The 70,473-nt window shown below is 50.4% G+C and overlaps 3 protein-coding genes across 4 annotated transcripts; 2 read left to right on the top strand and 1 right to left on the bottom strand.

Moving 5' to 3' along the window:
• Positions 1–29,811: 29,811 nt before the first annotated feature.
• JPH4 (junctophilin 4) lies at positions 29,812–37,589 on the top strand (the record flags this gene model as incomplete). The annotated part of the gene is made up of 6 exons (XM_080706744.1): positions 29,812–29,851; positions 30,351–30,900; positions 31,515–32,286; positions 35,651–35,769; positions 36,093–36,625; positions 37,506–37,589. Exons 2-6 carry the CDS (start codon positions 30,522–30,524, stop codon positions 37,587–37,589), a joined length of 1,887 nt encoding a protein of 628 aa, XP_080562870.1. The 5' UTR covers positions 29,812–29,851; positions 30,351–30,521.
• Positions 37,590–39,771: 2,182 nt separating this feature from the next.
• AP1G2 (adaptor related protein complex 1 subunit gamma 2) lies at positions 39,772–47,389 on the top strand (the record flags this gene model as incomplete). The annotated part of the gene is made up of 21 exons (XM_080708167.1): positions 39,772–39,975; positions 40,386–40,510; positions 40,645–40,786; positions 40,909–41,005; positions 41,175–41,251; positions 41,369–41,464; positions 41,857–41,937; positions 42,222–42,320; positions 42,688–42,743; positions 42,912–43,025; positions 43,180–43,320; positions 43,402–43,456; positions 43,538–43,660; positions 44,383–44,472; positions 44,548–44,675; positions 44,917–45,021; positions 45,334–45,460; positions 45,534–45,669; positions 46,753–46,916; positions 47,111–47,209; positions 47,288–47,389. The coding sequence occupies 21 exons, from the start codon at positions 39,772–39,774 to the stop codon at positions 47,387–47,389; spliced, it is 2,361 nt and encodes a 786-aa protein (XP_080564293.1).
• An 894-nt stretch (positions 47,390–48,283) lies between these two features.
• On the bottom strand, positions 48,284–50,772 carry THTPA (thiamine triphosphatase; the record flags this gene model as incomplete). 2 transcript variants are annotated; one of them, XM_080708074.1, is made up of 2 exons in its annotated part: positions 48,284–48,411; positions 50,208–50,772. In XM_080708074.1, the coding sequence occupies 2 exons, from the start codon at positions 50,770–50,772 to the stop codon at positions 48,284–48,286; spliced, it is 693 nt and encodes a 230-aa protein (XP_080564200.1). The 2 variants fall into 2 exon arrangements, with proteins under 2 accessions (XP_080564200.1, XP_080564201.1); XM_080708075.1 differs by having other exon boundaries at positions 50,478–50,754.
• Positions 50,773–70,473: the final 19,701 nt, after the last annotated feature.

The raw sequence follows: 70,473 nt of genomic DNA, 5'->3' as shown, positions 1-70,473 counted from the left end.
TCTATCTCAAAATAAAATTAATAAAGGGCTGAGACACAGCCCAGCAGTGCAGCACTTCTGGGTTCAGTCCCTAATACTACAAACAAACAAACAAACAAACAAACCAAAAATGCCATATATTTTGGGGTGTGTGTGTGTGTGTGTGTGTGTGTGTGTGTGTGTGTGTGTGGTACTGGGGTTCCTGGAAGCCCTTCTACCTCTGGGCTACACTCCCAGACCTATTTTTACATTTTTTTTAAATTTTTTATTGGTGCACTGTATTCATACATCATAGTGGGATACAAACTTTTGTAGACATACATGCACACATCGCCCAGTCAGCCCCCACCCGATCCCCACCCCGTTCCCTCCCCATCCCTCCTTCCCATGCTTGGCTTAGTGGTTGACATCTAGTATTATAGCAATTTATCCAAAATTAACAATGAAAATCTCACAGAACAGTTTCATTTGCCTGATACCAAGCTTTTGATAACTTAAAGATAACATTTCAATATTCCTTTTTGCTTTCTTTCTTACCAGAGAATATTTTTTTCTTTTTTTTTTAGGTGAAACTATTATATATTTATTTATTTATTTATTTTTCAGAAAAAAATCTATCCTAATATGGAATATGGACTCTAGATACCCAAAACAATCTTGAAAAAGAACAAAGCTAGAAGATATATATTTTCTGATTTCAAACCATATAAAGCTACAATAATTGAAACAGTGTAGTACTGTTATAAAGGCAGATATATAAACCATTAGAGTTAAATAAAAGCCTAGAGCTAAATTCTTCCCTATATTGTCAAGTTATTTTTGACAAGGTTTCCACGAACATTTGGTGGTGGAAAAAATAATCTTTTAACTAAATATTGTTGAAAAATAATACTTACATGGAAAAGAATAAAATTGGACCCTTACCTAATCCCATATACAAATATTAACTCAAAATAGATAAAAGACCTAAATATAAATCTTAAGACTATAAACTTTTAGAAGAAAATCTGGGTTATAAAACCTCACAACATTGAAATTGGCAGTGATTTCTTGGATATGATTTCAATGGCACAGGCAACAGAAGAGTATACAAACTCCCTAAAAAATAAAAAAATATATTGTATATCCAAAGACAATATAAACAGAGTTAAAAGTTACTGATTGAATGGGATAAAATATTTCTAAATGCTATATCTGAAGGTATATTAATATTCCAACTAGAAATCCTAAAAATTAACAACAATAAAAGCAAACAATACAATTTAGAGATAGGTAAAAGACTAACATAAGTAATGAATCTCCACAGATAAGTAATCTTAGTTGTCTGTTGGATGGAAAATCTTGTTTCTCTGGTTCTGGTGTGTGTTACCTATTTCTTCTTTGTAGTTAATCTCTTTGAGTATTTTCTCTAGCGCTGGTTTTGAAGACATAAATTCCTTGTTTCTGTTTGTCATGGAAGCTTCTTATTTCTCCATCTAATTTGATAGAAAGTTTTGCTGGGTAGGAAATTTTTGGCTGGAAGTTATTTTCTTTCAGAGTTTGGAATATGTTACTCCAAACCCTTCTGGCTCTCATGACTTGGTTTGGGAAGTCTGGAGTGATTCTAATTGGTTTGCCTCTGAATGTCACTTGGCCCTTTGTTTTTGTTGCCTTTAAGATTCTCTGCTTGGCTTCCACATTGGTCATTTTGACAATTATGTGGCGTGGGGGATCCTCTTCTCCGATCCTGTCTAAAGGGAGTCCTATAAGTTTCCTGGACCTGTGTATCGACCTCTTGCTCTATGTTTGGAAAATTTTCTGCTATTACTTCCTTGAAGAGATTGTTGATCCCTTTGGTTTCACTTTCTTTTCCCTCCTCTATTCCAATTATTCTTAGGTTAGCTCTCTTAAAATGGACCCATATTTCTTCAATGTCAGATTCCTACTGTCGGATATTTTTTTTCTAGATTAGAAACTATGCGTTCATTTTTTGAATGATCATCTTCTCGGAGCGAGATTCTATTCTCCATGTAGTCTAATTGGTTGTTTGTACTTTGAATTGAGGCCTTTACTTCATTAATTGCATCCTTTATCTCTTTTTGGCTCTCTCTGAATTCTTTTCGAAACACCTCTATTATTTCTACAGTTATTTTCCTGATTTGATCTTCTAGAAATCTCTGAATTTCTGTTTTATCGGGTTCTGATGTTGTGGGGTTGTGGGCATTCATTGCTCCATTGTTATTCCTCTTTCCCATGATTTCAGAAGTTTGTGCCTTCTCTGGGTTCTTCCCTTGGGTCACTATGACTTCACTTAAGGTGCTCTGGATCTCGAGTCTGTGGTATCTCAGACCCCACTACTCCTTTACTGGGTTGTATCACAGAGTTTCAGACCCAGGGAGTCTATTAGAGGCTGCTTTAGATTATGGGGGTTGCCAGGTTGGGCGTTCTCCTATGATGTGATATCTCTGCCACCGCCACTCCCCCACTGGGTCAAGTCCCAGGGATTACAGTACTGGGATTTCTCCTCTGGGGCCCGCAATTTGACTCACTGTTGTTGAGTACGCAGATGGAGCTGTTGTGGACTCGGTGAATTCGTTGCTGCTGCCGCCGGTGGCAATATGGCGCCGCTGCTACGCCCTCAGGCTGGCGTATTTTTTCTTCTCTGGTTTTGAGCTCTGCTCTGAGTCCCTGCAGCGTGTGCTGAGCTCAGCCACTGGGAGCTTTAGATGTTCCCTGCGCCGAAAGATCCTGCCTGGCTGTTCCGCAGCGGCTCACCTCGGTTTGCTGTAGCCATCTGGTGAATTCGCCGCTGCCGCCGGCAGTAAGACACTGCTGCCACGTCCTTGGGCGTGAGGCTGGTGTATGTCCTCTGTGGCTCTGAGCTTCGTTCTGAGTCCCCTTCCTCTCTGGAGCCTGGTGATTTTTTTGTTTCTCTGGTGATGGTGTTTTCTGGCTATGAAAGGCACTGATTTTGTGGTAATGGAGATTGGTTGTTAGCGGGGCTCTTAAGCCCGCTTTACTCGGTCGCCATCTTCCCAGAAGTCCTATTTTTACATTTTTATTTGGAAACGGGGTCTCCTAAGCCATCGCACGGCTGGCATTGAACCTTCGCGATCCTCCTGTCTCAGCCTCCCAAGTGCAGAGATTACAAGCGTGCACCACCACACCGGGCCTTATTATTTATTTATTTATTTATTTATTTATTTATTTAGTGGTGTGTGTGTGTGTGTGTGTGTGTGTGTGTGTGTGTGGTGGTGGTGGTGGTGGGGATTGAACCCAGGGGCATTCTACCTCTGAACTACACTCCCAGCTCTATTTTTTTTTTTTTTTTTGGCTTGGAAATGGAGTCTCACTAAGTTGATGTGAGCCTCACTGAGTGGCTGAGGCTATCCTCAAACCTGTGATCCTCCTGTCTCAGGCTCCAAAGTACTGGGATTACAGGTATGTCCCACCATGCCAACTTTACTTATTTATTTACTGCAGTACTGGGGACTGAGCTGAGGGATTCACCACTGAGCTACATCCCCAGTCCTTTTTATTATATTTTGAGACAGGGTCTTGCTAAATTACCCACTTTGCCCAGCTGAAGAAACATTTATTAATATCAATACTGATCTCATTGGAAAAGTCTTTTAGTCTCTAGAAGTTTTCAAACTCAGGATACCAGATACAATTTTTTTACAATTCTAATTTTTGCTGGGAAGTTTAAAATTTTGTCACTGGCAGCTAATCTCGCAATTATTTTTCTTACAGTGACGTTCTTTTTGTTTCTGAGAGAATGTCTGCCAAATATCCAAATCTGCGTAATTATAGTTTGTCAGTCATTCTTTCCAGTAAAACTAGTATTATATGAACAAACCGGATGGTTCAGCTCACATCTCCAACAATTGCATGAGAGCTTTCTCTTGAGATAACCATCAGTCTTCAGCAGACAGCAGAAATGTTTTAGGTATACTTCCTGTTTTTTCACAAAGAACATTAAAAAAAAATGTGGTAGTGAAATTTCCAAGAACTGGAATTACAGGCATGTGCCACCACATCTGGCACAGAAGTATCTTTCTATTTATTTATTCAGTTTGTGTGTGTGTGTGTGTGTGTGTGTGTGTGTACGCGCACACACACGCGGGGCACATGCACATATATGTTGTGACTAGGAGTTGAACCCAGGGGTATTCTTTTGTGATGTGTGTGTGGAGCTTGGGATTGAATCCAGGGGCATTCTACCTCCGAGCTACACCCCCAGCCTGATTTTTTATTCTTTATTTTGAAACAGGGTGTCACTAAGTTGTGAAGGGCCTCACTAAGTAGCTGAGGCTGGCCGCAAACCTGGATCCTCTTGTCTCACCCTCCCAAGTATTGGGATTACAGGTGTACGCGATCATGCCCGGCTCAGAACTATGTTTTTAAGCACAATTCTCCTCTGCCCTCCAATGGCTTGCTGTTGTACTTAGAATTCGGTCTAAATTACTTCCTCGAATGACAAAGCCCTACAGGATGTTGCCCCTAGCTTCTCAGAACATCTCCTCTACTCCCCCTCGATGTGTGCGCCAGTCCACCAGCTTCTTCCTGCGTCCAGCCGCCTTCACAGCCTGTGTGCTGTTTCCTGGAAGTTTTTCCCACAAGGCATCATAGCTGCTAAATGTCGCCTCCTCGTGGAGACCTTCCTCAAACAGCTGGTGCAAGGCAGACCCTTAGCAGGGCCCTCTCACACCTTTCTTTGATTTTCTTCACAAAATCTCGCTGATTGTTATTTGTCTTATTTATTCTATTATTCCCTCCCCGAGTAGGACGTAAGCTCTATAAGCTAATAACAAGCAATGCTTGTTTAGCTCGTATTTTGTGCCAGGCTCTGGTAAGTACTTCACACACGTAGAGTCTTGTTTTCCTCCTCTTTCAAAACTGGGATTGAACCCAGGCTTTGGGCGTGCTAGGTAAGTACCCTGCCACTGAGCTCTAACCCCAAGCCGGGGTGTGTGCTTGCAACCCCCATGCGTGGAAGGGCCCTTTGTAATGTTCTCTACTGTGTTTCTGGCATCTGTGAATGTACCTGGCAGACAGGAAACACTAGTGAGTATTTGTAGAAAACAAATGTTGCCTGTTTTCAAGATAATGCCTGCCTTTGAGCCAGACAGATCAGACTCTGAGCCCAGGCCTTCCAGAGCGTGGAGTTGGGGGGGGTTTCCAGTTCTGAACCAGAAACTCCTTGAAACTTACCCTCTACTCTAGGTTACCTACAGTCCTGGAGGAATGCATATGTAAATAACTAAAAGAAAGGCAGAAAAACCAGTGCCACCCTGGAGAGGCACCAGAGATGCCTCGGGAGTTCAGCTCACAGTTTGAGAACTTTTAACTAGGAGATCTAGGAAGCATTCAGGAAGGAAGTGGCCTTTGCACCATGTTTTGGAAAAAAAAAAAATTTAGACAGGCAGAGATAAGGAGCTGTAACTCAAAGTACCTGCTCTTTCCTAACGCCTGTTTCCTGTTCTTCCTCAGTAATCATATCCCCCCATTTTAGCTGTGCAATTGACCACCTGCCTTTGCAGCTAAATATGGCCACATAACCAAGTTCTGGATAAAAAGGATCTGAAGAAGTAGAATATGCAACTTCCAGGAAGTATTCTTAAATGGAAGAAACACACCCTTTTATTTTTATTTATTTATTTTATTTTGGTGATACTGGGGTTCCTGGAAGCCCTTCCACCTCCAGGCTACACTCCCAGACCTATTTTTATATTTTTATTTGGAAACAGGGTCTCTTAAGCCAGTGAGGCTGGCTTCGAACCTGCGCGATCCTCCTGCCTCCGCCTCCCAAGCGCAGGGATTACCAGTGTGCGCCACCAGGTCCGGCTAAACACACCCCTTTATTCCTTTATCTCTTTGCTGGCTGGAATGTGCCCCTCATGAGTGGTACAACAGCAGCTATTTTTGACCTCAAAAGGAAGCAACTCCCTGAGGTGGGTGGACTACCGCCCCTGATGATCACAGAAATACCACAAGAAGCCCACCGCAATCATATAAGTCATTGCACATAAGTGTCTTAGGTTAGGTTATCACAAGCAGACTTTGAGACAAAGCTTTATGTGCGAACAATCAAACGCTCCTAGGAGACACTAGTAAGGGAACAAGAGGAGCAGAACTTGTGACAGTTGTAATGGCGCTGTGGGCTCTTTTCCTTTATTCAACTAAAGTTTGTTGGATAGGAAAATTAAAACTAGCTGGGTGTGGTGGCACTGCTTGCAATCCCAGCCTTTGGGAGGCTGAGACAGGAGGATTGCAGCTCTTGGATAGCCTCAGCTACTTAGTAAGGCCCTTTGCTGTACCAGTATTGGGAAATGGCTTCAAAATGTATTAATGTGCCAGTATTGGAAAAGGGCTTTAAAATGTATGAATGTACCTGTATTGGGAAATGGTTTCAAAATGTATCAATAACGTCCGTCCAGATAAGAAAGCCAGAAGCTTCATGCAGGGAAAGGGCTGCAGAATTCCAGGCACCAAAGGGGTTAGCAAGAGACAGAGGAAGCCCCAGGGTCTTTTACATTATAAAGATAAACGAACTTCCCAAGGATGTGGAAGGATGCCATAAGCCTCCAAGAGATCCCAGACTCATATCAACTAACACATTTGGGGGTGTAACAAAAGACTTGGGGTTTGTACCAGAGACAGGGCAGGTCTACAGGAAGGAATCCCCACATCAAAAGACCTGCCCCAGAGAAAGGGTGGATCTAGTCTGGTCAGAAGACTGGCTATAAAATGTCCTGGGTGCAGAAAAACCTTGGGTGACTTATTTTCAATTCACCTCCCTATACTACCTCTGGTATATGTACCAGTATTGGGAATGGCCTAGGAAGATTTGAGAAAGCTATGATTATTAATATATTTCAAAAATTGGGTGAAGGGCAAATCTGTGCAAGGACTCGGTTTCTGCCTAAAAGCAGGCAACTATCCCAATATAAATTAACCTAGCTAAAAGTAATTAACAAGTCAATAGGAGAGGAGAACTAGGCCTTTCTCTATCTAAAGACAGATCTACATGATTAGATAAGCTAGCTAATATGGTAGGAGGGGTCGACCTTCATGAAAGGAGACACCTTGCCACACCTTGCTTGGGGAGGTACCTTACAGGGTAAGGGGCGGAACCTTATAGGGACGTTCACTAGTCAGAAATATGTGAACAAGATGGAGGTCATGAGTATAAAAAGGTCGAGTCCACGTGTGATCCCTTGGGTGTATTCATTCGAGTCACCCCTCCATGCCAGTCTGGTATGGAGCTGTACCTATCCTCTGTATTTCTATCTTTTAATAAACTTCTTTAAGTTTTCAGCAACTGTCCAAGCTATGCATATTTATTCTTAGCTTAGGACAAGAACCCGTGGTTTTTTTCTGTTTTTGGTCGTTTGGGGTTTTGTTGTGGTTTGAGGGAAAGTGTGTCCGGGACCCTAACAGGGGTCCCCAGGAACAGTTTCCCCACAACCATACTCTCCCCAATCCATAACAGTATAGGGTTTTATTAAATTCTGACCTATCTTTCCATCTTTGTAATAATAAACTCATTTAAGCTTCCAGCACGAGTGCGGGCTAGTGTTTTCTATACATAGCTCAGAACAAGAACCCCTGAATACATCTTGCTGTAACAGTTTTGGGAGCCCAACAAGGCCCCCGGAACACATCCACCACCAAAACAGTTTCCCCACTATTACATTTGCAACTCAGTGAGGCCCTATTTCAAAACAAGAATGAAAAATGGGGCTGGCACTGGGCGTGGTGTCACACACTTGTAATCTCAGCATTCGGGGAGGCTGAGACCAGAGGACTGCATTTCGCAGCCAGCCTCAGCTACTTAGTGAGGCCCTTTGTAATTCAGTGAGACCCTGTTTCAAAATAAAGAATAAAAATTGGGCTGGAGTGTAGCTCAGAGGTATAATGCCCCTGGGTTCCATCCCCTGACCACCCAAAAGGGGTGGAGATCGGAGTTAGAATACCCCAAGTTTCCATCCCCAGTACCTTAAAAAAATAAAAAGCAACTAATAGGCATCTTGGTGCAGCTTTAACAAATCTTTATTACAAAATTAGGAGAAAATAGAAAGAGAAGAGAAGGGAAAAGCAACATGCGAGCACACTTGGTCAGAGCACCAAAATGGAACTCTGAACCTCTCTCAGGAACCAGCCTTTAAATAGATTTTGTATTGGTATCTTCTTATCAGCGTTACCAAAGCAATGGACTAGTAGCTTATTTCTTAATCAGGTGGTACCTTTTTGTCTCTGGACTTACTAAGTATAGGGAGTCAATAATCTACCTGGGTTCACCCTATCTTTATGGCTCTGAAATGCCCCAGGAAGAATCACTGTGGCCTTAGGGTTTTAAATTGTCTCTACATATTTTGAGGGCTAAAGGCTTTACTATGGGTAAAAATTAGGACAAAGGGCAGAGAGAGAGAGAGAGAGAGAGAGAGAGAGAGAGAGAGAGAGGAACTCTGCATTATAACAGCTGCTGCCCCTCCCTGCCTGCACGCCTGAGCAGCACCCGAGCTCTGACTGCTTCCTTTTACATTTTGGAAATTAATACCAGAGCAATTTTCCAATACCAACACATAACTGAACACAAAGGTAGGTGAAAATGTTGGAAAGAATGAGTACAGGAAGGAAAGAAATGGGAAACAGAGCTGGGAGACCAAGTTGTAGTCATTGGAACTATATAGAAAGCTTTAAGTGCCCAGCTAATCCGTAGACATGGGGGAGCCAGGAGGACTTGTGAACATAAAGATTCAGAAGGTTGATCTGGCAACTACATGTGGGATGATTGGAGTAAAGTACATGTGGGTTGATGGAGACTGAGCCTGTATTGATTGTTAATAAGAGCTGTATTAATTGCTAATAAGAAGAAGCTTTTATACTCAGGCAAAACAATAAAATCCTTTTCTCTGTCTCTAAGCTGTCAGCCAAGAGCTGCAGCCAATATTGACCTCAGTCAGCTGAAAGTTAGCTGTTAGCCCAGCTAAACATGGAATGTTAAAACAAACACTAAATTCTCACAGTGGTTTAAAGTTAAGAGAACTCTATATTAATTACCAAGTACACAAAAGAGTTATAGCTCAAAGCCTCCATAACTTTAAGGACAAGTTTTCAGCATAATAAATAACTTCTAGCAGATAGAAAAAGATAGAAACTTCTAGTAGATAAAAAAAAAAGGCTAAAAACTCCGCAAGGACACAAGTAGATGGTACAGACCTTCTCCAAAGCGGGCACATACCATGTAACCCCTGACCTTGTTAACCAAGTCATCTTGGCCATAACTCTAACAAGAAAGGCTTCCACCACGGAGATAATTGGTGGGCCTGCACCTGCATTGGGTCGGGGTGGTTAAAAAAAAAAAAAAAAAAAGACTATTGGCTAAGCCGGATGGGAGAAAGAAGATAATAAATCCTTATAAAAAAACTGTTCTATGTTTAAAAACTTCAGTGTCTTACTTTCAAGGCACTCCACTGTGTCCCTCTGATGCAGTGTTTTGATGGCTCTGTCCCTTCTTTCTACCTTTGTAATAATAAAATTTGCTTAAGCTTGCAGCAGTATAGTTCTGGCTATTTTTTTTTTCTAAACTAGCTAAGAACAAGAACCCATGCCAACATCTCAAACCACTACATGGGTGATACGCAGGACGAGGAGGCAGCTACGGTTGGCAAGAGGTCTTGGTGGTGTGATCCCAGGTGCTGGTGCTGGGAGGGGAAAGAAATGCTGTAAGGCCTTGCCGAGAGAGACCTGCTCTTTCTAATTGCTTTCATGTGGGAGGTGAGAGACACAGAGGATCCAAGAATGAAACCAAGGCTGGTTTCTAGTCTGTGTGCTTGGGAGAATGGTGGTATCACCAGCAGAAATGGGCAGCGATGCTGGGCGTGGTGGCGCACGCTTGTAATCCCACCATTTGGGAGGCTGAGACAGGAGGATCACGGTTTGCAGACAGCCTCAGCTACTAAGTGAGGCCCTCTACAACTCAGTGAGACCGTGTTTCAAAATAAAGAATAAAATATCGGGCAGGGGGTGTAGCTCCGAGGTCAAATGCCTCCGTGTTCTATCCCCAGACCCGCAAAAAATAAAAGAAATGGGCAGCGAAAGATGTTTTGGAAAACCCAGTGTATGATAACCAGCTGCCCAAGCCGGAAGGTGCTATGAGAGTTAAAAAAAAAAAAAAAGGCAGATAGATCCAGAATTGCATGCATGAAGTACAATTTATTAAATTTATTAAAGACAGAAGCATGTCATGATTGGCAATGAAAGAGGTAGATTCCCACACCCCAAGGCAGGGTGTGGTGATACTTTTATTGATATACTGTGATTACACATCAGCCAGGTGTGGTGGCACACACCTGCAATCCCAGTACTTGGGAAGCTAAGACGGGAGGATTGCAGGTTCGAGGATAGTAGCAGCAAGTAGTAAGATTCTCATCAACCTAACAAGACCCTGTTTCAAAATAAAATAGGGCTAAGGGTATAGGTCTGAGATAGAATGCCTCTGGGCTCAATCCCCAGTGTCTGTCTGTCTGTCTGTCTGTCTGTCTGTCTGTCTCTCTCTCTCTCTCTCTCTCACACACACACACACACTCTCTCTCTCTCTCTCTCTCTCACACACACACACACACACACACACACACACATTCACATACACATAAATATTAACAGTTGGATATGGTGGTGCATGCCAATAATCCCAGTACTTGGGAGACGTAGACAGGAAAATCAGAGATTCAAGGCCAGCCTCAGCAAATTAACAAGGTTCTCAGCAACCTAAGGATACCCAATTTCAAAACAACAAAATAAAAAAGGGCTAGGGGTATAGCTCAGAGGTAGAATGCCCCTGGGTTCAATCCCCAGGATCATAAAGAGAAGAAAAAAACAACTATTAACATGTCTCACACCAGTTAAGGAACAATCTGGCATCAGTGGCTGCCACCACAGTCCTTTGCCTGTAGGCTTTGGGATATGTGCCAGGGTCACCTGGCAGGCAAAATGGCAATTACAATCAAAGTGGCTGTAGTTGTGACAAACTGTATTCTTACAGAGGAGAAGGAACATGCTCGAAAGGAAATGTGAAATCTGCTTACTGGACACAGTGACTCTGAGATGATAGGAAGGCTTCTTAGCAGAGCTGCCCGGCAGACAGGCAGATGGCAGGGCCAAGAGGTGAGGCCGGAGTGCTAGCTGTCGAGATGTGATCACGGATGCAGTGGATGTGAGCAAGACCGCTGAGGGAGGGAGTGCACAGACAGAAGCAGAAAAGGCAAGAAGGATGCTTGGAAATCGAGCTGTTATTTACCGGTTGTCTTGGCACCGCGGCCACCCTGCTCAGCAGCGCTGGGGCTGAAGGTCTGGAAGCATCCTTCCTCGGAACCTCTCTGGCCAGCTGGCTTCCTACTAGATTCTGCTAATAAGAGGCCCTGGGATATGCTGGAAGGATGTAGGTTGAGATAAGGGACTTCCTTCCTGAGTCCAGCTTCTATGAACGTCCTTCCCAGGAACCAGAGAGTGGTGGATATTAAATACTTTAGTGCCAGGCGTGTAATCCCAGTACTTAGGAGGCCGAGACAGGAGCACAGGTTCATGTCCAGCCTTAGCTACTTAGTGAGGCCCTCCACAACCTAGTGAGACCCTTTTTCAAAATAAAGAATAAAACATAGGGCTGGGGGTATAACTCTCAGGTAGAATGCCCCTGTGTTTAATCCCCAGTACTGCAAATAAATAAATAAATAAATGCTTTAGCTTTGCGGGACATATGGTCTCTGTTGCAATGACTCAGTGCTGCTATTGTAGTACAAAATGAGCCACAGGCAAGACAAAAATGAACAAGCACAATTGTGTTGCAATAAAACCTTATTTATGGGCAGTGGAGTTTGAATTTCTTAAAATTTTCATGTGTGAGAAGATATTTCTTCTTTTTTTATTTTTTCAACCATTTTAAAAAAAAATGTGAGCCAGGCGTGTGGCTCATACTTGCAATCCCAGCATTTGGGAGGCTGAGACAGGAGGATTGCAGCTTGCAAACAGCTTCAACTACTGAGTGAGGCCCTTTGCAACTCAATGAGATTCTGTTTTCAAAATAAAGAATAAGAGCCGGGCGTGGTGGCGCACGGTTGTAATCCCCGCGCTTGGGAGGCTGAGACAGGAGGATCGCACAGGTTCGAAGCCAGCCTCAGCTGCTTAGTGAGGCTCTCAGCAACTTAGTGAGACCCTGTTTCCAAAGAAAATATAAAATAGGTCTGGGAGTATAGTCTGGAGGTAGAAAGCCTCTGGGTTCCACCCCCCAGTACCACCAAAAACAAAAAACAAAAATAAAGAATAAGAAATAGGACTGGGGTGTAGCTCAGAGGTAGAATGCCCCTAGGTTCCATTCCCAGCACCACAATAAACAAATAAAAAATAAGTGAAAAATATGCCATGGCTGGGTGGGGGAGCCTCTTAGGCACACCAGGCTGCAGTTGAAGCACACCTCCTGGAGACACCGGTGCCCCCCGCCCCACCCCCAGGCCAGGCCCGGCACACAGTGCATCCCCTGGAGGTCAGAGCACCAGCTGTGGGCAGGCTGCTCCTCAGCGCCTGGAGCCATCGCCTCTTCTGTTCCTCCAGTCCTGTAGGGGGCAGCAGTTGCTTACTAGAATTACCCTCTCTCCTTATCCCAGTGTCTACTGACTCTCCCAAACCTCCAACACTGCAGTAACCAATTCCCTACGTGCGTCCCTTCTGTTTGAAATGCCTGGCATGATATTTGTCTTCTCTTCCTTCCCAGACCCAGACTGACACAGAAATCTTTTCATTTTTAAGGTGGGAAAAGTTAAGGGAAGGCAAAAAGGAAGAGGAGTCAGAGAGGTGGAAGACAGGCCAGGAGCGTCCTGACACTGAAAGGCAGATCTAGGGTGAAGGACCTGGTGAGCAGCAGCCAGGACTGCTGAAAAACAGGATGCCTGCGAGGAAGGTGAGATCTCAGGAAGCCACGCGAAGTGTGTGTGTGTGTGTGTGTGTGTGTGTGTGTGTGTGTGTGTGTGTGAGTGACTGAGTACAGGATCTAATATAGTGCCTGGGCCCCTGGTCTGTGCAGGAGAGAAGAGTGGGCCCCGACCTAGGCACGAATCACCACTGCCATGTCTTGCGGGAAGCCCAAAAGCCGGGCCATCTGGAGTGCGCTGCTGCACATGTCTGACACCAGAGACTGACGCTGGCTCTGCTCTGCTGGCCAGGCCTTCTGCTCGCCATGCTTCTTGCCCCGCTGTGGCCCCGGCTGCACACCCCCGCCGCCCTCCACCGGAGCTTGCTGCCAGTGTTTCCCTCTCCCTTCTGGCTGTGCCTGTTATGTTGTCACTCATTCAGCAGCTACCATGTATAAAACCTAATGAAGAGTGCCACGGAGGGTCTCCAGTAAGTACTTGAAATCAAATCCTTTGCTAACTGTGCGTAGAGAGCGGTCTGCTGTTGGCACAAGTCCCTCTTGTTCGCCCCTTCTGCTTTACTCTCTAACTGTGGACTTTATCCACCTCTCACGATTGCACCCTTGGTAGATTTGCCTATTTATGAAGCCCTGTGGGATGATTACCCAGCCACACAAGACTTCTCCATGGTCAAGAATCCCTGAATCGTGCTGAATGTAGTGGCACAAGCCTAAAGTATCTCAGTATTTGGTAGGCTGAGACAGGAGGATCGCAGGTTCAAGGCTAGCTTCAGCAACTTAACAAGGCCTGTTTCAAAATTTATTTATTTATTTATTTATTTATTTATTTATTTATTTATTTGTGGTACTGGGGTTCCTGGAAGCCCTTGTACCTCAGGCTACACTCCCAGACCTATTTTATACTTTCTTATTTTTGGAAACAGGGTCTCTTAAGCCAGCGCGGCTGGCTTCGAACCTGCACGATCCCCCTGTCTCCGCCTCCCAAGCGAGGGGATTACAAGCGTGCGCCACCACGCCCGGCCCTGTTTCAAAATTTAAAAAGGGCCAGGGCCATAGCTCAAAGGTAAAATGCCCCTGAGTTGAATTCCTGTTATCAAAAAAGTCAAAAGAATCACTGGACTCTGTTTTGGGTCAGGACCAAGAGAAGACCTAGCCTGTATCTGTACCCAAATGGAGACAGTCAGGGCTGGGCTTGACACAAAAACATGCTGGAAGTCTGTGGGTCATCTTTAGCTCCCTCACCCTCACCTCTAAACAGGGCCCTTCTTTTCTGACAAGCGAGGATCTACGGGATTCAGTGCAAGGCCAGAGCTGAAGTACTCACAGCCAATCCTGGCCCCCTTCCTGGTAAGCAACAGGGAATGGAGTCCCTGTAGGGCCTTGTATCCAGAAAGAAAGAACCCTCAGCCAGGCATGGTGGCGCACGCTCGTAATCCCCGCGCTTGGGAGGCCGAGACAGGAGGATAGCACAGGTTCGAGGCCAGCCTCAGCTACTTAGTGAGGCTCTCAGCAACTTAGTGAGACCCTGTTTCCAAATAAAATATAAATAGATCTGGAAGTATAGCTCGGAGGTAGAAAGCCTCTGTGTTCCACCCCCAGTACCATGAAAGAAAGAAAGAAAGAAAGAAAGAAAGAAAGAAAGAAAGAAAGAGTCCTTGAAGCTGAATGTGTGAGGTGGCTGAGTCTGGGTGGAGGACTTGAGCCAGGTCCTGCCCTAAAGAGAAGGGGAGCAGGTGCCCTCTCCCTCTTCCCCAGCTTGCATCCAGGCTCCAGGTCTGAGACCCCAGCCTGGGGTCTGGCAGTAACTTCCAAAGGTTCTGAAAGGTGGCAGTGGCTGAGAACTGAGACTCTGGCCCAGAAACTTGGCAGAGAGCTGTGAGCCCCACAGATTCTAACTACATGGAGCTAGAAAAAGTGGAGGCCAGGCCCAGGGTCTACTTACTGGACCACTCCTGGTGACACACATCCTCAGGTATGTTATAGGATTTACTTCTCTTAACAACCTGTGAAGTATGAAATACTTTTTTTTTTCAGTGCTGGGGAATGGAACCCAGGGGCATTCTACCTCCAAGCTACACCCCCAGCCCTATTTTATTATTATTTTTTATTTTGAAACAGGGTCTCACTGAATTGCAAAGGGCCTCACTAAGTAGCTGAGGCTGTCTGCGAACCATGATCCTCTGGTCTCCGTCTCCTGAGTGCTGGGATTACAAGTGTGTGCCACCACACCCAACTCCGAGATGCTCATTTTGTAGGAAAACTGAGTCTCAGCAAGGTCACATAGCTTCCCAAAGACACACTAGCTACAGCCTGGAATGGCCTGCCTGGCTCGAACCTGCTAGCTGTGCTGGGAAGAGCCCCTGCAACTCATTAAGGGCCCCATGGCCTGTGAGGGACCTGTGAATAAATTGGGCCCAACACCCCAGTTATGCCTACAAGACAGGCAGCTGCCATCTGAAAAAAAATGAGTTGCTGGGGTAGCAAACCCCAGAGTTCCTCCTTGCATCCCTCTCCTTTGGGTACACCAGGCCTCCCAGTCTTCCTACCATAAGGCCTATCTCATCTGACACTGAATTCCCATGTTTAAATAGACCTCCAGGGGCCTGTTCCCTCTAACTTCTGGAGGCTTGTCCAAGCCATGGGTGCATCTGGGTCTTTTTATCCCTGATTATCAACAGTATTTCCCTTCCTAGCTTAAAGAATGATGGCACATACCTGTAACCCCCAATACTTAGTAGGCTGAGACAGGAGGATCACAGGTTCACAGCCAGCCTCAGCTACTTAGTGAGGCCCTCCACTAGTGAGAGTCTAGTTTTTCTTTTGTGCTGTTATCATTTAACGTTGACATGAACACTATTTTGAATCCTTATGTTCAGGTGTTTGTAACTTGGCCTTATAAGGCTGGACCATGGCTTCTAGCTCTCCTGTAATTTGTGTGTATTGTTCACAGCCTAGCTTCTATTTTACTTTGAAAATACAGATTATTACCAACTTTGAAAGAAAACTAAGCCGGGTGTGGTGGTGCACACTTGTAAGCCCAGCATTTGGGAGGCTGAGATAGGAGGATCGCGGTTTGAAGACAGCCTCAGCTTCTTAGTGAGGCCCTCTGCAACTCAGTGAGACCCTGTTTCAAAGTAAAAGAATAAAAAATAGGGGTGGGGGTGTAGCTCAAAGGTAGAAAGCCCCTGGATTCTATCCCCAATACCACAAAAAATAAATAAAACAAATATAAAATAATAAAAAAGAATTTTAAAAATCAGACTAGGGATGTCACTTGGAGGTAGAATGCCCCTGGGTTCCAACCCAAGTACCACAAAAAAATAAAAATAGAGCTGGGGATATGGCTTGGAGATAGAATGTCCCAGGGTTCAATCCCCAATACCACACACACACACACACACACACACACACACACACACACACACACACAACGGTTCCTCAGCTCTCAGCACAGTTCTTCAGAGCCCTCCTTGCCTTCCTCTTCATCTCCCAGTGTAGTACTTTAGCTGAGTTCTTTTGAGCTTTGAATTTCAGAACCATTCCAGAAAACCAGAGCTCCAGCACCTGGACTCTGGCATCCTAGGGAGGCTTGACAGGGTCACATGACCGCCTGCAGCTTTTCCTTCAGCTGCAGCAGCCTTGGCCAAGCACTGGGGTTTGGGGCTCTGTGCTCCAAGGCCTGTGGATCATACAAGGTACCAGACTCCTGAGCTGCAGCAGCATCCAGTCTTACAGGATGGCAGAGGGGAGAACCACAGTTCTGCTTGGAGAGTGAGACAGAAACTGATTAGAATGTGCTGGAAAAGGGGCGTGGCTTGAGGGTAAACTCAGAAGTCAAAGTGAGCTAAGGTCAAGGACCAGAGGGCCTGATGTGTCACCAGTCAAGAAGTTCTAAATCAGGCATGGTGATGCACCTGTAATCCCAGCATTGGAGAGGCTGAGACAGGAGGATCGCAGGTTCAAGGCTAGCCTTGGCAATGTAGCAAAACTGTGTTTCCAAATAAAAAATAAAAGCCAGGCATGGTGGTACATGCTTGTAATCCCAGTATTTAGGAGGCTGAGACTGGAGGATTGCAGGTTTAAGGCCAGCCTTAGCTACTTAGTAGGGCCTTCTGCAACTTAGTGAGACCCTGTTTCAAAATAAAAAATAGGGCTGGGGGTATATTTCAGAGATAGAATGTCCCTGGGTCCCTGGGTTTAATCCCCAGTACAATAATAATAACAACAACAACAACAACAATAATAATAATAACAACAATAATAATAGTAATAATAGTAATAGTAGTATAAAATAACACAGGGAGTATGGCTCGGGAGTAGAATGCCTCTGGATTCAATCCCCAACATCACACAAAAAAAGTCCTTCCAGAGTTGTCCAGGGGTCTGCTGAGGAGGTTTTGGGCCCATCCCAGTGCCGCAGCTCTTAAACGATCCTTCCTGTCCACAGTCTGAGGTCACCGTTGCCACTGATGTCTGAAGGCCAGAAATAGAAATGAGTCACTTGGTCTTCTAATGTGCTTAATCTAATGCTTAATTTATTAAAAATGAAAGTGGCCTTTTGTGGTGGGAGCCATACTAGACACTGGGGGGCTGGATGTCATGCAGAGGTCCCAACGCTCACACATGCCTGTGTGGTGCTTTGTGCTAGAAAACAGGGTCACCCTGCCGTGATCCTACGGCTCCTTCGCACCACTGGATCTGCCCCCTCAGTCAAGACCTGACACTGCTCTAGCAGGGAAGGGGCGCTGGCATCACTGCAAGCATGAATGCATCTACGTTACCTTACTCTCTTTCCTGTAGCTGATTAGAGGGGAGACTCAGTGGTGGTTGGCGGTGAAGGGAAGCCCATCTCCAAAGGTGGTAGGATGATATCAGACGTGGGCCCAGTGGGTGCGTGCCCATGTCACTCTGATCCTATCCAGGATAGCTCCTGCCCCAGCATAAGCGGGGTGTTGACCAAGCAGGAGAAGCTCTGTCAAAGGCCAGGGAGCAGGAGGTCAGTACAAGAAAGGTCTGGCCATCTATGTCAGGGACCGGGGGCAAGATCGTCAGTCACTATGTGGTGTGAAGCCACGAAGCCACAGGGTCGGATCTAGAAGCGTGAAGGATCTCGGCAAGGACGGCAGCCACGTGGCCTGGAAGGCAGGCTACCACATCACGGCTGCGGACGCCTCCCATTCGCCTGTAGGACCAGGATGGCTCCCAGAATTGAGGGTGGAGGAGAGAGTGGAGTGGTGCCATTCGGGGGCCGTTCCTGAAAGGATAAATGTGTGTCTTGTCTGTTCAGGTTGCTATAACACAGTACTGCAGATTGGGTGGCTTATGAACAACAGAAATTTATTTCTCACAGTCTGGAGGCTAGAGGTCCAAAATGGTGCTTTGTCGCTGTGTTCTGACATGGGGGAAGGGTGGGGAGGCTCTCAGGCCTCTTCTATGGGGGTAAATCCTATTCACGAAGGCTTCACCCTTTTGACCTAATCAGCACCCACCAGCCCTCCTATTAAGTCCAGCACATGGGAGATTAGATTTCAGTGTACGAATCTGGGGGGACACAAAGGTTCAAACCATAGCACAGAGCCACAGAGAAAAATGCTAGGGAGCTGAGACTAGTCTTTCCAGGTGGGGAGGCAGCTCTGAGTGTGGTTAGGCTGGACTCTCCAGGGGAAAGTTCATAATAAGGCAATGTGAATTTTTTTTTTTTTTTTTTTTTTTTACAGATCTGGGGATGGAACCCAGGGGCATTCTACCTCCAAACTACACCCCTGCCCTATTTTTCATTCGTTATTTTGAAACGGTCTCACTGAGTTGCGAAGAACCTCACTAAGTAGCTGACGCTGTCCGCAAACAGTGATCCTCCTGTCTCAGCTTCCCGAATGCTGGGATTACAAGCCACACCCGGCTTGTGAAGTGGATTTTATTTATTTATTTATTTATTTATTTATTTATTTATTTTTGCGCGTTGGGGATGGAACCTGGGGCATTCGACCTCTGAGCTACACCCCCTGCCCTATTTTTTATTCTTTATTTTGAAACAGGGTCTCACTAAATTGCGGAGGGCCTCGCTAAGTAGCTGAGGCTATCCACGAACCGCGATCCTCCAGTCTCAGCCTCCCGAATGCTGGTATTACAAGTTTGCACCACTACACCCAGCTTTTATTTTATTTATTTACTTGTTTGTTTGTTTTTGTGGTACTGGGGGTGAACCCAGGGGCTTTCCACCTCCAAGCTATACTCTCAGATGTATTTTATACTTTATTTGGAAACAGGGTCTCACTAAGTTGCTGAGATCCTCACTCTGTAGCTGAGGCTGGCTTTGAACCTGTGTGATCCTCCTGTATCAGCCTCTCAAAGCACTGAGATTACAAGCATGTGCCACCACGCCTAGCATGAAGTGGTTTTTAAAAGCACAGACTTTAAGCCGGGCGTGGTGGCGCACGCTTGTAATCCCCGCGCTTGGGAGGCAGAGACAGGAGGATCGCGCAGGTTCGAAGCCAGCCGCGCGCTCTGGCTTAGGAGACCCTGTTTCCAAATAAAAATGTAAAAATAGGTCTAGGAGTGTAGCCCGGAGGTAGAAGGGCTTCCCGGAACCCCAGTACCACATACACATAAAAAAAAAAAAAAAAAAAAAAAAATAGGGCAGGGGGTGTAGCTCGGAGTTTCTTAAGAGTTTCTCAAGTATTGTTCTTGGTCCAGCAGCCTTACCTGGGAACCTGATATAAATGCAGATTATTGGGCACCACCCAGTCCACAGAATCACACTGGGGATGAGGGCCCTCCCACACACCCTATTTTAACAGGCTCTGCAGGTTGTGTGCTAAAGTTTGGGAACCATGAAACTGAAATGTATTTACCAACCTCTCCAATCCAGTGTTCTTATTTGTAAAATGGGGCCTAATAAATGTGCCACCTCTTAGAGTTGAATAAGATACTAACGAGTTCTGAACTTAGCACAGAGTTTGGTACACAGGAAACCTTCAGCTAATGTCAGTTATTTTCACTATTACCTCCTACCCAATCTGTAAAATCAAAAGAATCCATCACAGTGCCCTCGTCCTAGGACACCTGGTCATTGTCACCTGTTAAATGCCCACAGAGCTAGCCGGGCGTGGTGGCACACGCGTGTAATCCCAGCATTCCAGAGGCTGAGACTGGAGGATCGCAGTTCGCAGACAGCCTCAGCTACTTAGTGAGGCCCTCCGCAATTTAGTGAGACCCTGTTTCCAAATAACGAATAAAAAATAGGGCTGGGTGTGTAGCTTGGCTGTTGAATGCCCCTGGGTTCCATCCCCAGACCCACAAAAAAACAAATAGACAAGCAAACAAACAAACAAATACCCACAGAGCTGACAGGAAGACACCAGATGCGTGCGCGCGCACGCACGCACGCACGCGCACACACACACACACACACACACACACACACACACACACACCGCCACAGCAGACATGGAGAAAGGGAGAGCTGGGCTTCTGGGAGGTGCCCTGGGGGGTGGGAGACTGCGGAGCTGCCAGCTACGTGAAGCAACAACTGTCATGTGGGAACCTCTTTCTATCTCCCACGCACCTCGCAGAACAGCGGGCATTCGAGTTTCCCAGTCCTCGCTGAAGAGTGAAATTGACCTCAACTTCTCCATGTCCCACATAACAGTCAGCCTGCACGACCACACATACCAGGGTTGTTAGAAAGCTATGTGATCAGCTGGGTGTAGTGGCGCATGCCTGTAATCCCAGTACTCAGGATGCGGAGACAGGAGGAACACAGGTTCAAAGCCAGCTTCAGTAACTTAGGGGGATGCTGTTTCCAAATAAAGGATAAAAAAGCCTGGGGTGTAGCTTAGAAGTAGAATGCCCCTGGGTTCAATCTCCAAGGCCACACGCATACAAAAAACTATATATATATATATATATATATATATATATATATATATATATAATCATGCCGGCATGGTGGTGCATGCTTGTAATCCCTGCACTTGGGAGGCTGAGACAGGAGGGTCACACAGGTTGGAAGTCAGCCTCAGTTACTTCTTGAGGCTCTCAGGAACTTAGTGAGACCCTATTTCCAAATAAAGTATAAAAATAGGTTTGGGAGTATAGCCTGGAAGTAAAAAGCCCCTAGGTTCCACCCCTAGTACCACACACACACACAAAACAAAAATATCGGAAGGAAGAGTCCATGCACTTATGTAGAAACCTTACAGAAGTGTGAGGATGGGACCTAACCTCACAGTGCAAGTGCCCTTACATTTATGCAAGGGCAAATTCTAGTTAAGCACTGCCTTGCCTGAAGGACCTAGAGAATAAACAGTAGCCGCTGGGTCCGTGGCTGCCATGTCTGGACAAAGGCATCGTGCAAAGGGAAAGGGAGGAGAGGAGTGGACACCCGCTGGCCCCCCTGGGCGGAGGAGAAGCTTCTTTACCTGGAAGTGTATTTCAATAATACAGAAATCTCCTGTGTTTATTTTTGGCACATAATTTCAAACGGTTGCTCCCATTTTTCTTCGAAGATGTCACTTTTTAAATATTTTTTAAGCTTTCTATTTTCACCACAGAGAGTCAACGAGGTGTTAATCAGTCTTAACACCTGCTTATTTCCCATTTAATAAGGAAGTTCTGTGAGAAGCAGCAGTTACAGCTGCAGGAGGTGAAATTGCACCCTGGGAAATAAGATGAGTGAACTGCGAGTCCAGAAGAAGTACCAGAAAGTCAGAGCCTGGCGCCTCCTGTATTCACACGTGTGTGATTATAGCTTAACCAGCGGGCCTCTTCTGGCTTCATACAGCTGACAAACAGGGAGTCGGGTAATGATCACAATTTGCTATGTCTTCAATTTATCTTTATGTACAAATACAAACCATTATTAGAGTCAAAATGAAGCACTAGTGTGGGATTCAGGGGTTTTTCTTCATATCTGTGTGCCAGACTCTGGCCTTGACCCTCAGTTTCTCCAGGTCCCCAGATCCTCTTCCTGCTGCAAAGCAAGCCTGCATTGCTCTAAGAATCTCACGGGTCCTACTCCCACCTCCCACTCATGCTTATACAAGGTTTAAGACTTACTGCAAGTTGTAGAGAAATAAGACTCAACACAGTGCCCTGGTGATAAAGACGCTGGCTGCTTGCTACCTCTTGGGTATCTTGTCCATGGCCCAGGGATCAGGGCTACCAGCTCCAAGACCACTGACCTAAGATCAGCTTCTTTCCCTGACCCTCTGCTCCTTCACCAGTCACTGAAAGTGCACAGAGATAGCCAGGCACCATGGTGCACACCTGTTATCCCAGTCCTTGGAAGGTTGAGACAGGAGGATCACAGGTTCAAGACCAGCCTTGGCAACTTAAGGAGACCCTGTTTCAAAATAAAAAAATCCAAAAGGCTGGGGATAGCTCAGAGGTAGAAAGCCTCTGGGTTCAATCCCTAGTACAATAAATAAGTAAATAAATCATAAAGTACGCAAAGATTGCACATCGGTGTGAGGCAGGGTACCTCAGTGTGTACCCAAATCCAGCGTAGCCCCATAGAACGTCCTGATGTGACTAGTATGTTACCCACCTACCCTTTCCCTCTCCGTCCCACCCAAGGAAAATCCAGGCTCTGCTCTCAGCTCCATCACATGATCAGGAAGGTCCAATCCCTTAGCTTGACCCCGAAGAATACCCCTGTTTCTAGTACCTGTTCTCTTCACAACCATCAAAGGAAGCAAATGGGCTTAGGCAGGAGGATGGAGCACCAGAGATGGTAGATTTTTTATGGGGCATGAATATCACAAAAATGACTGTTCTCTCCCCCAGAGTGGAAAAAGGATATGAACGCGCCATTTGCCCAACTCTCTGCCCAATTACAGAGCGTTCATAGTCCCCGAGGCAGGTCCTTGGGTCCCTCCTTGGATCTCAGGTTAAAAATTTCTGATTCAAACCGGGCGTGGTGGCACATGCCTCTAATCCCAGTACTTGGGAAACTAAGACAGAAGGATTGCAGGTTCTTGGCCAGCCTCCGTGATTTAGCGAGATCCTTAGCAACCTAGAGAGACCCTGTTAAAAAATAAATCAAAAGGGTTGGGGGTGTAGCTCAGAGGTAACCCCCCCACACTTGGTACAGTTCCCAGCACACACACACACATAAAAAAAAAATATGCTCCATTGTGATCTCAAGCCCTCAGAGATATGTAAAGAAAAGAAGAAAAGCCAATTCTCAAACATCCACTGTGGTTTCTGCCAGTCCATTAGCCCATTTCCCTTTTCAGCAATCAGTGAGGGGCAGGACCAGTCAGGCAGTAAAGGCCAGCTTGTAGAACATTCTGGAATCCTGACCCCTGGTGGCTGCCCATTAGATAAAGGGGTGGAGGTTCCCAGTGCCTCCCTGCTGTAGGGATAAGGGTTAGTTAAGCTGGACCAGCACAGTGGGAAAGACAGACCCCGCATTCCACCTCAGGCCACAGCAGGGGTCCTCAGGAAGTGACAGTGTGTTTCCTGGGGCCCCTTCACGGGGATTCACCCCACTATAGTCACCAGATGCCTTCTCAGTACAAGCCTGGAAAATGACCCAACAAATGCATGCGTGCATGTATGTATGTATTGAATTTATTTATTTTGTGATACAGGGATTAAACCCAGAGACATTCTATTTCTGAGCTATACCCCTGGCCCTGTTTTATTTTTTATTTTGAAACAAGGTCTCACTAAGTTGCAGAGGGCCTCACAAGGTTGTTGAGGCTGGCTGTGAACCTATGATCTTCCTGTTTCAGCCTCCCAAGGATTGGGGTCACAGGCACGCACCACCGGACCTGGCTACAAAATGTGTGTGTGTGTGTGTGTGTGTGTGTGTGTGTGTGTGTGTGTGTGTTACAAGTGAAGGTCAATGCAGGTCTGGGTGCAAGAAGAACTACACTTATGCATAATTGTTGAGACTGTAAATTTATGCAAACTTTCTAGAAGTGATACTGACAAAAATAAAGTCAAAATCTTAAAAAGTGCTTCTATCCTGGGATCCAGTAAGTCTACAATTAAGAATGCAACTTCAAGAAATTAATAGTCTAATAAACTGAGTATGGTGGTATATAATTTCAGTACTTGGGAGACAGGAGGATTACAGGCTTGAGGCCAACCGCAGCAACCTAGTGACACCCTGTTCCGAAACAGAAGTAAAACGGGTTGGGGTGTAGCTGGGAGGTAGAATGACCCTGGGTTCAATCCTCAGTATGAAAGGAAGGAATGGAGAGAAGGAGGAGAAATTAGATTAATAGGTTAATATAACATAGTACCTGGGATCTGAAGTAAATGGAGGAAGCTGGGCATGGTGGTGTAATTCCAGTGTTTGGGAGGCTGAGACAAGAGGATTGCAGGCTCAAGACCAGATGCAGTTCAGCAAGACACCTAGCAACCTAGCGAAACTCTTTTCAAAATAAAATTGTTTTAAAAGACTGGGGGTGTAGCTCAGAGGTAGAACACCCCTGGGTGTTCTACAATCCCTAGTACCACACACAAATGAAAGAGACAGACAGACAGACATGAAGGGAAGTGGGAGGAGAGAAAAGAGAGAAGAAAAATAAATGGGAGAGTAGAAAACAAGATTAGTCAAGGGTGACAGTTGCTGAGACTGAGTAACAGGCACAGGGAGATTATTCTATTTTGTGCACTTCGGTATATGTTTGAAATTTTCCACGATAAAACACTTTTAAAGAAAATATCAGAGGTGCAAAGATTTATATACAGACATGTTAATTTTTAATGATAAAAACGTGCAAATAGCCTAAAAATGCTATGCTAGAATAGTTCAGCAAATTATGGTGCATCCAAACCACTGAATATTATGCAGCCATTAAAGATTCAAGGATGTTTTAATGACATGGAAAAATGCTTACAATGTAAAGCTAAGTGAATAAGTAGGATACAAAATTGTACATGTAACACTTAACTAATTATGTTAAATAAAAAGGCAGAGAGGAGACTATATGAAAGTACACTGAAGTGTTTGTTATACGGTGAGATTATGAGTAATTTTTATTTTTCTTCTTGATATCGTGCTGTATTTTCCTAATTCTACAATGAGTATACTTTACTTTTATAAGTGTCCCCCATGCATTTGTTAGAGCACACTAACTTCAGAGTCCGAAATATATTGAGCTCTAAGGGCTGCTGTATATTAGCAGTGCAGCACTGAGCAAATTAATTAACTTCTGGGTCTGAGATCCAGCACCTATGAAACTGGACTAATGCCAAGCTGTTTTTCCAGCCACCATTCACTGGACATCTACTGTGCAGTGGGCAGCGCGCCAAGTGGTTCTCCCCCATATGTTATCATACAGACTATTCATATACACAAACCACACATGATCATTTCAATCTTGATAGTAGGCTATGCAGTGGGTTATGATATTCCCATTTTAGAGGTATACCAACTGCGGCTCAGAAAAATTAGGTCATGTGCTCAGGTCTGTCCATCTTTGGAAGCCAGCTCCTGGCCTCCAGCCTGGACTGTTCAGTTAGTTTTGGTATGAAATTGAATGAGGCAATACAGATGGAGTGCCAAGTACAGCCAAGTACAGTACCTGACTCCAAGCACAGAGCCGCTCTGTTTAACGCTAGCTCTGTGTGTGTGTGTGTGTGTGTGTGTGTGTGTGTGTGTGTAATTGGAGATTGAACCGAGGAGTGCTCTACCACCGAGCTATACCCTGGGCCACACCATGCCCCTTCTGTGTACTGGGAATTGAACCCAGGAACATTCTACCTCCAAGGTATACCTCCAGCCCTTTTTATGTATTTATTTATTCATTGGGTTTTTTGTTTGTTTTTACAATGAGGATTGAACTCAGGGGCATTTTACCTCTGAACTATACCCCAGCCTTTTTAATTTTTTTTTTTTTTTGAAACAGAGTCTTGCTGAGTTGATGAAGGTCCTGTTAAGTTGCTGAGGCTGGTCTTGAACCTGTCTCAGCTTCTCAAACACTGGTCCACAGGCATGTGCCACCATACCTGGCTGCTAGCTCTCTTAACTATGTCATCTAAGCACTGGTAAATTGTGATGAAACAAAACAAGGCACCCTGAAAAAACGTGTCCCTGCTCAGAAAGAGGAGTCTTTGGGACCTGTTAGGGGCAGACCCACAAGGTCCACGGCACTCCCGCCAGGATTCCCTCAGGCCTTCCTCAGCCCCTGCACTTTAATTTTCAGCTCAAAGATTGGAACAGAGACACCTCACCAATAAGCCACTGTACCCCAACTTCCAGTTATCCCAACCATCCTTCCTACCCCAAGAGCAGGGCTCAAGTGTCCCAGGCCCATAGAAAGGTTTTTCTTTTCTTGTTTTTCCCCTTCCTTGCAGAAATGGGGACTCTTAGGGACAATGTTAGGTACTGTGTGAGAAGGACGGGCTAAATACCTAGGAGTGAGCCATGTAGTTGGGCCTGTTCCAGAATCCCCTTGTGGATTTATCTTAAATGCCCCCCTCCCGCTGGGCAAGGTGGCACACACCTGTGACCTCAGTACTTGGGAGGCTGAGACAGGAGGATTGAAGGTTTAAGGCTAGCCTCAGCAACTCAGCAAGACCCTGTTTTAAAATTAAAACTAAAAAGGGTGTGTAGCTTGGAGGTAATATGTCCCTGGGTTCAATCCTCAGTAATACCCACCCCCCAAAAAAGCCTCTTTCCCTAAGGAGCCAGCCTGGGTTCCATCCCTATTCCCTATTCCCACCCTGTGAACTTGTCATGGCATTAACCATCTCAGAATTATTTGATAGTGTCTGTCTCCACTACTAGACAGGAAACTCCGTGCAGGCAAGGCACCTCAGTGTCCACCACTGGATCTTGCCTGGGACACAGAAGACTCTGTGGATATTTTTTTTTTATTTTATTTTTTGGTGGTACTGGGAGTGGAACCCAGAGGCTTTCTACCTCCAGGCTATACTCCCAGACCTATTTTATATTTTATTTGGAAACAGGGTCTCACTAAGTTGCTGAGAGCCTCACTAAGTAGCTGAGGCTGGCTTCGAACCTGTGCGATCCTCCGGTCTCAGCCTCCCAAGCGCGGGGATGACAAGTGTGCGCCACCACGCCTGGCTGACTCTGTGGATATTTGATGAATGGGGGAAATGAATACAGGAATGAACTCTCCAGGAATAGTCATGCCCCAAGTCATGGAGGCTTAAAATTTTCACCTGGGCTTGGTGGCACACACCTGTAATCCCAGTCCTTGGGAGCCAGAGACGAGGATCGCAGGTTCAAGGATAGCCTCAGAAAGTAGTGAGACTCTCATCAACTTAGCAAGATCTTGTTTCAAAATACAAATAAAATAGGGCTGGGAGTATTGCTCAAAGGTAGAATGCCTCTGGGCTCAATTCCCAGTAAAACACACACACACACACACACACACACACACACACACACACACACACAACTTTACAACTTTCTCTTCATACAAACTTTTAGGAAAACATGATACAAGGGAAAACTCTGTTTATACCAAATCTCACGCTCTTTGCTTTACCAAAATAATCAAAGCAGAACCCTGAAGTCTAAGGGAGGTTCCCAAACACATAAGAATCCTGAAGGGAATTACAAGGATCAATAGGTCCAAAGTCAGCTGGGGGTATAGCTTGGTGGTAGAATATATGTTTGTTTTTGGTTTTGTTTGGGAAGGGTATGGGGGATTGAACCCAGGGGTGTTCTACCTCCAAACTACACTCCCAGACCTACTTTTTTTTAAAAAAAAAAAAAAACTTGAAAACAGATTCTTGCTAAGTTACTGAGGGTCTCACTAAATTGCTGAGGCTGGCCTTGAACCCAAGTCCTCCTGTCTCAGCCTCCCAAGTATTGAGATTATAGGCACATGTACCATACCCAGCTAGAATGTATGTTTAGCACACCCAAGGCCCTGCTTTTTTTTTTTTTTTTTTTTTTTTTTTTGGTGGTACTGGGGTTCCTGGAAGCCCTTCTACCTCCGGGCTACACTCCCAGACCTATTTTTGCATTTTTATTTGGAAACAGGGTCTCCTAAGCCAGCGCGTGGGGCTAGCTTCGAACCTGCGCGATCCTCCTGTCTCTGCCTCCCAAGCGCGGGGATTACAAGCGTGCGCCACCACGCCCGGCAAGGCCCTGCTTTTTTAAAAAAATTATTTTTAAAGGTCTTAAGTCAGGGCTGGGGGTGTGGCTCAGTGGTAGAATGCTTTCCTTGTATGTGAGTCCCTGGGTTCAATCTCTAGCACCGCCAAAAAAAATTAAAAAGCCGGAAGTCTAGTCTTCAGTCCCACTGCCGCCTCTGCCGTGTGGCCTCTGGTGAGTGACTTCTCCTTCGGGCCTTAGTTCTGTATAAAATCGGGACAGAGGCTGGGAGTACACAGAGTAGACCAAGCCTTGTATAAAGATGAACACCATGGAGTGCATCTGATATTTCCCATGTTGTGGGTAAGTGGACACGGTGTCCTCCTTCCCACAGGCTCAGGGGCGAGGAGGAAGCTGGATGTATAATCTGAGCAACCTGGGGAGGGAGGGAAGAAATAGGGTGTGCCTGCTTGCATCTATAACGAGCAAGGTCCAGATGTGCCTCCCCTTTGGTGACTGGACATGGACAGAGAGAAGGTGGGCTGGAGGGGGTCCTGCCATTCAGTAAGCCCCCCCCCCAACAAATATATATGTCTTTGGTTCTAGGTCTTTAAGACTCCAAAGTACCAGGTTCTACAGGGCCTCTCCAAGCCTGATACCATCCTCCCTTCCAAAACAGTGCACCCTCTCCCTTCAGAGGGACAACCCCCAGGCGTTGCAGGGGGTGGAGGAGGGTCCTGGAAAAGCATTAGAGAAGCCAGGAGGCTTTCCAGGTGGAGCCCCATTTCCAGCTTCCTCAGAAAGGGAGAGGGCGAGCCCCCTGGTCCCCCTCCCGAGCTTTCCTCGGGAGGCCGGTGGCTCAGCGTGCCCAACTGCTTCTTGGCTACAGTCCAAGCAGCTGACAGGTTCACCCCTCTCCCCGGGACCCCCACAAACACCACTTCCGGCCCTCCGCCTCAATTTGGGCTCTTCCTCCCCGGCTTCCTCTGCCCAAGCCTGCCCTTCCCTCTGCAGCGCTTTCTCCCTCCCTGCACCCCTACTCCGCTCTGTCTCCATCTTTCTCCTTCTTTTCTCCTCCCCTCCTGACCGTCCCTCGCCGGCGTGGAATGGGCGTCCCTCCCCTCCTCCCTCACCGGCTGTGTCTCCCCCGCCTTAGCTCTCACCCCTGCACCTCTTTCTTTGTATCCCTCTCGCCCTCTCCCCCGCCTGGCTCGGCCTCCCCCTGCCTCCCGTCTTCAGCTCAGTCTCCTCCCCTAGCTCCCCTCCCCGCGCCTCACCCCACTCCCGCCTGCACCAGGGTTTTTTCCCACCCTGGGGGTCTCAGCCGCTCAGTTCTCTCCACCTGCCTCCTCCCTCGCCGCAGGGTTAGCGGGGACCCACCCTTTTCTGCTAGGGTTTCCCCCACAGCCCCCGTCGTGGCCACTGGCTCTTCCTCATCTGTCCCCTCCTCTCCCCACCCTCTCCTCTCTCTTCTCTCTGCCCCTTTAAATCTGCCTGGCCCAGCCTCCCCCGTGATGCTGGGATGGGGCAAACATTGATTTGTGCTGGGATGGAATCGGAATTTTGATTTTTTTCCTCTCCCAACCATAAGAAGAAAAAAATAATAAAAACACCCCCTTTTGATAGCCCCCTCCCCCTTCTGCTCCAGCTCCCAGCTCCTCGCTCCTATCTCCATCCAAGGCAGATTTTTTTTTCCCCCCTACACTCTTCTCATCTCCCCCCACCCAGCCTTGCCACTACCTCACCCCCACCCCACTAGCCTGCTCCTCCAGCTGGGGAGAGAGGGGACTCTCCCACAGCTCCCCCGCCGTCCGTCTCTGGGTTGGAGCAGTCTCTCCGGAAGAGGAGGGGGCTTGGCTTGTCCGGGTGAGGTGGGAGTGGAGGTATCCTGCCATGGATGCTGCGCCCGGGAGGCAGCCCGAGCCCCAGCCCACATGGTGAGTACTCTGCCCCCTCCCTTCCGCCCGTCTGCCCATCCCCACCCTCGCCTTTCCCCCATCCCGGTCCTTTCCCTACAAACCGTCTGCCCACCTGGGTCCCGTCTCCCTGTTACGTGTTTACCCTCCTCCCTCGGGTTTGCTGGGGATGTCAAAGAACCCGGGTAGGGGTGTCCTAATAGCAGCTCGGAAGGCGAGTGGCCTACGACTCTGCCCAGCCACCTCTCAGGACCCCCCAAAAAACCCTGCCATCCACTTGACAGGAGGGAGAGGTGGGACTCCCGCTTAGGGTTGGGCCCCAAGTCCTGGGAGGCTCCCTCTACAAGTCGGGAGGGGTGGCGGAGCCCCCGAGCCCCCACACCCTGGGACCTGCTGGAAGACGCTGCTGACGGGGGGAAGGGAGGCTGGGGGCGGTGCTGCGGCCCCAGAGCCACCGGGTCAGGTACCCAGGGCAAAGAGGAGGGGCCTCGCTCTCCATTTGCCCCCTTTTTCTCCGCAGCCACTCAGGATGAGGGTCCGGCCCTGCCTGCCCGCGCTGGGGCCCCTCCGCCCAGCCCCGGTCTAACTGCCCCCGCCCCCAGGCCTCGCCCGGCCCCCCAGCCCCCAGCCGGCTTCCCAGCCCCAGGATGCGCTGAGCCGCCGGGGGGCTGAGGCCGCGCCAACTACATGCATGTCCCCCGGGGGCAAGTTCGACTTTGACGACGGGGGCTGCTACGTGGGGGGCTGGGAGGCGGGGCGGGCACATGGCTACGGCGTGTGCACGGGGCCCGGCGCCCAGGGCGAGTACAGCGGCTGCTGGGCGCACGGCTTCGAGTCGCTGGGCGTCTTCACGGGGCCCGGCGGACACAGCTACCAGGGCCACTGGCAGCAGGGCAAGCGCGAAGGGCTGGGCGTGGAGCGCAAGAGCCGCTGGACGTACCGCGGCGAGTGGCTGGGCGGGCTGAAGGGGCGCAGCGGCGTGTGGGAGAGCGCGTCGGGCCTGCGCTACGCCGGGCTCTGGAAGGACGGCTTCCAGGACGGCTACGGCACGGAGACCTACTCCGACGGAGGTGCGCGGCCCGGCCCACTGTCTGTCTGCCCATCCGCGCGCGCCCCCCGCCGGCCTGCCCCGCGGGTGCCCTCGCAGCCATATGCCCTCCGCGCCCTGGACTCCCTCGCGCCTCCCCGGCCATATGCGCCCCCTGCGCCTCTCCTTCTGTTCCCGGAGCTCCCGTCTGTCGCTCATACCATCCCCGGTCCTGTGACCCTAACCCGGTCTTTACTGCCTCTGCGCCACCAGCCACAACCACGGTCATGCTTCCCCATTTGAGCCTCCGGCCCGCTGGCCACCCCAGTGTGCCCAGCCACTCCCGCAGCTGGTCACGGGCCCAGTTCATGCCCCTCCCAGCTTGTCCCGCACACGCGAGGGGTCGGGGTCGCCGGTTCCTCACCACCCCCCCCAGCTTGCCTGTCCCTCCCCTTGCCCCCTGTCTACCCACCAATCCACGCATCTCCTGCCACCTGCCTGGCTTCACTGCCCTTCCACACTCCTAGTGCCCTTCCCGGGCCTCCCTGGTCCCCCTCCGCCTCTCCCACCCGACCCTCGGGCCGCCTGGGGCCTTGGGGCCCGGGCTGCAGGGGTGGGGCGCGGGCTCTGACTGCTCTCACCCCTGCTCCCCTGCAGGCACCTACCAGGGCCAGTGGCAGGCCGGCAAGCGCCACGGCTACGGGGTGCGGCAGAGTGTGCCCTACCACCAGGCGGCGCTGCTGCGCTCGCCCCGCCGCACCTCCCTGGACTCCGGCCACAGCGACCCCCCGACGCCGCCGCCGCCCCTGCCCCTGCCCGGCGAGGAGGGCGGCAGCCCCGCCTCGGGCTCCAGGGGCGGCTTCGTGTTGGCCGGGCCCGGGGACGCCGACGGCGCGTCCGCGCGGAAGCGCACCCCGGCGGCAGGTGGATTCTTCCGCCGCTCTCTGCTGCTCAGCGGGCTCCGGGCTGGTGGGCGCCGCAGCTCCCTGGGCAGCAAGCGGGGGTCCCTGCGCAGCGAGGTGAGCAGCGAGGTGGGCAGCACAGGGCCCCCGGGCTCCGAGGCCAGCGGGCCCCCAGTTCCAGCACCGCCCGCCCTCATCGAGGGCTCTGCCACCGAGGTGTACGCCGGCGAGTGGCGCGCCGACCGGCGGAGCGGCTTCGGCGTGAGCCAGCGCTCCAACGGGCTCCGCTACGAGGGCGAGTGGCTGGGCAACCGGCGGCACGGCTACGGGCGCACCACCCGCCCCGACGGCTCCCGCGAGGAGGGCAAGTACAAGCGCAACCGGCTGGTGCACGGGGGGCGCGTTCGCAGCCTCCTGCCCCTGGCCCTGCGGCGGGGCAAAGTCAAGGAGAAGGTGGACAGGGCCGTCGAGGGCGCCCGTCGAGCCGTGAGTGCTGCCCGCCAACGCCAGGAGATCGCAGCCGCCAGGTGGGTGTGTGGTGCAGAGACACAGCCGGCCTAAGACGAGAGAGGGGCCCTCTGGGCACAGCAGGGAGCGGGGAGGGGGCCCAAGGGAGCACCCAGACCCCAGGCAGACCTGGTGGGAAGAGCAGGCCTAATAAGGCGAGGCAGCCGCGGCCCTGGCATTTGGAGTGTTTATATCTGAGGCTACAGGTGGGTGCGGGTGTAACCGTGGGTGGCTGGGTGTTTGAGGGAGGTGGTGTAAGACTGTAAGAGTCTCCGTGTCTTTTGTGTGGAGATGCGTGTCTACGGAATCCATTGTTGTGTGTGGGAGTAGCAACCGGCACTGCTCTGTGCAGGCCCAGAAGCCTCTTGGGACTCAGACATGCCCCTAGTCTTCTTCTTGCAGCCTTCTGGCCTCACGCAGAACCTCCGCTCAGAGCAGAACAGGGAGTGGTCCTTCCTCCCCCTCCCAGCCTGACACTGTTCAGCTCTGGGCTTTGGGGCGGGCTAGGCGTATAGATAATTTCCCCACCTGAAAAGCTAGTTTCTCCCAGCTTTGCCTTTTCTTACGCAACTCGTAGAGGTGTGAAGGGAGGAGGCTTGTTTATAAATGAAATTTTCTTTTCATAAATCAAATTACATTTCTATGTATCAAGAAACTTGTTATGTAGAACAGCACTGTCCAATAAGAACACAATTCAAACCAAATGTGTCACTTAAAATCTCTTCATAGACACATTAAAAAAGAAAAAGATAAAAATAATTTTGTAATATAGTTGCATTTAAGTCAATATATCCAAAATATCATTTCAACTCACAATCAGTATAAAGTTAGAGATGATTTACATTCTTTTTTAACTAAGTATTTGAAATCTAATGTGTATTTCACATTTATGGCACATTTTTATTCAGACTAGCCATATTTCAAGTGCTTAATAGCCATCACTTGTGACTACTAACAGCACAGATCTAAAGAAAGCCAAAAATCCATTCTTAATGAGATTCACAGGCTCCTGATTTATAGAACGCACACATTTGAATTTTTATTTTATTTTATTTTTTGCAGCACTGGGGATGGAACCCAGGGACATTCTACCTCTGAGCTACACCCCAGCCCTATTTTTTATTCTTTATTTTGAAACAGGGTCTCGCTGAGTTGCAAAGGGCCTCACTAAGTAGTAACTGAGGCTGTCCTGGAACTGTGATCCTTCCGTCTTAGCCTCCCAAATGCTGGGATTACAAGTGTGTGCCACCATGCCCAACTACATTTGAGTTTTTACATACTGGCTTTTCTTTAAAAGGGCTGGGGATATAACTGAGGGATTTTGTTTACATTTGAAACTGTTTCAGAGGATCAGAAATCAGGATATGTACAAATATGCTTCAATGAATATGTATAATGGGTGATGTGCGTGTGTGTGTGTGTGTGTGTGTGTGTGTGTGTGTGCGTGTATGTGTACATGTCAGATCCAAAGCAGATGCCTGAGCCAGAGAATGTGCATCTGCAGATGTATCTGCGTGTCTGGATGTTAGAATCCAGGGCCTTAAGCCAGGGAAGGGGGAGGGCAGAGCACCAGGGAACATTTTGGGCTAGATAGGGTGGAGGCATGTGCAGGAAAAAAACTGATCTCAGTAACTAGAGGATCAGGCAGTGGGAGGAGGCTGGTTGGTCTCCCCAGCAACAGGCCTAGCAACCCTGATTGGTTGCTGGCTGCTATGGAAACAGCAGAGCCTCAGCAGCAGGTGCCTCTGCCAGGTAGCCTGATGCCTGAACACAGACTAACTTGATCATCAACAACTGCCTAGACTTGATCATCCCTACCCTTCCCACATACAAAAACACAGGCCCTCCTCAGTATCACAGCTATCAGCAGAACTCAGCGCAACCCAAGAATCCTCATTCCCTGCCCCAAACCCTGAGGTGAGCTCGGTTTCAGGACATGTTTAATCATATACATTCTGAAAGCTGTAACACAAAAGAACAAGGCTAGCTGAAGTCCCCAAGGAGGCTGGAAAGCTCCTTGGTCCACCAAGTTTGAAGTAAGGAGGCTGACCAAATATCGGAAAGCATATAAATTAAGAGGTGGACCTAAGACGATAGTGGACATTACCATCCCCGATATCTAGATGCCTGTTTTAGCCAGATGAAACAGGCACGTAGCCGGGCGTGGTGGCACACACCTGCAGTTCCAGTACTTGGGAGGCCGAGACAGGAGGATCACAGGTTGGAAGCCAGCCTCAGCAATTTAGTGAGACCCTCGGCAACTTAGCAAGAATGTTTTGAAATAAAAACTAAAACGGGATGAGGGTGTAGCTCGGAGGAAGAATGCCCCTAGGCTCACTCCCCAGTACAAAGAAAAATAAGTCAAACAGGCCTGTGGCTAGAAGGAGTCATGAGTTTTAATTCACTCAAGCCATGGCAAGTCCATCTGATGGCCTCTCTCTGCCCCTTTGTGCCTCACCTTCGGTCAGGATTACAAAGTTAATTTAATGATTACAAGACATGATTACTAGCAGAGAGTGAAAGGGAAGGGAAAATTAAGGACGCATGCATCTGATGTCAGAGGGAGAACTGAGAAGCAGCAGTGGGACAAGGATCAATAATGCTACAAGGTAACCAGTATCTAAGGAGCAGGACAGGATGGGATGAAGCGTGGAAGGGACACTAACCACACCCAGAAGGCGTAGCTGCAGCAGAAGGGAGCCTGTGTGCAGGCAAGGAGAGGAGATGTGGTTAGAGCAGAAAGGGGAGACCCGCCCTTACCCTGATCCAGAGCTCAGGGGCAGCGACAGAGGGAGGGGACAGTGTGATACCAGGAGAGGCCAAAGACAAAGATGAGGAATTCTTATGCCAGGAAATCTGCATTGGAAGAGGTAGATTCCATAGTCAGGAGGTCTGGCTGTGGAAAGGGGAAGAGAGGCAAAGGAGGGTGTGGCTGGTACGAGATGCCACAAACTAGGCGCTATGGAAGGAGGTGATAACAACAGAAGGTACCTAGGCACAGCTTGGCGGCAGCCAGTGGGACTGCAGAGGATGCTCTTAGCGAAGGGAGCCTCCATTCTCACTGAGGCAGGGACCGCAGTGGATTACAGTTTGCGGAGGGCCTGGCCCCTGCAGCTGGAAGGAGGGAGTGTTACTATGGGATGCAAGGGTAGAAGGGTGTGAGAGGAGCAGAGTGTGATGACAGCAAACACCCAGGTCCATCCGGAGGTGGGGGGGGAAGAAAGAAACCAAAGGGGAGAGCTGTCCAGGAAGGGGAGGACCCCAGAGGTGAGCTCAGACGGGAGGATGACGTGGTGGGGACATGGAGGTGGCTGGAGCAGCCAAGCAGCGGCTGATTTGAAGAGGAGGAAGGTCAGCTAAGTCGCCATTCCTGGGACCCAATAGGGCAGCAGACGCCCTCCTAAAGGCAGTGGCAGCCAGCAGCGTCGCCGAGAAGGCTGTGGAGTCAGCTCGGATGGCCAAACTGATAGCCCAGGACCTGCAACCCATGCTAGAAGCCCCAGGTGAGGTGTGGACTTCCTGGGGGATGGCATGAGCCCTTTGGGGAGCTAGAGAGGCCTGGGGCTAGGGAAAGGGGATGGGAAGCCCCACGGGGACCTGGGATGTTCTCATCCCAAAGTACCAGAGTTCGAGGGGATGGAGGAGAGGATCCAGGCCCAGTTGTCTGGAGAGTGGGACTGAGAGTTTATGAGGTAGGGTAATAGGAGACTTGAGATCTGGTGGTGAAGAAGTTATGAGCTTGGGGATACTAAAATCTTGTGTCAGTCAGGGGCTGCACCCTCTCCAGCCAATTTGGCCTCACTGATTCTTAGCAATTTGTGCTCAGGCCGCAGACCCAGGCAGGACTCGGAAGGTTCTGACACAGAGCCCTTGGATGAGGACAGCCCTGGGGTGTATGAGAATGGACTGACTCCCTCAGAAGGCTCCCCCGAACTGCCCAGCAGCCCCGTCTCCTCCCGCCAACCCTGGCGACCCCCTGCCTGCCGGAGCCCACTGCCTCCTGGAAGGGACTGGGGTCCCTTCTCCAGCCCCAAAGCTTGGCCCGAGGAGTGGGGGGGCCCAGGTGAGCAGGCAGAGGAACTGGCTGGCTATGAGGCTGAGGATGAGGCTGGGATGCAGGGCCCAGGGCCCAGAGATGGTTCCCCACTCCTCGGAGGCTGCAGCGACAGTTCAGGAAGTCTTCGAGAGGAAGAGGGGGAAGATGAAGAGCCCTTACCCCAGCTGAGGGCCCCAGGAGGCTCGGATCTGGAACCTGTCACCACACCGGTCCTGAGGGGCCCTTCCTCAAGGGGTCCTGATGCTGGGTGCCTGACAGAAGACTTTGAGGATCCTGCTGCAACCGAGAGGCCTGCCCAGCCGGTGAGACATCCTCTATCCCTGCTTCATACCCACTTCTTTTCAAAGCCTTGCCCCCCCACCCTTCTCAGACCTCTGACCCCTAAGGACATCTGATTTCTACCCAGCTTCTTCTCTGCCTGGTCAGTTTTGGACCATGTCCCATCTTAAAAAAAAAAAAAAAAAAAAGACAACTTTCAAAGTTAGAGACCAACTCCTTCATCTGACAGATGGGGAAACTGAGCCCTGGAGCACTAAAGTAACTTGCCCAGGGTTACAAGCTAATCATTAATGGAAGAATCAGAACATTTTTTCCTGTTCTCCTTCCATATCATTTCCAGCTCCTAGTTTCCTACTCCACCCTCAGCCCCACCTCCGCACTTTCTCTCTTTGGTGCCCAGAAATAAAAAAGGAAAAAATTGTTCCCTCCCTACCCTGGCACTCCCTCCCTCTCCTGGGGAAGAAGAGAAATAGGAAAAAAGGCAGAAACCCGGGAGAGGCGGAGTTTCCCCCAGAACCATCTGCTCTGATTGGATTTCGGGCCTTCTCCTGTTTCCTAGCAACCACATCCTCACCCCTTCATCCCTCTGCCTTACTGCAGTACAGGCTGCTGCTGCCAATGTCTGCTACTAAGGCCGGGCACCTTCTGCCTGGGCCACATGATATACTTGTGGGAGGAAGTAGAAGGAGGCGGGAGGAAGGGCTGTCCCTGTACAGAGAGAGCCAGAGCAAAGGCGGAGCCTTGCCTGGGAGAGGAGGGGTGTTTTGCAATACAATACAAAGGTTGGAGGGCCCCCTGCTCCGGCCTTTGCTGGGAGGTGTCTGGGACCCTACGGCTTCGCCAGGGGATCAGCACTGGACTTGCTTTGTGGGGACTGAGCCTGCTTCCCCTCTGTCTCCCTAGGGTGCTGCCAACCCCCTGGTAGTGGGAGCCGTGGCCCTCCTGGACCTCAGCCTGGCGTTCCTGTTCTCCCAGCTCCTCACCTGAGGCTCCCTCCCGGCCTAGTCCTGGCTTGGGTTGCCTGCCTCTTCTCCCATTGGACCTGCCCTTTTTCTTTCTCTCCTCCTAGTTGTTTTTTCTCCTATCTTCTCCCTTTCTTTCTCTTTTGTCCCCCTTTATTTTTGTCTCTTGCCTTTTTCTTCCCTCTTTTTCCTTCCAGCTTATCTCATTTACTCTGGATCTGTCTCTTGTCTTCCTCACTCCCTTCCCTTCCTGGCCTCAACCCCTTCTTTATCTCTAGATTGTTTACATATGAAGGGCTTTTCTCTCTCAGAGTGTCTTCTCTGAGACACACAAATCCAAGTCAGACCATTGCCCCACACCGCCACCTTTTCTTTAGACCTAAACTTCACCAAGGGTGGGGGTTCGGTGTCCTGAGGAGTCTCCTAGAAGCTGAGTGGAGAGGAGGAAGACCTGGAGAAAGGGTGACTGAATGCTGGACAAGACGCTGGCTGAGCCGCTGGGCCTCGGGGCCCAAGGTGGAAAGGCTGGAGGAGGTGACTCCACCTCCTGCCATGGAGGATAACATCTCACCTCCCAGATCCTGGTTGAGTTCTCACCTAACTTGATCCTTCCCAGAAGGAGGAGAACAGAACCACTCCCCAGAATCTCCCTTTTTCTTTCCTTAACAGCCAGCCTCTCTTCCAACCCCTACGATGGCATGCCACACCAAGAGCCATGTGTAAAGGAACAGAAACTAGACAGCACAGCCAAGCCCACCCCTCTCAGACTGTGCCACTGTTCCCTCTGCCCTCCTGTGTCCCCCTACAAGTTTTTTTTTTTTTTTTTTTTTGGTTGGTCTGGACTCACTTGTGGCCTTCGATTAAATTCCTAAGGGGCCTGAAGAAGACACTTGTACTGCAGAGTGCTGGAGGCGTTTGAGTGAGGACACCACTGCCCACCTCTGGCAGTGGGGGGGGGGCACTTCTGGGGGATGGAACCAAGGACCGAGCTCACAGGGCAGCAGAAGTTGTGACGAGTCTAGCAGTTTCCGAATGGGTTACGTCCCTCCCCCCACCACATCAGAATCTCCTGAAATGGGAAAACGACAGGAAGCCCACCTCCCCGCTCTTCCCAGGCCGGGCAGAGGTGGGCGGAGAGCCCTGTTGGAGGTTGTGGCTGATCCCTGGTACTAGCCTCCCCCTGGGGACAGGAAGCCCTAGGAAGAGGGAACTGTAGGCCCTCCTACAGTTCCCTCCTACAGAAGGATCTTTCCTCCTTCCCTTGCATGAGGCAGAAACTGAGCTGCCTGCCAACCCCCTCCCTCAAGGAATGGCCTTGCCCGGGAATGCCCACCACACACACCCTCTTCTTTTTTTTCTAGTCAAATTCTGTTTACTCCTCGGCCTGCCTCTCTCCTTCCTCCCCTCTCAACCTTTACTTCTGATTTCTATTTCATGGAATTTGGGATTGAAGTTATACAACAGTGCCGCCAACACCAAGTCTTGCAGGAAAAAAAATACAAAGAAATTTAACAAAAAAATATATTAATAAAAAAGTTCAAAAAAGGGGGGGCGACTGTCATCTCCTTTGGGGAGCGATGGCCTCAAACCCAGGCTCTCCGTCCCCGGCTCCGCGGGTGGTGAGGACGCAAAAGGAAGCCTTTGGGCTCCAGGCTAACACCGTCTAGCCGCCGAGCGGCCCAGGAGGGGCGGGGTGCCGCGGCGGGGGCGGGGAGAGGGAAGGACCGACCGGGCACCGACGCCGCCCGCGCGGCCCTGCACCAGGAAGCGCTGGGGGGCAGAGGAGCGGAGTGGAGAGCGGAGGCAGGTGAGGCTGACACCCTGGGGCGGGCAAGCTGAGGACGCCGGAGGAGGGACTGGGGCGGGAATCTCGGAAAGAAGTAGCGCGGGGCTCTGGAAGGAAAGAAACAGCTGGTCTGGGGATGGGATACCAGACTTGGGGGGAGAAAAGGGTGTAGACGGGCGGGCTCCGGCGCATGCTCTGTAGGAGCGGGCGCGGGGTGGTGCGGGGACGCATGCGTGCTTGGCTCTCTCCTTGGGCGTGAGCTGGGGGTGGAACTTAGGAGCTCAGGTGGAGAAAGGTAAATGTGGACACAACTTTAGGGTAGCTGCGCGACCCCGGCCCTTGGGGTTTGGGCACAGGGCAAGCCCGGCCATGCGGCTGGAGCGTGTTAAAGCCCTCCCCGCCCCGGGCTCTGCCTCCCAGGATGGTGGTGCCCTCGCGGAAGCTTCACGACCTAATCGAGGAGATTCGCGGGGCCAAGACTCAGGCCCAGGAGCGGGAGGTGATCCAGAAGGAGTGTGCCCACATCCGCGCCTCCTTCCGCGATGGGGACCCGCTGCAGAGGCACCGCCAGCTGGCCAAACTGCTCTACGTCCACATGCTGGGCTACCCTGCCCACTTTGGACAGGTACTGGCCGGGGACTCCTCCCTCCGGAGTTTGAGGAGGAAGGCTAGTAGGGTCCTGGATTCCCTTCACGTATTTGTGCCCGGACTGATTTTATTCTTCAGTTTCTGGGTCCTCAAACCGTGCACTGAAAACCTCTTTTCCTCATAAAACCACCACAGGTCGTCAGCTAGGGCAAACCCTTCATATTCTGGCCAGCCCCATACAGGACACCTCCTCCTCAATCCTTCCATCCTCCACATCGAGGTTCTTGAAACTGTCCACTAATGCCCGACTCTCCTAAGCCTCTCCTTTGGTTGAAGGGAGGTTGATGGGATAGACCCCCCACAAGTCAACCTGATACTGAGAAGGAGGATGGAACCGACCTGCCTGGGTCTCTTTTTTCACCCCTGCCCTTCCCGGCCGCCCTATAGATGGAGTGCCTGAAGCTGATCGCTTCCCCCAGGTTCACAGACAAGAGGGTGGGCTACCTGGGGGCCATGCTTCTACTGGATGAGAGGCACGATGCCCACCTGCTCATGACCAACAGCATCAAGAAGTGAGAGGGTTCTGGGGCACTGGAAATCAGGGAGATGGGAGAGTGGGGAATTGGGAAATCCCAGGGGGCTGCTGTCCTAAGTACTGGGCAGGATTTTCTCCCAGGCTGGACTGACCGGTCTCCCGGCCCTGCAGTGACCTGAGCCAGGGGATTGAGCCAGTACAAGGTTTAGCCCTGTGCACTCTGAGTACCATGGGCTCTGCTGAGATGTGCCAGGACCTGGCCCCAGAGGTGGAGAAGCTGCTCCTGCAGCCCAGTCCCTATGTGCGCAAGAAGGTGAGATGCTGAGTTCTGCCCATTTACCTCTCCCGAAACTGACCCTTTGTCTGCCATGTGGTAGAGGTGGGGGTTCCGTCTTGGTGGCTGCCTGCTGTGCCTGAGGCCCCTGACCTCCGCAGGCTATTCTGACTGCAGTGCACATGATCCGGAAGGTCCCCGACCTCACCAACACCTTTCTCCCACCTTGTGTCAAGCTGCTTCACGAGCGCCACCATGGTAAGGCCACGGGGCTCCCCAGCCTCGGCTTCAGACCTGGCTAGGAACAGAAGTAAAAACACAGGGCAGAAACATCAGTCATAGAACAAGGGTAGCACACGCGCGAACATGCACGCAGTAGACTCTCCCGAGCCCTGGCCCGCCACTCACCTCCCCACCCTGACCCCAGGCATCCTGCTGGGCACCGTCACCCTCATCATGGAACTCTGCGAACGAAGCCCTGCAGCCCTCAGGCACTTTCGAAAGGTGGGCTGGCGAAGGGGCAGGCCCTGGGCCTGGCAGAGAGGGACAGGGTGAGGAGGAATGGGGCCTAAGGTCGAGAGTAAGAGAAGGAATGCCTGACAAGCTGAGCCCTCCCTCTAGGTGGTACCCCAGCTGGTGCAGATCCTCCGCACTCTGGTGATGACAGGGTGCTCCACAGAGCACAGCGTAGCTGGAGTCAGCGACCCCTTCCTACAGGTGGGCTGGCCTTTCCCTGCACTATCCCTGGGACAGAGAAGACTTAGAGTAAGGCCAAAGTCAGGGCCACCTCCTAGAGAACACTGGCTCAGTCAGTGTCTTGGGCAGGAGGGTGGCAGGCTCAGCATTGCCCTGGTTATCCCAGGGCTGGTGGGGGAGAGGGGGACCTGAAGGTTAGAAAATCCAGTTTGGTAACAATAAGAAAGCCTGACTGAAGTCCCCTGGCTCACACACCTCTGACCCCCTCCCAGGGCTCGGGGAGGTGAGAGGAGGGGCAGGAGACTCTTAGGGGCTAGCCAGAACCCCACGATGCTGGGCTGGGTTTTCTCCTCAACGCCACACTCCTTACTTGTGAACCCCTCCACCCTTTAACCTTTAACCTTTAACCCCAGGTCCATATCCTTCGTCTGCTTCGGATCCTGGGCCGGAACCACGAGGACAGCAGCGAGACCATGAATGACCTGCTGGCCCAGGTGGGGCTTGGGGACATGGCATAGGTGTGCTGCTGCAGGGGCCCCACCCTGGGGTCCCCCCACGTGACCACTCATATGCAGCAACAGTGTGGGCACCCCACCCCCCCCAGCCAGTGGACACCACAAAGAGAGACACAGTTGGCTACGTGCTGTTGCCCCGACACGTAGTGGGGCTGGAGAAACCGTTGGATGGTTAAAGGATGGACGGGGGCATGGCGGGGACCTTCCAGAGACCGAGTGAAGACAGAGCTCTGTGCAGATGCATCTCCTTTCCATCTGCTCAGGTAGCCACCAACACAGACACCAGTCGAAACGCAGGCAACGCGGTCCTGTTTGAGACTGTGCTCACTATCATGGACATCCGCTCCGCAGCAGGCCTCCGGGTATCATCTCCTGTGCTGTCCTACCCCACCCTTGCCAGGCAGACAGGCCCTGTCCTCTGGCTTCTCCCTACACCTGCCATCCTGTGCCATGTGATCCCTGCTTTTTTTATGGAACCCAGGGGCATTCTACCTTGGTTACACCCCCAGCCCTGTTTTTTACTCTTTATTTTGAAACAGGGTCTCACTGAGTTGTAAAGAGCCTCACTAAGTAGCTGAGGCTGTCCGCGAACCATGATCCTCCTTTCTTAGCCTCCCAAGGACTGGGATTACAAGCGTTCCCCACCACACCCAGCTTTGGTATTTGGTCCCTGCTTCTGGATAGCTGGTTGTTACTTCTCTGAGTGTTCCCACCTTCTGCCTCCCATAGGTTCTAGCTGTCAACATTCTTGGCCGTTTCCTACTCAACACTGACAAGAACATTAGGTAATAGATCCTGGTGTCTGGCTGTGCTGTGCCTAGGAGCCCCTGGCTCTCTGCACTCCTCCCTTGAGAACCTCCTGACCCACCTGCCTTTTACCCCCACTCTCAGGGCAGGATGGGGTGTCAGGGCTCATGGTCATGGTACGATAGGGCCGCTCTCACCCTGAGCAGGTATGTGGCCCTGACATCGCTACTGCGGCTGGTGCAGTCTGATCACAGTGCTGTGCAGCGGCATCGGCCCACTGTGGTGGAATGTCTGCAGGAAACGGACGCCTCCCTCAGCCGGTGAGCAGAGATAGAGGGGACGAGAGGACAGGGCAGAGGACGCGGGGCCTAGTGGCCAAGACCCAAACCAGCTCAGAGCAGCTGGAGTACGAAGGCTGAGTGGTGGCATGGGGTGGGTGTCTGGGCTACCTGCATGGACACCCTTCTCCTGCAGGCGGGCCCTGGAACTGAGCTTGGCTCTGGTGAATAGCTCCAACGTGCGGGCCATGATGCAGGAGCTGCAGGCCTTTCTGGAGTCCTGCCCCCATGATCTGCGGGCAGATTGTGCCTCGGGCATCCTGCTAGCTGCAGAAAGGTGAGGTGATAGATGTCCAGGAGGCACAGAGGGTGCAGTCAGGAAGGGATGGTGTCAGGACTGATGAGCCATGTCCCCTAGGTTTGCTCCAACTAAGCGGTGGCACATAGACACCATCCTTCACGTGCTGACAGCGGTGAGCCGGGGGCAGTCAGAGAGCTGGGCAGGCATGGGCAGAGTTCACCACCCTAACTTGGCCATGCCCACCCCTCTCCAGGCAGGTGCCCACGTGCGGGATGACGCAGTGGCCAACCTGACCCAGCTGATTGGGGGAGCCCAGGAGCTCCACGCCTACTCTGTGCGCCGCCTCTACAGTGCCCTGGCAGAGGATATTTCCCAGGTACCACCACCCTCTGCAGGCCCAGGGCTGTACCCGCTCCCCAGCCCTCCCAGGCCTCCTTCCTACACTGGACTGTTTTCCCCTCAGGCTCATAGCTTTCTACTTAAGGCAGGAGACCTTCAAGGACGAACCTGCCGTTTGGTTAGAACACCTGGGCTTCTATCCTGACTCTGGCTGTGTAACCCCAGATGACAAATGTAACTCCCTTTAGGCACCACATACTCAGCTTCCTCCTACACTGTGGTCTTGAGAATCAGATGAGCTAGATCAAAGCTTTGTGTGTTAGACTTAATACTTTGAGTGCTGAATTATTAGGTGTCAGCCAGTATCTATAATCCCCCTTTTTAAATCTTGAGTGGGACAGAACCCTCAACACACACACACACACACACACACACACACACACACACACACACACACACACACAAACACACATCCCTCTTCCTGGGTGGGACACACAGACACATATACACACTCCCCCCCCCCCCTTCCAGGGTGGGACCCTCCTTGCAGTTCCACATGTGGTTAGGCCATGTCATTCTGACATTTGACCACCAGATGGCAGTAGGAGCCCAGGACAGAACCTGCTAACCAATTTTCCTTTGCCCCTTCTACCCACCCCCCCACTTCCATCTTTGCACTGCCTAAGTGGATGTTTCAGGGTGTGGAAGAGAAGAGGGAACCCCAGGCGCTGGCCCAGTGGTGGTTCTTCTCCCACACAGCAGCCTCTGGTGCAGGTGGCAGCCTGGTGCATTGGAGAGTACGGGGACCTCCTGCTGGAGGAGGGTGGTGAGGAAGCTGAACCCCTTCAGGTGAGCTCTACAAGAGGGGTACACCGAGGGAGGCAGGGCTGAACCTGGGCTTACTACTGTTGTCCACACCCGAAGGTGGAAGAAGAGGAGGTGTTGGCACTCCTGGAAAAGGTGCTGCAGTCCCAAATGTCCCTGCCAGCCACCAGAGGCTACGCCCTCACAGCACTCATGAAGCTCAGCACCCGGCTCCGCGGGGACAACAAGTAAGAAGAGTCCCAGCCCTTGGGAAAATGTCCCTTCACTGCTCCGGCAGTGTTAGACTCTCCGGCGCACATGCCATTCCCCCTGCTGGTCCTAGGCCCCCAGTCTTCGGGACCTTGCTTTAGAGCCAGGAGGGTCTTTTGGGCGTCTCCTGGCTCTGCAGGACACTCCCTGCCCTGCCACATGCAGGAGTGCAAGGGCAGGGCCCACTGCCTCTGCCACTCACACCACTCTGTGGCCCAGCCGCATCCGCCAGATAGTGTCCATCTACGGGAGCTGCCTGGATGTGGAGCTGCAGCAGCGCGCTGTGGAGTATAACACGCTCTTCCGGAAGTATGACCACATGAGGTGCGCCTAGCAATGTGCCACCGCGGGGGACCCAAACCTCTGCCCTTTCCCAAGTGCCCCCTTCTGGGTCCAAGGGTCTCAACAGTCCGTGTGTCCTTCCTCATCCACTTGGGGAGCCTCCCACTCACAATCTTTGAGGCTAAGCTGGCTCCCAACCCTCCTTGCTCATATGAAACCCAGCATGCCATCTTAGGTCAGAAGAGTACTGCTGACCCACCATGTATCCAGGACTCTCCATGCCCTTAGCCCTCATCCCAGATGCCTCTTGAGAAGCAGAGGGTCCAGAGAAACACCTGCATTCCACCCTTTCAGGGCTGCTATCCTTGAAAAGATGCCTCTTGTGGATCGAGGTGGCCCTCAGGTTGATGAAGAAGTAAAAGAAAGCAAAGAAGCCCCCCAGCCTCCAGCAGCCGCAGCCCCTGCCCCCGCCGAGCCCCAGGTGAGGGCTGGGAGCCTGGTGAGGCCTAGTGTGGGCTTCCATGTCTAGCCCTGACGCTGCTGCCCCTCCCCAGGCCTCCAAGCTCTTGGATCTGCTAGACCTCCTGGATGGCACTTCGGGGGACACCCAGCATCCTCCCCCGCTGGGTCCCTCCCCAGGAGGTGCCTTAGTTCACCTTCTAGACGTTCCCTGTGCACCTCCACCGCCAGGTAAGCCTCAGCGAAGGAGAAACATCTTAGAGAAAGTAGCTGGAAATGTGCCATTTCTCCTGAGCCAAGGCCTGGGGCTCAGGCAACCCTTCCCTCCTGTCTCCCCTGTCCCAGCCTCATCTTGGTAGGTAAAAGGGTTCATTCAGTCATGAGAGTCCCCTCCTGGTCACTTTCAGTGTCTTCCTTTTGTTCTAGACTTTGTACCCTGCGTTGCAGGGCCCTGCTTCCTCCCACTCTCTCACACCCCACTTCCCCACTACCCACTCCACTGGCCCCTCAGCTTAAATCCTCCCACACCAAGCCTTGGCATTTCGTGCTCTTGACGTGGAATGTTCTTTCCCCAGCACATCAAATGCCTGGCTCATCCTGGCTCTTCAGGCTTCAGCTGAAATGTCAGATGCCTTCCCCTACCACTCCTTTTTAAGTTTGTTCTTCACGGTTATTCTGGCTTGTTTCACACAAAGCACCCATCACAGTCTGATTCTTACTTTTTTTGTGTGGTACTGAGGATGGGACCCAGGGGCATTCTGCCTCTGAGCTACACCCCCAAGCCTTATTTATTTATTTATTTATTTATTTATTTATTTATTTATGGTGGTTACTGGAAGTGAAACCCAGGGGGCTTTTCTACCTCTGGGCTATACTCCCAGACCTATTTTTTTTTATACTTTGTAAACAGGGTTTCACTAAGTTGCTGAGAGCCTCACTAAGTAGCTGAGGCTGGCTAAGAACCTGTGAGATCCTCCTGTCTCAGCCTCCCAAGCGAAGGGGTTACAAGCACCACCATGCCCGGCTTTTATTCTTTATTTTGAAACGGGGTCTCACTGAGTTGCTGAGGCTGTCCGCGAACTGCGACCCCCGTCTCAGCCTCCCAAATGCTGGGATTACAAGCGTGAGCCACCACGCCTGGCTTCTCTTATTTTCTGTTATAGTGTCTCTCCTCTCTAATGACTGAGTGCCAACCTCAGCTTGTCTACTAGCATCTCAGCAGTGCAGGGCCAATAGTGCTCACTCCATTTTTGTTGAATGAATGAATGTGTTATCTCAAGCCAGCACATCGAGCTGCCTCTTTCCCTACTCTAGCACCCATCCCGAATCTCAAAGTGTTTGAGCGTGAGGGAGTCCAGCTGAATTTGTCTTTCATGCGACCCCCTGGGACTCCTGCTTTGCTCTTAATCACTGTCACCACCACCAACTTCTCTGGGGGTGATGTCACCCACTTCATCTGCCAGGCAGCTGTGCCCAAGGTTTGTAAATCCCAGGGTTCAAGCACTCCAAGATAAAAGGCCATGGAGAAGGTAGGCGGGAGACAGGAGGGGCGGGGAGTAACTAGGGTGGACACTTGGGGAGTGACGGGGAGAGGGTTTGGAACACTGGGTGGGAGGCTGCCTGGGCGCAGCCAGCTGCCTCACTGTACTCTGCCCGAACCTCCATCATTCAGAGTTTCCAGCTGCAGCTGCAGGCCCCTAGTGGGGACACAGTTCCAGCTCAGGGTGGCCTCCCCATCACCCAGGTCTTCAGAATCCTCAATCCTAATAAGGTGAGTGCTAGGCCCCCTTGGACAAGACCCAGGGATGGAGAAGTCTTGGGCACTAGCCCTGTCCTCTCTTATTCCTAGGCCCCCGTGCGGCTAAAGCTGCGCCTAACCTACAGCCACTTTGGCCAGTCGGTGCAGGAGATCTTTGAGGTGAACAACTTGCCTGTGGAGACATGGCAATAGATGTCCCCATGCACTGCCAGAAATCCTCCTGTGTTCCAAAGCCCGAGGTCCCAGCAGCAGAGAACCCACCCTTGACGGCTACCAGCAGGTGGCACTCTGGCCATGCTCTGCCACTGTGAAACTGTGGGGGGTCTGCACCCTCCCCCACAAATAGTGAAAGCTCAATAAAGCCTGAGGAGGGCAGAAAGCCATATTTGGATATATTTGAGGTAGAAAATATGTATGAAGAGCAGCAATGGAAGAGCCTGCGGCCCCAGGAAGCAGGAATCGTCCTGGGGACCTGGAAACCTGTCTTAACAACCAGTTTCCTCCTGCCCCTTTCCAGGTCAGGGAGCAGATCAGCCCTGAGCTGCCACAGGAAGCACTCTACCCTTTGGGCCAGAGCTGGGCACAGTGGCAGTATCAAGGCAGAATGCCCTGATTTCTAACAGGAATTCCCAACCATTTCCCCACCCTGCTGCTGTTTCCCATACCCCAAGGCAGGGAAATCCCCGCTGCCTCCCCTCATCTCTAACTCAGCTGTAAGGCGGTTTCGGAGCCGCTGGCAGAATCAATGGCATCGACCAAGGGGGGGGGGGTGGCAAGGGATTTTCCTGTGCTTAACTACTGATCACGGCTAAGTGGAAATCCTATAAACACGAGCGGAAATCAATGGAGGCTGCTTAGCGGCCAGGGGAGAGGGGCGGCCCACAGATTGCATCTGACGGATGAGGGAGACGAGGCAGCCAGGGAGGGCTCAGGGAGGGTAGCTGAGGATAGGGCGAAAGAACAGGCAGAGCTGGCGGGAGAGGAGGGACCAACAGAGGGAAGAGGCTCAGGAGCCCAGGTGTGGAGCCCGTTGGACCCAGTTCCCTTCCCCTTCCAGGAAGTGACCTCCCCTAGCCCAAGGTGCCGTCAGGATGTCGGGTCCCCTGTGGCCTCTCTGGAGCTGTTAGCTTCTAGTAGACGCTGATAGTCCTGAGGCCGGAAGTGCTGTAGGTACACGATGAGCTTGGCGGGTGCCTTCTCCTGGGCGGGCACACCTGTGGGCACAAGGACAATGAGGAAAGAGCCGCCATATGCATTTTAACTTTGCTCCCTGCCCACCCAGCCAGGACCCCAAAGTTACTTCCAAGGTAGCACTGAGATTCGAAATGACATCCAGCCAGCTCCCATAGCCCACCTGCTCCCTCACTGGGCCGTGGAAGTGGGACCTAAAAGAGCCACTTCACACTTAGGCGTGCCTGGGAAGCCACACATGCTCCTCTCCAGCGAGGAGGAATGCTGGAGAGGCATGCGGCTGCTGAAGATAGAAGATGCCTGCCGGGCATGGTGGCGCAAGCTTGTAATCCCCGCACTTGGGAAGCGGAGACAGGAGGATCGCGCAGGTTTGAAGCCAGACTCAGCTACTTAGTGAGACCCTGTTTCCAAATAAAATACAAAAAAAAAATGGGTCTGGGAGTATAGCCCAGAGGTAGAAAGCCTCTGGGTTCCACCCCCAGTACCACCAAAAAAATATTTAAAAAAAAGAAGACAGAAGATGCCTCAACATCGATTCATTTCAGTTAAGCACTGTCCCCCAGTCAAGACAAAAGCCCATCTAAGTAGGCAAATGCTCATTAGCTTGGTAAGGAAGCACATGCAGAGATGTGCCCAGAAGAGAGAAACCAAGGGCTGTGCAGAGAGGAAAGAAGCTGTGGGGTGGGTTCTAGAATTCTCCCCTCTGGAACTGTCCATTGCCAGTATCTATTGTTAGTGCCCAGCTGCATGCTGAGCCTACAGCAGGAAGCTGGGTGTACAGTTGCTGAGGACGTTCAAACAGCATCCCAGGGATGGTAGGCCCTTTTGGGGGTACACAACCCCCATACATGTGTGGATGAGCTGTCTCCAAGGGAACAGAAAAGTCTGCAGAGCTTACCCCATTAAGCTCATCTACTCAAAGCCAAGAGGTATAAAAAGTTTGTACTAGGCCTGGTGGCCCATGCCTGTAATCCTAGGACTTGGGAGACTGAGACAGGAGAATTGCAGGTTCTCATCCACCCTCAGAAATTTGTGAGGCTCTCTACAACTTTGTGAGATCCTGTTTCAAAATAAGGAATAAAATAGGGCTAAGGGTGTAGCTCGGAGGTAGAATGCCCCTGGGTTCAATCTACAGTACCACAAAAACTTTAAAGAAAAGGGGGCTGGAGGTATAGCTTGGAAGTAGAATGCCCTGGATTCCATTCCTATACCAAAAAAGAAAGAAAAATGTTTGAGAGAAGGAAAGGTTAAAGCAGAGAACAGACAAATGGAACTGAAGGAGACCTGGCCAGGGGCATAAGAACTGAGACAATTACTGGGATGAAGATCAGAAACACAGAAGGATTAAACCTAAGTTTGACAGCTACTATAAAAGAGGAAGTGGTTTTTTTTTTTGGGGGGGGTGGTACTGAGTATGGAACCCAGGAGGATTCTACCTCAGAGCTACATTCCCAGGCATATTTTCTTAATCATTTATTTTTGAAACCGGGTTTCACTGAGTTGCAAAGGGCCTCACTAAGTAGCTGAAGCTGTCCATGAACCGTGATCCTCCTGTCTCAGCCTCCCAAATGCTGGGATTACCAGTGTGGGCCACCACACCCAGTTAGGAAGTGATTAGATAGAACCATGAGCAAACTGTGTCCTCTAGAAAACTGCTAAAACAATTCCTGTTACAGAAATTATCCAGAAATCCTCTGGTCCAGTGAGAAAGGAAAGGGGTCAGTGGTAGAGTGCTTGCCTAGCATGACAAGGCCCAGTGCTGGAAGGGCAAGGCAGAAAGTAAAGTGCGGATCAGGGAAACACTACCGGCCTCCCTCACCTAGCATGCTGCTGAGTCTGTTAATTTTCTCTAGAGCAGTTGGTACTTCAGTCTCCTCATGCACCAGGGCTTCTACCTCACCCACTGCGTAGCCAAAGTCAGCTGTATCCAGGTCCACCCTAAGCAGCGGCTTCTCTTCATCAGCTCCAGAGAACACCAGCTTCCAGGCACTCCTCTTAGTCACGAAACTAGCTACTTCCTGCAACCCCAGCGCACCTAGCACAGCAGCCACATCTCCCACACCCAGATCTTCAGCCCCCAGCACTTCACACAGCTTGGCCACAATTGCAGGTTCAGATGTGAGTTCCAGGTATTCAGTGTGGGGTCCTGAGATACCAGCTGTCCCAGGACATTTGAACTCCCATCCACTACCCTCTCGTTGTCGCAGCCAGTGGTCAGACCGCATGAGGCTCAGCTCCGGAGTATCATAGTAGGTGTCTCTGAAGGTGGCCCGGTGCTCCAGGGTGCCCCCCAACTCCTGAAGGCGTTCCTCTGTGCCAGGCCCTGGCGTGAACTTTCGCTCCACCTCAATCAAACCCTGGGCCATGCTACCTGCAACAAACATTTGCAACAAACATTCTGTGATTCTCTGAGGGCATCCAGGATGATCAGCCTGCAGGACAATTAAGCAAAGATCGGAGCCCTGAGTTAACTTAGGAGACAGATACACTGAGTCGCAGGGCGGACTCTACTTCAATGATGCAAGGCCCTACCTGCGCAGTTTTTTAAGTTTCTGCATCAGTGACAGGTCTCCAGTTAAATCCATTACACTACCCATGATGTCCGCAACCCAAAGGGCTCCCTAGAAAGAAAGCCATCTTGCAGATGGACTTTAAGCGCCCCCTCTCTACCCCTTGCTACCCCAGGCCAGTGGCTTACTGCCCGGGATGACCCGCCCTTCTCCACCACCACAGCCTCGGGTCTCACCTCAAACCCGAGGGTGTCCCGCTCGCGGACCCGGCGATGGGGGAAGGGAGCCCACACCGCTCCCGCGAGGAATGCCGGGAGCCGTCGCTGGTCCTGGACCTCAGCCCGGCCACTGGGCGCTCGGCCGGTCCCAGCACCAGCGGCCATATTAGGCCCACGGTGGCGGTGCCGAGGGCAGGCCGGACCCGGAGGGCCTGTTAGGTTAAGAGCAATTGCGATCCCCACGGTGTGCTGGGGAGCAGGACCGCCCCCGGGAGCTCGGCGCCTCATCCCTGTCCCTGCTGGAGTCCCGGGTCCGCCGAGGTCTCAGGCCTCACACCGAGCCCGGCGCCCGGGGCCGGTGCATGATGGGAGTTGTAGTTCCAGAAGGAGGCCTCGCCTACGCTCCCCACCCGTCGCTATGGTGACCGGAAAGCTGCAATTAGTGCCAGCAGGTCTCTACCTAAAGCTGAACTGGGATGGCAGGGCCGTGCGGGGTGTCGGGTGCAAGGAGCTGAGGCCCCAGTCTCCAACCCCCTCCCAACATAGGCATTGGGCCTAAAACACCAGCCACATTCAGACACTGCCCAGTAGATATTTAACTATTATGGTAGCCCGTTAAGTGCAGGCCGGTGGCCACGGGCTGGGGCGGGGCGGGGCGGAGAGGTGGGGTCCGAGGTGCAGGTAGGGTGTTAAGTCCAGTTTAGCTACTCTGGAGTTTTAGAGGGGGTCTTAAAATGTTCAGGGTATAGGTGGACAGGAAACTTTCTGGCAGAGGAGGATGTGAAATTCTGAATGGGAACTAAAGCTGTGGTGGCATCTCATCAGTTGAAGACCCGAAGTGGAGACAGGAACAACATGAGCAAAGATCCAGAAATTGGGGAGCACCTGGCCAGGATGAAAACAGATGAGATTAGAAAAGCATCTGAGGGAGACCAGGCGTAACCACGCACGCTCGTAACCCCAATATTTTGGAATCTGAAACCGGAGGACCCTAGGCTCTTCATAGCCAGCCTCAACAACTTAGGCCCTCTGCAATTTAGTGAGAACCTGTTTTCGAAATAAGGAATTAAAAATAGGGCTGAGGGTGTAGCTTGGAGGTAGAATATCCCTGGGTTCCATCCCAAGTACTGGAAAAGAAAAAAAAAAAAAAAGCATTTGAGGGGCAGGTTAAAAATGGCCTTGAGTGTCAGACTGAGGAGGAGTCAGTTTCCAGCAGTCACTGAGCAAGTTTTTTTTTTTTTTTTTTTTTTTTTTTTTTTATAATCAGCAGTAGGAAAAATACTCAACGTGCATTTAAAATACAGGAAGACATGGGAGTGACCCCCTGACTGCTTTGGGAGACCAAATAGAGAAGGCTCCTTCGTCTTCTCCCTCTTTGGACTGTGGTTATCTATAAACCTTAACTGTAACTGAGCCACTGGGGGAGGATATTGTCAACTCCCTGGGTTCTGTGAGGAGTGAGAAGTGCCAGGTTCTCCATACCTAGAAACACCTGAGCAGTGGGAAATGCTGCGGGGAGGTCGCTGGTTTACAGACACAGTATCTTGATCTTGGGATGTCTTGGATGTATCCTTCCCCACCCAAAGCCAGGCACCATTGGGCAGGGAGGGAACAGACCCCAGATCCCAACTCCTCTCTGGCCTGCATGTCATGCATCCTGTTGACCCAGGAAGAAGACTTAGTATTTTCTGTGTCATCTAAGGGCCAATCTAGTGAAGCAGAGACAACAGCTTAATGGAATGGAAAATCTAGACTCCAGAGACAGGAAGACCTGGGGTTGACTCTCAGCCTCGCTTTTTAGACAGTTGGCTTTGAGCAGGCCACTCCACCTCCCTGAGACTCTGCTTTTTCATTGGTAAAATGTGTACTGCCTCACAGTTATGTGAGGATGCAGGAACAAACTGTCATTTAGTAGAAACCCAAAATGTTAGCCCCCCCCCAACTTCAGGGGGGTCGTACTGTTTGAAAGTAGGCTTTAGCAACTAATGTGGGCTAGGCAGCCAGCCGCTGAGGCTTGAATCCTGGTGCTGTTGTTTATTGGTCAGGTGACCTTGGGCTAGTTAATTGTGTTATTTCCTCAGCTGTAAAATGGGACTACAAGTATTTACTTCATAGCGTTGCCAGAAATAAATAGGCAGATATATGTAAAAGTGCTTGGAACTGTCTCCTTACACTCAATAACTCTTAAAAATTATTATAGAGTTACTAAACCAAAGAGGGACCAGACCCTCTCCTCCCCCTACCCAACTCAGGGGAGTGTATGACTCCACCCCCACTCCCAGAGGAGACAGAAGCCCTTGGAGACTGAGTCATTGCTGTAAAAGAGTGAACAAGGCAGAAAGGAGTGAAAAAGAGAAATAGGCCTCAGGCAGCTCTGGGAAGATGGTTGCTGCCAGAGCTTGTTCTAGAGCTGATCTGAAAGAAGACAACAAAACACACGTATGGTTCCTGCAGGCAGGAAGAGGAGATGGGAACGAGTTTAAAGGGACCTGCCCTCCCGCGGGCCGGCGGATCCCGAGTCAGGGCGGGGAGGCGGGGCGCGGCGGGGCCGGGCTGCTGGGCGGGCTCCGCGCGGGGGAGGGGGACGGCGGACTACAACTCCCGGCATGCGCCGCGGCGGGCGGGCCGCTGCACCTGCTCAGTGGGGCCGCCCCGGGCGCCTGGGTATTGATTATTCCATTGTGTGGGACGCCTGGGCTCCAGCCAGTGAATGAGGCGGAGGAGTGAGGGCGAAGAGGAGGAGGAGGAGGAGGAGGAGGAGGAGGAGGAGGAGGAGGAGGAGGGCGAGGAGGAGGAGGAGGCAGGGAGCGAGCGAGTGCCCAGGGTGAATCAATGGAAACCCCCTCACGAAGCCGGGAAAACACTTCAGCCGCAGCCAAATAGCATTGATTATTTTCCTTCACTTCCCTCACCGCCGTGAATTTATTTATTTATTTTTTCCACCTCCGTCCCCGACGCCCCGGAGCGAGCGCTGGAGGGAGGGAGGAGGAGGGGAAAAAAAGGAATCAACACATCGGAGAAGTCCCTTCCAAGAGCCGCCCCCTCCCCTCCCGCCTCGCGCTGCTCGGCGGCCGCGGTTCGACTCCCGTCCCTGCTTCCAGCTGAGGTGTAAGTGCATCGATTTCCGATGCTGCTGGGTTGGTTTTTTTTCTCTCCTCTCACTCTTCTTCCCTTCCTTGCTCTTTGGAAGCTCGAGACGAGGGAAGAGGAGGCGCTCGGAGACAGCCGCTGGAGGGGACGGAGAGGGCTGGGAAGGGGCTGGGGGAGGGGGCCCGGACGGACGGACCGACGGCCGGGGAGCCGGGGCGGAGGGGCCGGCGCGGGGAGAGGCGTGCGAGCGGGCCTGGGGGAGAGGGATGCAGGGCGGAGGGAGAGCCGGGAAGGGGAAGGCAGGGCCAGCCGGACAGACGGCGGGCGGCCAGAGCCTAGACGGACCGCGCCGCGCTGCTCGGGCTCCCGGAGGGCAGGGGAGGCGGGTGAGTGCGGGGGCTGGAGCTGTCAGCCCGCAGGGCCGGGGTCTCGGCGGCCCCCCGCCGGCTGCGGGATGGGGGAGGAAGGCGGCGGAGGGCTGATGGATGGGCTAACGCGCCAGGGTGCGGGATGGGAGGGAACGTGAATATCCTCGATCTTCGTTTTTGCCTGAAGTTGAGTTTTTTTTTTTCTTCTTTGAAAAGGTGCGAGTAGGTGAGGGAAGCCCCATTCAAGGTGAAGCGTGTCTGCTCTGCTCCCCCCACCCCGACTCTCCGTCGCCTGAGAGTCTAGTCTGCCCCTCTCTGAGTAACCCTATCATTTTTTATCTCTGGACCATGCTTCTGCCGTGCCTGCAGCCCCACTGACCTCAGCCCAGGTGCCCCTGCCATGGCTTTGCCGATCTTCGCCTGCCTGCCACTCCATCCTCCTCGGGTTCTGTGTGTCACTGTCTGCCGTGACCCTTCCCACCTCAGCGAGCCTCTCTCCCGGTGTCCCTGTCACATGTGTCACGTCTTGGCTGCCTGACTGTTCTGCTGCCTAGTACTCCATGCCCTCTCCTTCAGGGTACTTCCCTATGCGCGGCCTTTTCGTGCCACCTTGGAGTTTGCTTATCAGCCATGATTGTGGAACTCCCTGGTCAGGGGCCTGAAGAGTAGGGGTTGGGGCATGCCAACACACACACACACACACACACACACACACACACACACACACACACACCCCAGTGCCTTTTCGGGATGCCAGGACGCCTGCTCTTCCACCTTTACCAGGGAAGCTTTGGAACTTCCTAGTGTTGTTGACTGTCCCTGTTGCCATGTGCCTGTCTCCCCCATCAGGACCTCACCTTCCAGTCTCCTGTCTTTCTAGGTGTTTTCCACCACTAACCTCTTCCCTGCTGACTTAATATTTCTCCCTTCCCCCACTTTACCATTGTAATTTTTTCATTTCCCCATTTTATTGCACCTTTTTTCTATCCCTATAGCCCATGACGATCTCCCTTGCTTATTCTCCATCTTTGTTCCAATCATCTGCCCTTTTTCACCTTGATCACCCTAAGTTTCTTTCATCTTTTATCCCTTTACCAGTATTTTGACCTCAACAGCAGAAGATACCACAAGCAGGGGGCTGGGAGAAGTGGGGGATATGGTTTGTGAAGGCATATAAATAGGCCAAGAAATCAATTTAATGGGCTTCCAGGGGCATATAACCCCTTCATCAATCAGTGCCATTATGTCAGTTAACTGTCAACTTTGATTTCGTAAGGGAACGTTCTCTAGGACTCTAAGCTCCACCCTGCCTGGTTGGCCCCCATCCTTCAGTTCATTCTAGATATTAGTGGCTTTTTCTTCACTTTTAAATTCATCTTCCTCCTGGGCCCTGCTATTATCTATTTGGATTCAGCACCATTCTCTCTGAGGCAGTTTTTATTATTGTGAGAGAAGCTATCTTATGCAAGGGGCCAGGTTCATTTGGCCTGAAGAGTGGTAAGGGTGGATAAAGGATCTGGAGAGTTTATCTTGATTTTAAGCCCATCATTGTCTTCCCAGACCTCAGGAGCTTGGAAGAGTAAAAAGAGGAGGTAGATATGGGAGGTGATGGAGGATTTCAGAGGTGAACAGAATTACAGAAGGGAAGGGGAGGCTGGGTGCAGTAAACACATGGAGTAGAGAAATGTATGACGTGAGGGACGCGCAAAGGAAGGGAAGAAAATCTATACAGAATAGGGGGAAGAGGAACTGAGGAGTGATTAATGAAAAAATTGAGAATAAAGAGTTAATAGCTGTACAGAAGAAAAGAGAAATGATAGAATATTCCTAAAAAGGAGATAAACAGAAAGGCAATATGAAGTGAATACAATGGTAAGGTGGTAGAAGGGAGGAATTGACAAGATGGAAAAAGAGTGTTGTACAACGAAGGTAAATGGATGGCAAAGGCAGGAGTGCTGAAGCAGATCAGTGCTGCACTGAGCTGGATAGGGGAAAGAGGAGAGGATGAGGTATCAAAGGAAACAAATGCCTCTGGTGTGAGGAGGACACAGCAGGACTGATGCAAAGAGAGCTCTGGGGGGAGGGGAGGCATAGCAGAAATACCACTGGGCCCCCAAAACCATGAGGGAGAGAAAGAACAGAGGTGGAGGGAGGGAGGGAGGGAGGGAGGGAGGGAGGGAGGGAGAGAGAGAGAGAGAGAGAGAGAGATCCTCACTAGCATCCGTTGCATTGGCCTCATCACTCACTATCCCAGCAGAGGCCTTTGCATTTCATTCCCAAGCCAGGAGAACACAGGCAGGGAGATGAAAAAGTAGAATTCCCATTTACTTCAATTGACAGGAACTTGAATCTTCCTGGCCCCCCTGAGAACCAAAGACCTCGAGCCTCTGATGTCATAAATTGCTGGCGTTGCCTTGGCAACCTGACAGGGTTCCTCCCTCCATGATGTCAGAGGCAGCTGGTGTTACCTTGAGACCCATGCAGGAACAACTTGCTGCTTTGCTCAGGAGCTGGCTGACTGCCGGGGGCCCAGTCAGATGTGTAGGATTCCTGACTCTGGTAGCCTGACCTTGCTTCCCTGGAGCTGTTCAGTTGTCAGAAGCTACTGTTGTTTGTGAATGCCTGAGGCTTCTTGGAGCAAGAGGAAGGAGCAGGGGGCTTTGAGGTCTGGTTGAGAGGACTGAAAGGCAGGCAAAGGAGGAGGAGGACTGGAAATGGCACTTACACGGTGGAAAAGGAGGACTCTGTGAGCGGTGAGGAATTGTGGAAAATGTCAGATGAACTGGGCTTTGGGTGTAAGAATAGAGGCTAAAGCTAGAAATGCTTGCGAAAATGGTTCAGAGCTGTGGTGGAGTGTAAACTAATCTCTGGGTAGAGAAAAGGAGAGTTCTGAAATGCCAGAGGGCACAGTGGAATCCGTCTGTAGAGGACAGAAAAAAAAAGTCCCTTTAGTCTGAGACCAAGTCTCCTGGTGGGAGATACAGGATGAGATGCAATGGTCATCTGAGAGCTGTCACACCGGACAGACTTAATAAATATCTGTTGAGCGCATATTAATAGTGAGAGACCTACAGTTGCCCTCCCAACTTTCACCCCACCCCCTAGACCTAAATCTGCATAAATGGGCAAGTTGGGAAATCAGAAACCAGAGTGAAGGGCTAGAAAGAAGTTAATCAGCCACGGCGAGATCTGAGGCAGAGAGGAGAGACTTGGGGTTAGGGGTACACTAGGAGGCAGCCAGGGGTAACTCTTAGGGCTGATGTGTGAACTCTGTATAGAAAAACATGAATGAACAGTCCTAGGAGCCTGAAAGGAAGATGCGGAGGAGAACAGAGAAAAGAGGCGGTTTCCAGAAAAGGTTTAGGGTTGTTTCCAAAGACACTAAAGTAGGCAGATTTGAACTGGAAGTATCCCCATCCCATTTCCAGGCATGAAGCAGTTACGTCACTCATAAGCACACGTGCATGCACACACAAATATACAAACAATGGTCATGAAGAACAAATCAGTACAGGCTCTTCCTAAACACCTGTCACACCTGTAATCCCAGGTGGTTATGAGTAAATTCACATTGGCCGAGTGGACCAAAAGGCAGAAGGAAGCAGGGGTTACTGCTGCCCAGACCTTGATGTAAAGAACCCTGAGAGGGATGGCCATTGCTGAAAGAATCTGGAAGCATCTAGAAGACGGGGAGACAAGAGTTACAGAGCTCACCACAACTATCACAATGAAATCTACAAAAAGAGGTCTAGATGTACAGGTGCCATAGAGGAAGAAATAACCCAATCAGGGATTATAACCTGTCCTTTTCCTACAGTAAAGAGCCAAAGAGACCCTGGCAGGGTTGAGAAATACAGGAAAAAGATGGGAGAGAGAACTTCTGGGAGCCCTGGGGGAGAGTCTGGCTATAATAAGAAAGGCCAGGGCAGCAGGAGAAGGGCTGGTGGGCGGGGGCCTGACGCTAGAACAGTGGCGGCACCGCCAGCCGCAGCCCCAGACTTGGGCAGCTCATATTTTGCAGCAGGCGACAGGCTGTCGACACAGCGGTCCTTTACCTCACCGTTAGAAACTCATTTCATTGATTTTTCCATCTTTCTTTTCAGGCTCCTCACACTCAGCTCAGTCATCCCACCACCCACTTTCCCAGAGCCCCTTGCATCTCTGGGGAAAGCCCCAGGGAGCCCACTGCCTACCCATCCCTCCACCCCAAGCCCAGGAGGAAGGTGAAAGGGTGGGAGGTGACTTCCTGGAGGCTGGGCTCTGCCCATGCCCGTCATCAAGCTATAGCAGTGGTGTGGGGGTGCATACACCTGGAGGGAGACATCTTGTTCTATCCTACCAAGACAACTCAGCACCCTCAACATTTTTTCCCATATGTTAAGTGAGTGAGCAGGAGCTTCCTCTGTAATGGGCAGCAGTGTAGGATTACATCAAAGCCAAAGTTCAGGCTTGCCATAGTGGTGCATGCAGGCAAATGGCCGGGGTATGCAGGAGCCCTTGGCAGAGAGAAGAGGGTGTGTGCATACAGGGTCTGGTCCTGGGTAGTATGTCTAAGTGCAAAGCTGGTGGGGCGGGATGGATGTGGGTCAGAAATTTTTACTTCACGTGTGGATACTTCCTCCCCAGTGCCTCTTCCAGTCACAGCTAACTACTTCCCGCCTCTCCCCTCGGGGCGGGGCTTGGGCTAAAGGTCAAGAGTCAATTGGCAGGCATTTGGCTTCTCAGTGAAAGAGGGCAGAGGGTGGGCTGAAGTGTTGGATTGTGATTCCCTGGAGGAACTGATGGGGTAGACGCCATTTCCATCTTCAGATTTTTCATTCCTTCCATTGTTACCAAAGCCCAAGGCCCTGGGCTTCTGTCCTGAGCCTGGGTTTCCAGCACTCCTGGACCCCAAGGGCTCCTCTGAAGTTGTCTCCATCCTGTATGCAGTGTCACTGGCCTGCTTGGGCCATAAATGTCTTTCTTGTACCTCCAGCTTCAGGCTGTAAAATCCTGGTGGTTTAGAGAAAGAGGTGCACTGGAGATTACAAAGAGACATGAGCAGGGAAGGACAGGGAAGGCTTAGGATAGACTGGACCGGGAGGAGTGGGGAGACAAGGGAATGTGGCGGAGATGGAGGGAGCCAGAGAGATGGTCAGATTCAATGAAAACGGAAGGGCGGCGAGAGAGGCCGTGAGCCCTAGGAAAGAACTTGGAGAGAAAGCAGGAGCCTGACCCCCCACAGGGAAATGAAGACCGCCGAGGAGGGGAGGAGGAGGGAGGGCCAGGCGGAGCTGGAAAAGCAGGCTGCGGCCTCAGCCTCGTGTCAGTCTTGAGTTCAAGCCGCGCTGGCTTTGACCCTTGTGGGAGGAACTGAAGTGGCAAATTAACGATGATAATGAAGTCACTGCTCCTTGTTTGTCTTTGCTGGTTTCCCCTTGAGATTTCTCCTTTGGCCAGACAGGGCAATGTGGGGGAGGGGAAGGCCAGCAGCAGGGAAGAGCGGGGGAGGGGCGTGGAGAAGAGGATGGAGAAAGGGGCATGGGAGGACTGGATGGTGTGGGAAGAGAGAGGGGAGGTGCTGAGTGAAGGGAAGGAGCCCAGGAATGGAGGGGAGGAGACAGAAGGGAGACAGGAAAAAGGAAGGAGAAAGGAGAGGAGTGGAAGACGGATGGGGAAAAGAACAATGGAGAACAGGAGAGGGAAACCTAGAGGGAGGAGCAGGAAAAAGGAGGGAGAAGGAGAGGTGGACCCAGCAATGGCGAGCAAGGGAAAGAACGTGGCCCAAGCTGAGAGAGCTGCAGCTGGTGGGGCCCGTGGGCGGGGCCTCATCTCCATCTCTAATGGCTGTGAAATGAGGTTAGCTCCATTAGAGGCGGCGAGAGTGTAACGAGATCACACTCATTAGGGCTGGGCCATCCCAGTAATTACCACCACCCCAACACGCCCGTGCCAGCCGGCCACCAAGCACTTACAGCCATCAGAACACCGCAGTGGACACCCCAATGCTGGGTGGAAAGCCCAGGGCCACACAGGTGTAGCAAGAAAACCTGGGGAAGCTGCCATGGGGCAGGGGTCCAGCGTGAGCACCTCCACCAACCCCCAAGGGGTGCTCCCACAGGGCCACACACAGGCCTTCCGCCACCCACCACACATAATCCAAGAGCAATATATGCTTGGCCCCAGCTCAGGAAATAAGGCCGTGGATGGTAATCATCATTTCCATTTATTGATCACATCCCAAGTGCCAGTCTCCGCAGTGACCATCTCAATGGACACAGCTCCACGAGGAACTATTTTCATTCTCTCTGTGAAGAAACTGAATTGAGGCTTTAAGCAACTCAGCTGTGGTGATTTACATACTAGGGAATAGAATTAGAATCTGGTTCCAGGTCTCTCTGATTCTAAAGGTTGTGAGTGAGATCTTGTTTTGGTGCTGGGAAATGAATCCAGGGGCCTTCCAAATGCTCAACACACGCTCTACCACAGAGCTAGATCCCCAGCCCCAAGGCTCTGTTTTGTCCTGTGGTCCTGGGGATAGGAACCAGGGACTCTACCACTGAGCTCCCCAGCTCTTTGTGTTTCTTGAGACAGGGTCTCCCTAAGTTGCCCAGGCTGACCTCAAATTTAGGACCCTCCTTCCTTAGTCTCAGCCACCATCCCAGTAGCTAGATTACAGGTGTGCAGCACTGTGCCCAGCCCAAGTTTGTGTTTTTATTTTTATTTTTTTATGGGACCGAGGGTGGAACCCAGGGGCGTTTCTATCTCGGGGCTATACTCACAGACCTATTTTATACTTTATTTGGAAAAAGAGTCTCACTGAGTTGCTGAGAGCCTCACTAAGTAGCTGAGGCCGGCTTTGAACCTGTGTGATCCTCCTGTCCCAGCCTCCCAAGAGCGGGGATTACAAGCGTGTGCCATCATGCCCCCTAGATTTGTGTTTATAAATGATGCCAGACTGCTTACCTGATGATGTTCATATGCTAATGTGGGTAGACAAGTGTAGAATTTCAACTGTAAGAGACATTATCACAAATGGGTACCTATGCAGATCATCATTCAAATAACCCTACCTGGTCTTCACTCTCCTCTCCCTCCCTCTTTATCTCTCCCTCTTTCTCCACACATTCTATCAGAATGGCCAGCGACCCTGACTGCAACGGGAATGGCTCTGCCTGGAGCTGCGCAAAGCAGTGGTGCAGGCCTGGCCCATCCTAGCCTAAGAAACTAAGTGAGAGACCACCACCTAGCGCCTCCAAGCTCAGAGAGGAGCACGATGGCAAGTCTGCTCAAGGCGACACACACCATACATGGCAAAGCAACTCATTCAAAATGCACACCAGCCAGGGTTCAGAATTGTTTTTCCTCCTTCTTTCTTTCCTTTTTTTTTTTTTTTTTTTTTTTAAGTACTGGAGATTTAACGCAGGACATTCTGCCTCCAAGCTGTACCTTCAGCTTTATTTTTTTAAATTCTTTTTGAAAGAGGGTCTCACGGTTGCAGAGAGTCTCACTAAGTAGCTGAAGCTGACTGTGAACCTGTGATCCTCCTGCCTCAGCCTCCCAAGTACTGAGATTACAAACCTGTGCCACCACGCCCAGCCAGCCCGAGTTTAGAAATTTACAGATTAAGCCAGGCTTGGTGACATAGGCCTGTAATCCCAGTACTTGGGAGGATCAGACAGGAGAATCACAGGTTTGAAGCCAGCCCCAGCAACTTAGTGAGGCTCACAGCAATTAACAAGACCCTGTTTCCAAATAAAAAATAAAGTAGGAGCCAGGCATGGTGGCACATACTTGAAATCCTAGTACTTGGGAGGCTGAGACAGAAGGCTCACAGGTTCAAAGCCAGCCTTGACAACTTAGTGAGACCCTGTTTCCAAATAAGAAACAACAACAACAACAAAAAATCAAGCTGGGGTATAACTTGGAGGTAGATGCCCCTGGACTCAATCCCCATTACTACACACAAACAGGGGGGGAAAAGAAAGAAAGAAAGAAAGAAAGAAAGAAAGAAAGAAAGAAAGAAAGAAAGAAAAGAGAAAATTTACAGATTAACCCAACATGAAAGGCTGTGTAGTTGGGCTACCTGAGATCTAATCTTATCTCCCTTTTCTAAGTAGGAGACCTTAAAAGTCATTTAACCCATCTCAGTCTGTTTCCATGTTTCAAAATGGGAATAAATAGCTATATGTATTGCTTCCAGTTATACTGGAGGATTGGTGATGTGATGCTTGCTCAGGGCTCAGCACAGTGCCTGGCACATGGTGAACATTTAAAGCTGTTATTATTTTATTATTACTGCAACTACAGGTTGAATATCTGTTTTTCTAAAAGCTTGGGACCAGAAGTGTTTTAGATTTTGTAGTGTGTGTGTGTGTGTGTGTGTGTGTGTGTGTGTGTGTGTATATATATATATATATATATATATATATATATATATAGAGAGAGAGAGAGAGAGAGAGAGAGGGGCAGACGGCAGATGGACAGACAGACAGACAGACAGACAGACATAGGTATCTTTGGGAGGGACCCAAGTCTAAACATGAAATTCATTTTGTTTCATACATGTCTTATACACATGACCTGAAGGTAACTTTATACAATATTTAGAGTTGCACCTGTGTTTTGTCTACAACTCATCACAAGACCAGCTGTGGAATCTTCGACTTATGACATTGGCATCATGTTGATACTCAAAAGGTTTCAGATTTTTTTTTTCCCCCCCAGTACTGGGGATTGAACCTAGGGGCACTTTACCTCACAGCTACATCCCCAGCCCTATTTTTGTGTGTGTGTGTGGTACTGAGGATGGAACCCAAGGGCATTCTACCTCTGAGCTACACCCCCAGCCCTACATTTTGTTCTTTATTTTGAAACAAGGTCTCACTGAGTTGCAAAGGGCCTCACTAAGTAGCTGAGGCTGGCCTCGAACCGCGGTCCTCCTGTCTCAGTCTCCCAAATGCTGGGATTACAAGCATGGACCACCACGCCAAGCTCCGAGCCCTATTTTTTATTCTTTATTTTGAAATAGGGTTTCACTAAGTTGTGGAGGGCTTTACTAAGTAGCTGAGGCTGGCCATGAACCTGCGATCCTCCTGTCTCAGCCTCTCAAGTACTGGAATTACAAGCATGCACCACCACGCCCAGCAAGGTTTCAGATTTTGACAGGCATGGTAATATATACCTGTAATCCCAGCTACTCAGGAGGCTGAGGCAGGAATTTCACAAGTTTGAGTCCAGCCTGGGCAATTTAGCAAGTCTCTGCTTGGGTTATTTATTTTTTTGGGGGGTGGGTCTGGGATGGAACCCAGGGGCATTCTACCTCCAAGCTACACCCCCTGCCCTATTTTTTATTCTTTATTTTGAAACCGGGTCTCACTGAGTTGCAGAGGGCCTTACTAAGTAGCTGAGGCTGTCCGCGAACCGTGATCCTGGTCTCAACTTCCCCAATGCTGGGATTACAAGCGTGCACCACCACACCCGGCTTGCTTGGGCAATTTAACAAGATCCTTTTTCTCTCTTTCTTTGTCTCTGTCTCTGTCTCTCTCTCTTTTTTTTATTTTTTCCTCCCAGAACTGGGGATTGAACACAGGGGTGCTCTACCACTAAACTATACCTCCACCCTTTTATTTTTTAATTTGAGACAGGCTTTCACTAAATTGGGAGGCTAGTTTTGAATTTGTGATACTTCTGTCTCAGCCTTAAGAGTTTGGGGGATTATAGATGTGTACCATCATGCCCAGTTTAACAAGACCCTTTCTCAAAATTTAATAAGGGCTGGAGATGTAACTTGGGGGCTTAACTAGTATGTTCAGGGCCCTGAGTTCAATCTCCAGTACCTGCAATAAAAAAGAAAAAAAAAAGAAAAAAAAAGCCGGGCATGGTGGTACATGCCTATAATCCCAGTACTTGGAAGGCTGAGATAGTAGGATCACAGGTTCAAGACCATCCTCAGCAACTAGATTCTGTTTCAAAATAAAAAAATAAAATAGGGCTGGGGGTAGCTCAGAGGCACAACTGGATTCAATCCTCAGTACCACAGAAAGAGAGAAAGAAAGAAAGAAAGAAAGAAAGAAAGAAAGAAAGAAAGAGAAAGAAAGAAAGAAAAAAGAAAAGAAGAAAAATTCAGAGTGTGATGGCACACACCGTAATTCCAGTCCTTGGGATGCTGAGACAGGAGGATAGAAAGTTCAAGGATAGCCTCACCAACATAACTTAAATACTACAAGACTTTTAGCAATCTAATGAGACCTTGCTTCCAAATAAAATCAAAAGGTAGCTTGGAAATAGGATGCCTTTGGGCTCAATCACCAGTTCCAGCCAGGCGTGGTGGCGCAGGCTTGTAATCCTAGCATTCGGAAGGCTGAGACCCGAGGATCGCGGTTCGCGGACAGCCTCAGCTACTTAGTGAGGTCCTCTGCAACTCAGTGAGACCCAGTTTCAAAATAAAGAATAAAAAATAGGGCTGGAGGTGTAGCTCGGAGGTAGAATGCCCCTGGGTTCCATCCCCAGACCCACACACACACACACAAAAATCACCAGTTCCACCAAAAAACAAAACAAGAACAAAAAAGTGGAACTATTTCTGTGTTTTGGGTGGTGCTAGAGATCTAACCCAGAACCTTGTACATGCTAGGCAACTGCTCTACCACCGAGCTACATTCCCCAACCCACACTTTGGCTTTTGAGATTAGGAATACTCAACCTGTATTTAAATGGAATCATGGGTTCACATCTAATCAAAGAATCAGAAAACTTAAATATTACTTACAGTAATATTCCAAATAATCATAGAAGAGTTGCCTACAATTCCTCCCAAATTCAGGAAGATCTGTCTTCTAAAATTCACCCCTGTCCCTTCTCTCCCACGTGCTCATACAGAAGGGTTCCGAGCTGGATGCCTGTGGTTTTCTAAGCCTGAGGCACATAGACCATTAGTCCCTGTCAAGTCTCCCCAGTGCGCTCACTATAAGAACACGCAGAGCCATGAAGCAAGGCAGCTGCACACAGCTGTCCTAAGACAGCTGTCACTTTCCAAGGTCTCTAGAGACACCAAGGCAGGAGGCTTCTCCCCTGGATGCCTGCCCTGCCAGCAGCACATTCGGCAAACCCACACACTTGTGGATGAGTGTGGTTTCAGCCCACCGCCTCCATTCTACCTGTCTGCTCCCTACCCACCCCATCTTTCCCTGAGCCTCCCTTTTTCCCACCTGGTCCCCTCACGCCCACCTTAAGCATTTTACAAGGTCTAAGACAGCTTCCCTCTCACTGGGGACACTCAGTCGCCCAGTATGGGGCCAGCACGAGGAGGCCTAGAAGAGACCCAGTGTTTACACGTGCAGATCAAGACCTGCCTCATCCCCCTCGACTCCCCTTTGCTCTGCTTTACAGTCTTTTGTTACCCTCTGTGAAATTTCTTCTCTCCCTGTCTATTTAATTTCCTGCCATACTCAACTTCTTTCCGTCTTTTGGAAAAAAAAACCTACCTTGCAAAAAATATGCAGCCCCTAAATATTTATGTGGGGTGGTAAGGAGAGGTATGGGAGAGACAGGTAGAATTAAAATGGAGAAATCGGTGGGGCATGGTGACACACACTTGTAATCCAAGTACTTGAGAGAGGCTGAGACAGGAGGATCACAGGTTGGAGGTCAGCATCATCAACTTAGAGAAACTATTTCTTTCTTTCTCTCTCTCTCTCTCTCTCTCTCTCTCTCTCTCTCTCTCTCTCTCTCTCTCTCTCTGTGGTATTAGGGATTAGACCCAGGGACATTGTGCCTCTGAGCTACACCCTCAGCCCTTTTTATTATTTTTTCCATGAAATGGTCTTGCGCGGTTGCTGGGAGTCTTGCTACTCCCAAGAACTGAGCTTAAAGGCATCTGTAATCCCGGTATGCCCAGCCAAAACTCTTGTTTAATTTTTTTCCCAGTACTGGGATTGAACCCAGGGGCAGTCTATCTCCAAGCTATACCACTAGCCCTATTTTTTAATTCTCTCTTTATTTTTCTGCAGTACTGGGGATGGAACCCAGGGGCATTTTGCCTCCAAGCTACATCCCCAGCACTATGTTTTACTCTTTGTTTTGAAACAGGGTCTCACTAAGTTGCAGAGGGCCTCACTAAGTAGCTGAGGCTGTCTGTGAACCTGTGATCCTCCTGTCTCAGCCTCCGAGGTACTGGGATTACAGGTGTGGGCTACCATACCCAGCTTACTGTGTGTGTGTGTGTGTGTGTGTGTGTGTGTGTGTGTGTGTGGTACTGTGGGGTGAAACCCAGAGGCTTTCTACCTCCAGGCTATACCTCCAGCCCTATTTTTTATAATTTATTTGGAAACAGGGTCTCACTAAGTTGCTGAGAGCCTCACTAAGTAGCTGAGATGGGCTTCGAACCTGTGCGATCCTCCTCTGTCAGCCTCCCAAGCTAGGATGACAAGTATACACCACCACGCCTGGCTCTTTTTTTTTAATTTTGAAACAAGTGTTTGCTAAATTGCTGAGGCTGGCCTTGAACCTGTTTTCTTCCTGTTTTAGCCCCTAAAAAACTATGATTACAGGTGTTAACCACTGAACCCTGCTGCAAATGACTCCTCCCCACCTTTTTTTGTGGTACAGGGAATGGAACACAGAGGCATTCTACCTCTGAGCCACACCCACCAGCCCTATTTTTTATTGTTTATTTTTTGAAACAGGGTCTCACTGAGTTGCAGAGGGCCTCTCTAAGTAGCTGAGGCTGGCCACAAACCCGGATCCTCCTGTCTCAGCCTCCCAAATGCTGAAATTACCAGCATGTGCCACCATGCCTGGCTCAAATGATAGTTTTAAATGGGGGGAAGAGGTCATAATAGTTTTGATCCAGATATTGGCGGCTGCTGTGCTTAATACAGGCGAAAGCCTAGACAAAGGTTCCACTTTTTGCTTTGGTATGAGTGTTTCTAGGCCCAGCAATCAAGAAAGCCAAGTAAGAAGTGAACTCTGCTGCTAGGAAGACTAGGATTATATCCTGTCCTCCTGTTATTGTACCCTCAGTTGAAAAGGGCAGAGGTCAGAGGATGGGTCCATCAAGAAAAGGGCAAAGCAGCAGGAAAGTTGTCAGCCTCTGTGTAGACACCTTGCTCCTCTCCAGGGGAGGAACTGCCTGGAGAGCGGCACTGAACTCTCCTCTCTGACACTCAGTATTTGCAATTTTTTTTTTCTTCAGTACTGAAAATTGAACTCAGGGGCATTCTACTTCCAAGCTACACCCCCAGCTCTATTTTTTATTCCTTATTTTGAAACAGGGTTTCACTAAATTGTGGAGGGCTTCATAAGTAGCTAAGACTGGCCTCGAGTCTAGGATTCTCCTGTCTCAGCCTCCCAAGTACTGAGATTACAAACGTGTACCACCATGGCAGGCTAGTATTTGCAATTTTCATATCTTACCGGTTCTGATTTTTTTTTTTTTTTTTTTTTTTTTGGTGGTGGTACTGGAAGCCCTTCTACCTCCGGGCTATACTCCCAGACCTATTTTATATTTTATTTGGAAACAGGGTCTCACTAAGTTGCTGAGAGCCTCACTAAGTAGCTGAGGCTGGCTTCGAACCTGTGTGATCCTCCTGTCTCAGCCTCCCAAGCGCAGGGATTACAAGCGTGCGCCACCACGCCCAGCTATACTTTTTTTATATTTGGAAATAGGGTCTCTTAAGTCAGTGTAGCTGGCTTCAAACCTGCGCGATCCTCCTGTCTTCGCCTCCCAAGCACGGGGATTATAAGCGTGGGCCACCACGCTTGGCTGTTCTGACTTTTGACAACTGGAGAAGGAAGATAGCATTGTTCCCATTTTCCCAGATACAGTAACTGAGGCTCCATAAGTAACTTCCCAAGGTTGACACCTGTGATTGGTGGAGCCAGGATGGAACCCAGGCCTGCATGGATCCAAAGCCATGTTCTACCACTTTAAGAAAGCAAGCTCAGGGGCTGGGGATGCCGCGCAGTGGCAGAGTGCTTGCCTAGCATGCTGGAGGCCCTGGGTTTGCTTCTACCACAGGGAGAGAAGGAAGGAAGGAGCCCTAGTTAGTTGATTTGCTGTTTATATCATTAATCTCTCTTAAGTAGGGGCAGTACACTCCATCTCTCCTTTTCCCCTTCTTTCCATGGTGGCTTCCTCTTGAAGGCAACAGGTGAGACAAAAAGGAGGAAGCAAGGGCAAGGAGAATGTGGAGACGGCGATGCTTTAAGGCAGGAATTTCAGAGAGAAAGAGAAAAAAAAAAAAAAAACCTACAGACTGGCTATGAGCAAGGGAAAGCTGGTCAGCCACAGAGGTGGAGGGCAGCCTGGCGCAGGTGCAGGCCGTGTACTCCCAGTACATGGGAGGCTGAGACCGGAGGATTACAGTTTCAAGGCCAGTGTGCAGTAACTTAAGACCCTGTTTCAAAATAAAAATACAAAAGGCTGAGGGTCTAGTTTAGAGGTAGAATACCCCTGGGCTCAATCCCTAGTACTGTGTGTGTGCGTGCACACACACACACTCACACACACAGTAGAAGGCAAAAAACCTTTGGAAGGATCTGATGTATAAATCATTGTATGCAAATTTTAAACAAATGTGATGCTTCCTGTAATAGACTTTGCTGCAAAATCCTTTGCCCTGTAGTTGGGTTTGGAGAATGGAGACGTGGATTTTGCTTTGTGTCTTCTTGAGACTTGTGGAAGAGAAAAGCCAGTGTGTCCGCCCCCCAGGGGGGCCTGCCCTCTTGCAGGTGTTCTCTCTGTAACCACCAGAGAGCAGTAGTGTATCTTTTCTTGTCCTTGGTGGGCTAGAGGTAGGAGGCTGTACAGAGGGGCGTCCTCGCCGGAGGAAGCATCCCTGGACGGCTTCCCTCCAGCTCTGGCTGCTGGCCCTGGCTCCTTCCTCACAGTTCATGGTTTGGTCCTTCTTTTGGCTTCAGTACTTCTCTGATTGTCTCTTCGTTTTCCCTGGTCTCAGGGCCTGCCTTTCAGCTTTCCACCTGCTTCCGCAACTTCACGTCCAAGCCCGTTTGTGTCTCCTGCTCGCTCCTGTGGGCTCTCTCCCTCTCTGGATCCCAGCACATGTCCTGCTGCCTCTTGGGCTCCCTGATGTTTTCCTTTTCTGTGCACTGTGTCTCAGCCCACCCTTAGGGCTCAGTGATTATGACTCTATTTTGCTTTTGTGGGGCAGTAACTCCTGCTGCGCTCGCTCTGAAAGTAGAAAATAGCACTTCCATCCTCCTCTTCTCATCTTAAGGAAAGACAGATCCAGGTGTGGAAGGAGGAAGAAGACAATGCCAAAAAAGAAAGAAAGAACAAAAGAAAGAAAGAAAGAAAGAAAGAAAGAAAGAAAGAAAGAAAGAAAGAAAGAAAGAAAATCTGTCTCCTGTTTCTCCCCGGCATTCTCACCCTCCCTCCCCCCTTGCGAGGGAGGGTGGGTTGAAGGGACAGCAGGGGAGCAGCGGTACTGAGGGCCATTTTGGAGCTGGCAGATTCATCTCAGGGGACAGCTACACCCTCAGAACTCCCACCCTCCCATGGCTCCAGGCCTCCCTCCCCCCACCCCCTCAGCGCAGCAGCCTTGTAATTTAAAGCTCTCTCTGTCGCCTCTAATGTGATCCTCTCGTTTTATTGACTCTCTCTGCCGTCTGTGGCGCCCCTTCACATCAATCTCAGCTCTAATCACACTGCCGCCACCGCCTGCTTGGCTCCCCAGCCCCTATCCTCCGCAGAGGCCCCCCAGCCCCTGCCTCTACCCAGGCCCTTCCTCTGGCCCGTCCCCCACCTCCACTCTGCAGCCACCAGCCCCCTGCGGCAGGAATGTCAGGGCCCGTGATGGTCGCCTTCTCCCTGTCTCTACTTCTGAGACGAGTCCCAAGGGAGAGGAGATGCCTTGAAGGAGAGCAGGGACCACAGGGAGGAAAGGCATGGGCCTGGG

Source organism: Muscardinus avellanarius (assembly GCF_963383645.1).
Source record: "Muscardinus avellanarius genome assembly, chromosome: 12".
In the NCBI taxonomy this organism is placed as follows: domain Eukaryota; kingdom Metazoa; phylum Chordata; class Mammalia; order Rodentia; family Gliridae; genus Muscardinus; species Muscardinus avellanarius.
Note: the sequence above shows the minus strand (reverse complement) of the source record. Positions and strands in the feature narration are given on the sequence as shown.